We start from the raw sequence: 70,513 nt of genomic DNA, 5'->3' as shown, positions 1-70,513 counted from the left end.
GGATGACGAGATGTCAGTGTTGGGTTCACAGCTTGTTTCCATTGTTCCTAGTGGTGTGTGAACATGCAGAGTTTTTAGATGGATTAGCTTAAGTATTACAGCCTCTTTCTCAAAGCAAGGCAGAAAAGCAGAAAGCAAACTTCTCATGAGACAAACTTCATTCCAAGCATTAAACAGCACTGGTTAGTAACTACAAGAATGAGGGTGCAGATATAAGGAGCCTAAATGAGGTCTCTGCTGGCCTCTCTCTTCCTGAATTATGAGGGGACATCTGTGTCCAGCCATTGCTTCTCCAAGAGAAAGTGAAGTTGATTTGAGACTCTTGCAGCTCACGCAGGACCAACAGGAAGTCTCCCGGAAAGGAATGGAGGAAGACACTTGGGAAAAGGACATCTGGGCTGCTCTCCTTCTGCTGACCCCGATAAGTTGCTAAAGAACGGATGAATAATCAGACTGCCAATGAGGAAATCATTTGATCAGGCTGATGATAACAGGATGATTTTACATTTTCAAAATGTCAATGTATTTTAAGTGATAAATATTTATATACTGAATAAAGGTACCATACAAGATGTCTCTGAAATAGCAGGATCTCAGCAGGAGTGGAAAAATGAGTCAATCATACGGAGGATGATGCTGGCAAATCTTATTGTTGCATACATTTAGCTTAACCCTGGTACACTTCATTCACAATATTTGATTCAAATTGAGTTTAGTCTGTAGTGTGCAGAGTTAAACACATCTTCAACAGCTTAAAATTGCTTTGGAATATTTCATTTTGACAATTTTATAAAATTCAGTGAAAATGTGGGTCAAGGATTAAACAAACTGTGACACAACAAGCAGCATCAGCATTGTCTGCTATGCGCACACACGCAGACACACACAGAAGAATAGAATTCTGTAAATATCAGCCACTGAGCATTTTAAGATTTTTTTTTCATAGAGTACTAGAAAAAAACATATTCAAAGCTGCAAATAACAGACTATGCATTTCATGCATCATATAAAATATTAGTTCTTTCTTTTGCCATTGTATTTACATAATATATTACACAAGATGTTATGTACAATAAAAGTTCAATCTACACCAGTTTCTTAAAAATATTTTCTGACCCATAATTATTTTTACATGAAAAACAAGAATAGGAGAAAACATCCACAATAAACAAGCCACGCTGTTCTGCAGGACGTCCTTGGAGCTTGATAGAACCTTCACTGCATTAACTATAGAGCTCTGCATAAAATAATCCTGTGAGGGTGGCTAGAGCACGCACGCACACACGGACACACACAGACACACTCTCTCTCTCTCACACACACACACACACACACACACAGGGAGAGGACCGGGGAGGGGTGTAGGCGGGAGTCCATTAAGGGGGATGTGGCTCCCTGTTTCTCAGAGAAAAGGCTTTTGACCCAGAGCCAAAGCCTGATGCCAGAGCCACAGTGGGCCCAGTCCTGGCTTCTCTGCAGCATCTGTGCTCAGGAGTTACATGCAAACAGCAAAAGATCCTTGTGAGGGGAGGGAAGCCACAGCCTGCCCATCCAATCACTTCTCAGCCTCTGAAGCACGGTCTCAGGGCTGCACTTTCAAGAGAACTCCTTACCCACGCCTGGGTTTCACTCCACTTCTGACTGCCTTTAGTTGGCTACTGCGGCTGCGCAGCAGAGTGATCAGACAAACTATCTGCCCTGTGCAGTGCCAGTTGCTGTTTCTGCTGTTGTAACTGCTTCTTCTGCTGCTGTTGTTGTTGTTGTTGATGTTGATGTTGTTGTAACTGGTGCTGTTGCAACTGCTGTTGCTGTTGTAACTGTTGCTGCTGCTGTTGGGTTGCAGCAGTGAAGGTACCCTGCTGTTGCAAAGGGAACGCCGCCTGCAGGATCAACTGGGTGGACTGGTTTCCATGAAGAAGCCGTGGAGCCTTAAGTGAAAAATTTCCATTAGCTGCATTGTAGGAAGGAAATGAATGTGTGGAGCCATATATAGATAGGTTTTACTTAAAACTGTATTAGGCAACATTTAGTTTTGACAGCTGCAAAAATGAAGGTTTGCAATGACTCCTAACCCCCACTCCCAAACTCACTGTGGTTGCTATGGAGAGAACTTTGATACGAACAGGCAAACAAATATCTTGATAAAGTATCCCAATCCCAAAGTTGCCAAGTACAGTCTAAATGCCATCTCTAGCTGAGCATTACCTGTAGGAACTGAGTTTGCTGCTGGGTCAGTGGAGCCTGCCCTGGCTGCATGGCTGTGACCTGTGACTGCTGCTGTACCTGCTGATCCTGCTGCTGATGTTGCTGTTGCTGTGGTGGTTGTTGGGAAATGCTGATGGTCTGGGTCTGGCCCTGCTGAGGAGCAAAGGCCGTCACCACTTGGCCCATAAACATGGTTGTGGGGACCATGACTGCCCCACATGCCATCTGCCCAGTCACTAACTTGGTGAGCAGCTGAGGACCAGCAGGAAACCTGTCAGACAGAACATGGAACAAAAGTCAGGAAATTTCTTCATTTTTACTGTTTCTGAAAACATTATAAAAACACTTACATTTCAAATGAAAGTGGTAGGCATCATGGTGGTGCAATCAATAGCTAATAACAAATTCACTTTCAATGAAGGAATAAAATTAGTATATAAAGATGCAAACCTAATCTGAGCTGCACGGTCCTGTGCAAATGTAGCCACAGCAGGAGTGTTGGGTCCAGTATTCTGAGCCAGGCTGGTGGCAATCTGGACCACGTTAGTGGGGCTTTGCTGAGGGATCATCATTGTATTGTACAGAGATGCAGGCAGTGGATTTTGCTGAGGCTGCAGAGTCAGAGACGACCGCTGAGACTGAAAGACACAAAACCAGAGTAAGTGACAACATCTAGAATATACTGGAATCTATGGGGAAAAAAGTAAGCTAAAAATAACATGTCAGTGAGTGGCTGCACTGAATGTGTTTAATGAATGGTGATTCATTAAACTATTTAGTTTTTCTGACCTGAGAGTGTGCTGTGTTCTGTTCCCGTAGGAGTGCTTGTTGCTGGGACTGGGGTTGGACAGCATGTTGTTGCTGTATGCTGTTCTGTAGAGGCCCTACAGACACCACCTGGCCCTGCATGCTGAGTGTCCCCCCCTGCTGCAGAGTGCTCCCCTGGGCCATCTGAACAGAGCTCAGATTTAGTCCTCCGGGTCCTTTCTGCAAGAACATCTGAAACATGCAGCACAGACTGTGACTTCCTCTGAAACAATAACATTAAAACATCTATCCAAACAGCATATAAAGAAAACAAAGCAGTGACACACAGTATATATGTATGTTCACAGAGTTTTGCGGCATGCTCCTCAACAGTCAGTCTCACCTGCAGGCTCTGTCCCTGCACCCTCTGCAGCTCCTCCTGGATCTGGCGCAGCTCATCCTGCTGCCGCTGAATGTTGGCCTCAATAATCCTGGTCCTCTGCTCCAGCTGCTCTTTCAGGTTCTGCATGGCTTCGAGCTGGCTGCAGAACTGCACCATTGACTGTCGATGAACAATGGTATGGAGTCACAGCAGGAAGTTAAATGCCAGAGTTTTCTATGTATGTGTGTGCGTGTAAATCAAAGTCTACATTGGGTGCTGAGAAACTAGTCATAACCAGCACACAACAGTGACCGGAATACATCTGGTTCTTTCAAGGAGAGAAAAAAGTACAATTTAATAAAAAATGTAATTCTATATTTTGTTTTAGATACTAATTCTAATTCTAATACTAATTATGAATGTGCTTAGTTTTATATTTTTGGCATGGGTTTTTATGTTGTTAATTATGTTTCTTTCAAAGGTGTGATGTATGAATTTTTAAATAATAGTTTTCTTTGTGCTCAGCAAAGATTAGGCAAAATAACTATGAATTCTGCATTTTATCTTGTACATCCAGAAAAAGCAAAGTACGCCAATCCCTATTTATCAGAACATATTTTGCATTTTTTTTCATTAATCAAAAAATGACATAACAATGAAAAGTATATAAAAATTAGGTTAAATCCTTTCATGAGGCCTACAACAAGACAGGAATTAGGCTTTTAAACAGATGAGATAAATATCTTACTTGGCCACTGGTCTGAACTTGTTGCTGTTGAGGCTGTTGCTGTTGTTGAGGCTGTTGCTGCTGTTGTTGCTGTTGTTGTTGTGAAACCATGGATGGTGCCATGTTCTGTCCTGTATTTTGGGAGCTCATCGAATGCTGATAGAATCAACAAGGACACCAAACAAAAATGGATGAGAAGTCTTCAAAATATTTTTTGAATTTAAATTTTGAATTCTGACTCTCTCCATCTCTAACTAAGGCCCTTTTTCACCAGACTCTGATCTTGTTCCTTCACTGACCTGGCTGCTGATAGATGACCTTCGTTGCGATGTCATCTCAACAGCAGAGACAGACTGGCGACCTGGTGTACTCCTGTCACCCTGAAGCTTCATTTGTGATGCTGAGAGGGAAATACAAACATGATTTAAAAAAAAAAAAAAAAGATTAATATGAAATTGCATCTGTCATAGAAACACCCTGTTAGGGTGTCTCATAAGTTGATATTGAACAGCTGTTTGTTGAGGGTGCTTACAGACTGGGTCAGACACAGCAGTGTGTGAAGACTTGCGTGAACTGCGAGATGAGGCAGAGGGTGTCCGGCTATGGTTGAAGCGCTCTAGAGCCTCCTTTAGGCTGGAGGTGTTAAGCTGGGATTCAGAGCCTGAATCCTGGGACTGCTGTGAAGTGAGGGGGAAAGTCACTACAGTCAGTGTTAGCTCTGGGTCTCCGTACAAAGCAGAATCACAGATTTGTGATCAGTCTTCCCACAATTCATGTTGGACAGACATCTCACCTTATCTGCTGTGATCTCCGGCTGTGATTCTTCAATACCAAGCTCTCTGCGCTGCTCTGCTCTTACTTCAGCATAACTGTAGAGCAAAAGAAGCAGAAAATACACTTAGATACATAAGTAAAATGGAGATTAAAGTGAAAAATGTTGGCCAGATGTGTGTGTTTTTTTAATTTACTTTTGTATTTAGGTATGTAAATGTCATTGGTTAATCTTCCATGTACCTGACAACAGTATGTGTGCAGACGATAAACTCTGGTCTGGAGTTCCACTGGTGGTAGGTGATGTAGTAGTGGGTCTGAAGCCAAATCCACTGCTGCCCTTTGGTGAGGAATCTGTAGTAGCAGGACTTTCCTTTGCCATATTGCATTACTATGGACACACAAGGAGACAAAGTTGACTGCACAGTCACTATGTGAAAGTTCAAAAAGAAGCTGAAAAACATAGATGAGCTAACTGTAATGAAGTCTGGGAGAGATGTACTCACAGTGTTCATGGCATTTGGCCAATGTCTCCAGGTCATCTACATGGTAGTAGTCATATCCTGATGTACCCAGTACCTCAAACGGAAGGTAACCTATAATGGGCGGAGCTCTGAACAAAGAAAGAAAGAAAATGTTATTGAGATGAGTCACTGATAAACCTCTGCACACCTTCTGTTAAAAGTACTGATACTGTGCTGTAAATAAGCCATTATGCACCATCATTTAGGGGCTAACGTTCATAAAGTTGACAGATGAACCTTTAACTAATCTTGATAGCATTTTCATTTACTGCTGCAATGCCAAAACTCCTTCCGAATCAAATTACTACAGTCAGACTCTGACCACTGATATGTAAAGACAGATGACGCGTTTCCAATTTCTCCCACTGTGGAGAAATGAAGCTAAAATATGGTGATGAATGGAAAGAAAAAAAGATGCACTTTATTTGGATAGTTACTGAATGGCTGCTACATTTGTTACATTTGTTTACACTTGTTTTGATCCAGTAATTTAGTCTCAGCAAGATTTTGGTTAAATCTGAATTTACGCAAAAAGATTTATAAATGATCCATAAATAATACAAAAGCATAATAACACAAACACAGCAGAGCAACAAATACAGTTTCACACAATTAAAAACACACATTCAAATGAAGCCTGTACCTGTGGTCCAAGAAGAGAAACTTCCACTCTAAACTATGTCTGGAGGTGAATTCCTCATTAGGCTCCTCTACAGTGCACATCTCCTGTGAGTGACAGAAGTGAAAGTGTATAATGCATATGTACATGGAGTATTCCTTTGCTGCCATTGACAACTACTGAACAGACTGCCATAACATTTGGTAAAGACACTGATGTCTCCTCAGGTTGTAATCAGTTTGGTGCTCTCCTAACCTTTCCCCTAGCACCATCATCAGGTCAAACTCAGGTCCAAAACATTCTGACTAAATGCCTGTAAAACTAATGAAATTCCTACCATCCTTGATTGTACTTTGTGACTAGTGCTGTTTAGCTAGTGTTAGTATGTCTGCACACTACACTAAGATGGTGAACATTGAACACATTATATATAATTAGCATCAGCATGTTAGCATACTGAGATTAGCATTTAGCTCAAAGCACTGCTATACTAAATACAGCATTACAGTACACTCTAACGCTCTGTACGCTCCATTCATAAATACTGTAACTCATCTTATTTCAGACAACAGTGGTCTCATCGAGACATAACTGACATTTATTTTAAAAAAAAACCACTAAAGCCAGTGATGAGCTGAGCGCGCAGGGATCAAGGTAAGTCTGAAGGGCTAGACTTTAGTTGTCAGGTTCGGCTGTCTCAGTACAAACATCTTGTGTATTACTGATGGGTCAGCATTCGATTTTCAGTCACAGTCAACCAGTTTCCAACGGTCTAAATCAAATCAACAGTAGCTCTTAACTGAGCAGAAAGAAAGATTTCATACAGTGGCAAAGAGACAAAGCAATAAAGTGCTTTTAAACAAATGAAAAGTGGTTGCCAACAGAAGCAACAGGGGACTTTCACATAATGGTTGACAGAAGCCCCAGTGTGTTTTCCTGGTGGGACTGGGCAGCCATTATTGTTGAGCTATGTCCTAATTAAAGCCACCTTTTTCAAACACCCAGGCATGAAAGCAAATGTGCGTCAACCACATAAATGGAGAAGTGAGAAATGGAAGAATGGCTAATGATTCCTACCTTGATAAACTGTGGTTTGGCAAGTCTCACAGTTGCTATGAGACACACTCTGTCTTCAAAGGCAGAGTGAAGCGATCGCTGGATCACCCCTTCAAAACCGTTGTGTGTACAGTTAGGCACTGGTGACAAACAAAACAATAGAAACGATGACAGGCAAGAAAACTCAGCCTGGGGTTCAGACAGTTTGGGAACAGTCGCGTATCTCACCATTATTCAGGGACTTGAAGTTTCCAATAAACTTGACATATTCGTATACGGGGGGCTCTTTGGGGTCGATCGTCCCTCGGAGCATGTGGCAACAGAACTCTAGCTGATTTTTTGCTAGAAAAAAAATGAAAGGAAGAATCGAAGATGAGAATTGGCACTTGGGATGAGAAAATACACTCAAAAATAATTAAACTGCATAATAAGGTAAATAAAAATGCAAAGATTCCCCTTACCTTTCAGATATTCGGGCGTCAGTGTCTCTCCTTCCATGAGATGAGAAGACAGAGCCTTGTACACATCTGAATGCTCCCCCGTGGGCAGGAAATTCAAAAGGTTCTGATCCACAAGATCAGACTGAAACAAATAAATTAACACCAAGACAAATGCATGGTTGAACTTGTGTAAACAGATGGCAAAGACATTGTTACAGACTAAAATTATAATTTTGACTTGATATTATCATCAATTGACTTCGTACTCACGGGTAAGTGTTCTAGTAGGGATGTTACACTCTCAGAGGCATAGATTATATTCCCATCAGTCATAATTGCAAGGAAAAATCCATCTAATGCCTGACAGAAACAAAATATACGCACATTCTTGCATGTAGCCAAAAAGAAGAAGAAGAAAGTAAAGACTTCTTCACACCATGTTTAGTAGTGCTCTTAACTCACCTCCAACATCAGCTGAGTGAACTCTTCATTACTAAGAAAAGGAGGCTTCCAGTCTTGTCTGATCTCAGTCGACTCTGACTGGGCAGCGATTTCTGATAAAGGAGACATGAAACATGTCAAAGAGACTGGTCCAGATTTACAACAAAAAGGTGATCTGGCTACCATGATAATTCCTCACCTTTGTGTTTGTGCAGAAAATCAATGCTCTTCTGCAAAATAGTGGACTTGTCCATCTTGCGGGTGTTGCCGGGCAACATGGTGCCCAATTCCTTGATAAGGACATTGAACTGGTCTCTGCGTTTCTTCTCTGATTTGTTACGGGACACACTGTGGATTTAGACATAAGATTAACAACACTTTTTCACTTAATAACAAGGAGTAGTTTGGGCTACCTCAACCATGCTGCACTGCAGTGAATACAATGGCATCAACATGGGAAAATCTGATGGAGCCCTATTTCATAATTTACAGCAGCTATAAGGGAGATCAATCTTTATATGAATTATGACATATAATAAAAAAAACTTGGATGGAATGTCTTAGATGCAAACGCAAGCCACAGAGATCTCACCGTTTTGCTTTGTCCTTTTCATCCTCTTCCATTAATCCATCTATGATACTGCCGTCATCCCTGCAAACCAAACGAACCAACAAGTGAATGAGATCCTCCAACATTCATTCTCTAATAATCTTTTCCAAACACTTTGATAAGCATCTAACTCTCTGGCACTTTTTTTTTATGTCGAGTTAAACACAGGAAAAATAAAACACATAGTGCTTTTATACACTGTATCCCAAAATGACTTTTATAAGATAAGATAAGATAGGCTTTTATTAGTCTCATAGTGGGGAAATTCTCAATCTAGAGATGAAACAGTAAGTGGACTAACTGCAAATCAATCTATGGCAATTGTGATAAACAACTGTGATAAATGAATGTTATGTAAAATAATTGTTTTAAATAATTCATTTAATAAAAAAAATCAAAGCACATTGAATACATGGGGTTATTATGCTGCTGGTCAGATTGAAAAATGTGTTTTCCGCATTTTAACTACATGATTAGTAAAAAAAATAATTAACACTGAAGGCAACTCAAAAGTTTGACTCACTGGTCAATGCTTGAGGTCATTTTGTATCCTGTTCAGGGTCGCAGTGTTGGAAAGGGGTCTTTTAATCGTGAGGTAGACATTTGTGAATGAACCTTGGATGGAAAAAAGATCACATGAAATAAAAACTTGCACCAACTTCAGTACCTCCCAGTGAGACAAAACAGTATCAAATCAGATGGTTAAACTAAATCTTACCTTACTGACAGTACAGCCAGTCCTGTGAGAGGTTGAAGAAGGTGCTGCTGGATGAAGGCCAGGTCTAGTTGGACACACTGTGGTGAGGGTAGAGGTGTTGCTTTGCCAGTCTTGGAGGAGAGTCACGGAAAGTTTTCTCAGTTAGAGTTGGGCAGAAAGTTGACAAGTGGTCTTCCAGAGATTTTCGTCTGCTTTGGGTTTGAGCGTGGCACATGGCAGCAACATCTAATTCTATAAGAGTTTCGAAAAACATACATGTTGTCATTAGTAAATATCTAAATTTATAACGCTATCAATTTGCCCATAAAGAAAGGTCAGAGCAAAAGTCTGTCTCCACTACTTTGATCCAGACTGAAAAATCTCGACAATTATAAAATGGATTGCCATAAAATTTTGTGCAGACTCTACCGCCACAACTACTGAACACATTGCTTCTTGCTTCATCACTTTGGTGATCTCTTAAAATCACCATCAGGTCAAAATTTCAATCTGTCCAATAATATATGACCAAATACCTGCAAAACTAATGACATTCCTATCCCAGATGATGAACACGTTACACATTATACTGTATGTGCTAAACATCAGCTTGCTCTAAGCACTGCTGTGCTAAGTACAGCTTCACAGAGTTAGCTTCACTAATGAAGCAACAAAAAGGAAAATGGTATGGGCCTGGGCTGCAGAGAGCGGGTCAGAATAGGGGACTCTAATACGATGTGATCACAGTGGAGCATTGAGTTTTAATTTTCTATTAACTATTAAGGAATGGTAATAAAATCTGCCACGGGAATAGGTTTGATCTTAACAGCTGGCAGCACTTGAAAGCGACAGCTTAGTACAAGAGTGAGTCAGTCCTTGATGGCCTTCCTTTGAGGCCTTCCTTCCTTCTCTAACAAAAGTATCTAAGATTTTGGAACAGAATGTGTAGCAACATAAGAATGTTTGTAAGAATTTTGTCTAATTTATAGGGGTCATAACCTGGAATAGTATAAAAAGGTATCATCTGCACTACTCTTTACATTTGGAAGATGGAGCAGAATTTTTCTATTGGACATCGCTATCACCCACCTCAACAGGCATTAGTCAGTAAAGGGCACTGTATAGACACAAGCAATGAATTCAGTGATTCCATTGCAACTACTGAAGGTCCATATACGTAAGGCTTTCAAAGTTAAAATATTGCCTCATGTTCGATATCCCACACCTACCCCACTCTACATAAAAGCATCTATCTGGATTTAAGCTAAGTTATCAAAAAGAAAAAAAAAAGCAACTTGAATTATTACCTTGTGACAAGCCAAGCTGCAATTTATATACATGTCCTGTCAGACTCATAATATATGTAGTGAAGACTTTGAAGGAGTTTAATAAACGGTATTAAGTGCTTGTTTTTTGGGGTTTTTTTTTAAAGTGCATTTATTATTATATACTGTACAATGACAGTATGATTCCAGTAAGAAACATGTTGTCTTTACTTAGAGACAAATTTTACAAAGGAGTGCAGAGGACTGATAGAGAGTTTCCTCACATATTGCAACAAAAATCACTCAGTATCAGCAAGTCTATTATTGTGTAAGTTTATTATGAGAAATAAAAACGAGTCAAATTCCTTGCACGTGTTCATATGCTTGGCCAGTCAAGCTGATTCTGACAGAACATAAAAAAGCTTTACATTCTGAAATATGGATGCTTCACACACATCTTCAACCTTGTGGCACAAAAGATCTGTATCATCAGCACAATGTGAATGGGGGCATCCAAGATAAGTGTCACCAGTTCAGTATCTGATCAAATATGAGTTATGGTCATAATTTCCCTTTCTGTTTCTGAGTAAGGTGTTGAATATTCATCCATCTATTTTCTATATCACTTATCCATCAGGGTCGCGGGGGGCTGGAGCCTATCCCAGCTGACTACAGGTGAGAGGCGGGTACACCCTGGACTGGTCAACAGTCAACAGCAGAGCCAACTCACAAATGTGCATGTTTTTGGAACTGTGGGAGGAAGCCGGAGTACGTCTTATATAATGGACAGAAAACATTATGATGCCACCATGCAGCTGGTTACAAACAACACAGTACACTATCAGTACCACTGACCACCAAAATCTTCAATTTCAGTTTCAGGTGGTGCCAAAACTGAATAAATTTCCTTCAGCTGTTCCCAACTCACAAAACTCAACGCCTCAAGCCACTGCTGCTGCCAGCACAGAGGCATAGAAACATCTAGGGTGCTACCTTATCCCTAGCAGAAAGCAGCACACAGCGCATAGCAAGTGCCCTTATTAGTTTCTGGCCAACACAGTTGTTATTTTCATGCCTAGTAGGCAAGTTGTGTACGTTGCAGATGTACTTGTGTCTATCTGTGTGCCAGTGGGCATGCTGGTCTTAAAATGAGTTGTGATCAGGTGCAATGTCTGCCCATTGTTATCTTGAGGCAGCAGAAGAAAGAAAAAAAATGGTCTCAACTCAATGGCATAGTTTTTTCCTTTTATTTAAAGGGTGTATTATTCAGACATAGACAGCTTAACAATGTGCGTGCACTCTGCTTGTTACACAGCAGTGATAAAAATTCACCAAATAATCACCTCTGTGTTTCTCAGGATTTATCAGGGGGATGGCTGTTTTTCTTAGACAATTTCACTGTATGAATCTGGAAAGTGCATGTCATGTTTTTGACGTGAAGAAGAACACAGAACATTAATTAACATTGGATCCTGCCCAATCTCGTCAATATGTTGGGTGATTTAAACAATGAAGTTAAGTTAATCAGAATGATGATTTCAATGACCAAGTCAGCCGAGCCACATACTGCCATCCATGCATCACTATGACACACAACAGCTTCTCCTCCTCATGTAAATATCAGTGCATGTGCTTATATGCGGTCAGAACGTGTTGTTAATGGGACAGAGATTTGGGAGACAGGTGGAAACAGAGGGTCCATTGGCCAAGGAACAAAATAACTGTCCCTCAGCAAGATGAGTCCCACTGTTCAAATAACAATGCATTAGGTGCAGACACAACTGCCTCTTAATGAGAATGTGAGATGACACTGATTGGTTTCACTGATGTTTACACTCAAACCACACGAGACTAAATACAACCCCGCTGCACCCAGATTATGTGCCATTTAACTTGAAAAATGCACTATATGCAAGATGTGAGATTCACTATGAAGCTTTTAAATAGGGCCTGCACAGTTACATAGTTATCACTGACCGTTGACTTCCTATTCTTCCCAAATCTACTATTTTCCTTATGCAGGTAGGCCTACAATAGATTGTCGAATTAAAATAAGAAGGCCCAATGGGTCTCTAGCCTGAATATCTGACCCATTTATTTCATGAACCAGTTACCGTCAGAACCTGTGTGGGAGGTTTTCTCACCATAATGGCCTATTTGTGTTGGTGAGAAAATCCCTTTCGCATTACTCTCCACATATCACGGTACACATCCATTCATACATACACAGATTTCAGTTTTTAATTTTTGAGGTGTTTATATTAAATTCAAATTAGCTAATATAACCACAAACAAAAAAGGTTTAACTGAGGTTTGTTATTTATGAGCAGCATTTGGTTAAAAGCCAAAACCACTGCAACTGATGTAAATGACATAATCACAAATTCATGTTCAGGGCAGCTCCCGACAACACCAACCCAATCCAGTTTCATTCTGATTTCATTATTTCTGCTTTGTTTTGTTTGTATTTTTTCATATTTAATAGCAACTAAGACCACTATTCCAATTTTAGTTGTAATTCTTTTAAAAGACAGTATCTATATAAAGACAGTGAAATACATAAAACAGACTATAAGGATTCAATGTGAATAATGTTTCAATTAAATTATGAGCAACTGACCAAGGATCACAACACACAGCATATATGTGAAGGAAACCCCAGCGAGTAGTGTTGAAGCTTAAATCAATTTACTGTTGTGTTCAAGGGAACAAGGAAAGGAAGTCACGTTCATGCTCAGACAAGCAAGGGTAAATAAAATGACAGTAAAGGGAGGAGTAGGTTTATAATGGTCTGTTGATTTTTAGCTATGCATTGTTACTTCACTGCTCACTGCATGTGACTCTTATGACACAAATAACCTACAGAGAACGCGTACCTTATCTTAGAGTGCTGTTCTATCATCATAAATAGCCAAATAAATTTCAAAGGGAAGAGAGAGATGTAGTAAAGGGTTTTTATCAACATGCTAAGTACCTACTGAGAAAGGGAAGTATTTGCATTTCTGTTCTAGAGCCATCTTAAACAGTAAAGCTAACCACAACAAAACTGAAAAAATAATGTGAGTGATACACAAGAAAAATAAGAGGAGGAAGCAAAATGCTAACCATTGACACTAATGTATCAGCAGCAACTGCAGCAGTAGTTGCAGCGTGAACCTAGAGTTGTGTAAGCAGGAGAGCAGAGGTTGTATAACCGTGATGTCATCTGTGCTTCACTGACCCGCTGGCCCAATGACCTACTTTCCTCCTCCTCCGATCTAACTTAATCACAGCTCCACAGGCAACACCTTCCTATTCCTACCAATAGCACCGCACTCCTTGTCAACATGGATACTTTAAAAGCTAACCATTTTACACGGCAAGTACGTGCACAAAGGGTGTGAGAGGGGAATCACATTTCCACATTTGATCACATGAAAGCATTCTGGTGTTCCCTAAGCCTCAGTGGGCACAGACATCAAGGGGGGAAAAAAGCATTACAGTGTGGAAAGTGTAAAGGTACTGAACAGACAGTTTCATTTTTCATTTACTATGTAGACATCCGACGTATTCAAATTTCCACACACAAATTTCCACACAGAAGTAATTTCCATCCTGAAACCCACCAAAGACCGAAGACAGTCTTTCATCATAATTTTTATCTTACTTACACAGCATTGTTGAATGTCTGCTGAGAGTGTGTGTATGTGTGGGTGTGTGCACACATACTCAGATGTAGGGCAGCGGAGCTCTGAGGATATGAGTCACTCTGAAGTGGATCTATGGCGCCGCTCGTCACGCACCCTGCCACACCCCGTGATGAGATGCCAGCACAGAAACGGTGCCAATGGGCAACACCATAGCAACCAGCCTTACCGTGCAGAGTGAAAATAGCCTGGCTGAATTCCTCCACAGCTCATACACACTCCATCATACACTGACAATTATTAGAGTATAGAGTGTTGAGTCTATGCATGTAAACACACTGACAGAACGAACTGTGTAGCACTGCAGTAACACGTGTCATGTAAAAATTACTGTGACGCGATCACGATCATTCTGCATCATTTAGAGGAAGTCAGTCATAAGCAGTCCCTTCCATCCTTACAGTATTACACAGCAGATTCTCCATCATTAAAAGTGCCTTTACTATTAAGGGTAACCCAGCCAACTGAAGAAAAAAAATAAAAAGGAATGAGAGAGCGAATAACTTACTCTTATGAGGTGATGAAAACCCAGATCCAAACCAAACTTCAGTACTCCAGTAGACAGGATAATATGACTGAGAATACCACCCTCATGAGGAACTAACATGAGTCAGAATTAGGTTTCTTCTTTCAATCAGCTTGTGCTGTTATGCGGTAGTGTGATTAGGACTGCTGTAGGACTACAGCCACTCTAGTGGCTCTGCAAGATTGTACTTAGTGAAGTTTTAAGTTGAGAAGGGCAACATGCTCACAGTGATGATGCAAACACAGATATTTCACAAGTTTTATGTTTACAGTGTTCACATCTTAGTTTCAGTATGTTAAATTTTGACTTGATGATGGCACAAGATGAAGGGTCAGGGATCAACAAAATTCATGGCCATGTCCATCCAGTAGTTTTAGTATTTAAATTTTGGTCAAAGTGGTGGCCTTCCGATACACTGTCTGTCATTGCCATCCTCAGAGCCATAGCTAATAAGAATAATATATGTATACACATATAAATCATATCACAGTAAACCACATCAACTGTACTGATTATTGGTAATTGATACTAGTATATTCAACCAGTTATTTCTTAAAAAAGGGCATCAGATCAGGTGTACTGGTCTTGATGAAGATTTTATTGATATTATCGTACTATGCAAGTTGAGCTCACAAATCAAGCAGCTATTTAGTGAACTTGAATGTTCTTTCAAATCATCACAAACTGAATCAGAGGACTGCAGCCTTTATTCATTTTAGGGGGAAGAAATAATGAAACACAACAGTACAACATTTGCAGTGAATCAAAAATATTTCTTTAAGCTGAGCTTATCAAAACAACCGACTAACTGATCATTTTTGTACTATTGTTTCGATTTCTTAAAATATCTCATATTGTTACACATTATTGCTGAATTTTTCAAAAAGGGGCATCTTCCTGAAACTGTCTGCAGACAGTACTGTCTGGTAGGTCTTGTACCACATGACTAGGTAAACTCTGGTGTCATGGCAACCCTCGTGTTTTCTTCATCATCTATGTCACACTCTGCCGACACCTGAGAGCAGGGGATTTGTGAACTCTTAAAGACCACAGGTGTCGCACTACCACAGCTTTTCGGAAGACTGTTAAATTCAATTAACCATTTAAAACTTAAAACTCTGGCACACATCACTCCGTGTACTGTGCAGTGTTCAAGAAATCAGACTTGGTACTTGTTCTCTCTCATTCTGCTCCAAGTGTTGGGAAATGTCTAGGATAATGTTATGCAGTTTTTAACAGCCAGCCAGCAAGAGACTCACTGCCAAGGAGATCACACAAATCAGCACCTCAACAAATAATTTACTCAGTCACGCATCCCTTCTCAGGCAGCTTCAAGGCCTGCACATTCGGGTGGCATCCACATAGAAATCAAAGATGTGATTTATTACATGAATACATGTTTCCTCATTGACTGGGATGTGAGATGTGACTGAGGGTGGCTTTTATAAAGTCACTTGGCCTATGCAATGTAAAATCAACAACACAAGCTGCCCACCACACTCTTGCACAGTTGTACCAACCAAAGCCTCAACGCTGGGCAGCCAGCTGTGTTTCCACTCAATGCACACACATCCACAGGTCCAGCAGCACAAAAGGAGTCTTTGTTTTGCATTTTCTCTCCACAACCCACAGACAGGAATGTTTGAGAGGCGAGCAACAGCGGTTGGCAGGGGCCCCTTGACTGCTGCTGGTCTCTAGTCCCAGTGGACCAGGAACTCAGCCAGGGGCCTCATACTGATGCCAAGTGGGTCACTGGAGTTCAAAAGGAAGACTGGCAGCACAAGAGAAGCAATCAAGAATGACTATAGACCGACAGCCTTGTAAGATCACAATCTATGAAAAAAATACATAACTGACATATGACCACCAACCCTTAATCTGCTATGGACATTAATTATGCTCACAAGCCAGCCAGTCAATTAAGAAGCAACATTTAGTTCCAACAGTATAGAACAGTGGTGGTCGAATCAAACTGAACTAGAAACCTTTACTTGACTGTGCTCTATGTGAGCATATGGCCTTATCTTTTCCCAGAAGACTTTGCACCACATTAAATTATACTCTGCAGATTAATGTTTGAAGGCTCACGCACGCACTTTGTCCAGGCCAAAAATCACTTTTATTAAAATCACACTTTATTGATTGCAATTATATCTCAGATAAGAAGCTCTTCATAAGTCCCATTCAGACATGCTCTATAGTAAATGCTTTTGCTTGCTCAATTAATCAATTAATCTAGTGGTCAACTGAAAGAAAATAAATAATTTAAGCAATTGACTGCAAATGATTTTTTTCTCTTTTTACTTGCACACTGAACATGTTTTTTGTTGTAAATCAATACTCAAAATAAGAGAGCTACATACTGCTTCTAAGGCAGGCAAAATATTACAACATTCTTGCATACAACATTTAAGCATTTAAACACGTCATGAGAGGCTCAAGAGTGAAGCTCTAAATGTTGTACTTATTATTAATATCTCAGCTGAAAATATAACTCATAAAACACAGTTTTAAATCTATACTACATTTGTAATAATGGCAATTGGTTCCATGACAAAATTACGGACTGCTTTCCTTTTACGCCAAAAGCAAGATAACAAAATAGGTTAGCCGCATGCTGTAGTAATCAATCTCTGTATCTCATGCCAAGCCTAGCCTTTTGTACCTGGTGCTGAGTATCTTGTGAGGATCGGGCATAAAGCCATTATATTAAAGGAGAATTCCACCCATGAACATAAATAACTCTCTGAAAGCAAACAAAATAAAAAAAACTCCAAATACTAAATGTTACAGATATAATTATATGGTTGCAAACTTTTTAGTTTGGACTACTTGTCTCTTACTACAATACACTTGTATTAAGCATCACTCTGTGGGTGCATATATTAACATAAGGTATATATTATTATTAACATCCTGTTTAAGACAGAGTTCAGTCCAAAGTTTAAACCTAATTTGGGTAATATGACATTACTAACAGGTTAATACAAGGCATATGTAACACCCAGATCAAGATTCAGAAAAAGAGATGCTTGTGTGTAAATATTTGGTAGAAAAAAAGTCAATTTAAACATTATATATATTTTAATAAACTGCTTGCAAAGACACAGCAATATTAGCGCAAAGAGTTAATTAAAAGTATCCGCAGATTCAGTCAAAGAACACTAAACCGTTTTTATAGTAGCATCTTATCTTTAGAAAATGATCTGATGAATGTTCTGGTGACTCAGACAACACCATTTCAATTCCATATGCATTATATTAAGGAGAAACAACGACAGATTGCAGATCAAAAATAGGGCATTACTGAAACAAGGATGAATAATGTCTCTGTAATGGCTCCAGTCTCAGCTAGACTTAATTTTAATTAGCCAAGCCTGTCCATCCCGTAATCTGACTGAGCCTAACATGGTCCACTGAAGCCAGCACTCAGTAGACGAAAACCAAGATGCCTTACCTTTTGTTTTTGAGTGATGGTTAATTAAGTAACCCCTTCACCTCATGACAGATGAGTCTGTAGTCAGCTCTTGTTTGAATTCTTGACCTGTTGAACAGGGAGAGGGAGAGGGAGAGGGAGAGAGAGAGAGAGAGAAGCTACATTTACAAATGAGTGGCTTAGAGCTAAGAAACTCACATTACTGAATCAGAACTAAAACATCTGGGTCATCGTGAGCCTCCCACAGCACTGCAGAAATAAGAGAACAGCTCTGAACACACACACACACACACACACACACACAAAGAAGCCCTGGCCATCAGCTGAGCAGGGGGTCTACATCTAGGCAATGTAAACACAAACATCTGTTCCTAGAAGTGAATTCATTCAAACTTTCTACTTTGTAAGTTAACACTATTTTGTGCTGTTATTGTAAAAAGGGGAGCTAAAGGTGTGTGAATGTGCTTCTGACTTACAATGCTATAAAATGCTGTTAATAAACTACTCATGATAACATACCGGCCTTGTACTACAATAACATTTGTCTATAAGGAGTCATCCTGTATATCTATACAGTATACTCTATGTAGTTTCTTAACTGGAATTGGAAGAAAAATTCTCACAGTGATTTCTCTGAATCAATAGGTTGATGAAGGGGACTGACTGAATATTAACTGAATACCAATCACAGTATTCACTAGTCAATCATGCATTTACAATAATGGCATGAAATTAGACATTTAAATTAAGTGGAGCTGCAGCTTTCTACCTAATAATGTTCACTGTCAATTAATCTGTCCATTATTTTTTGGTATTATTTTCTTTACTTGTTTGGCCCATAAAAGACATGTAAAAGGTTTAAAATGGTATTTTACCAGAATTCAACCTAATGAAGCACTTATTTTTTACAAACAAATTTCCAAATCTGTAAAATATTTGTAATGATACAAAATGTGAGCAGCAAATCCTTAGATATGAAAAGAAAGAAATGACGAATGTTTAATTTTTTTCTTGGTAAACAACAATTATTGATTATCTTAAGTGTTCTCAATTTAATTAATCAATAGCTTGTTTAAGGGCTAAAGAGATTGTTATAAGAGCTGAATGAGTGTGTGTTCCAGCTGATTTTTTTTTTAATTCTGTAGACCAAGTTACTTTTACATCATTGTAGTAAAGTCAAAATGCCCTACGAATAACAATCCCCACATTACAACACATGAGTTGTAGGTTTCTCAACAGTCTATTTCATACGCACTAAGGAGCACTAAGTCAGCAATGAAGCCGATGCTACACAGATACTGCACCACTACCTCCATTATTTCCTCGGAAAAACCCAATGGCCTTGAACGATTTCTTCGCAATCATAATGAAATCAGATAGCTTCGCTCTAAAAACAATTTCTGATTGCCCCTGATCTCCATGTAGGTCAACTTTTTAAAAATTTTACAAGATACAAGAGCATGTGTTACCTTTGTTGTCTCATTCACATTTAAAGATGACACACATCCTGTGCATTTATATTTCTTTCCCTTAAATGACGATAATACTATAATAAAAATAAGACACCACACATATGAGTTAGACTAGAGTCTCACCCACACACCGGTTCTTGTATTCTTGTGTTTGTGTACTGATGAACTAGTTTAGAAGTTCAACATCAAACTACATCTCTCACTTTGCCTTATCAGCTAACATTACTGCACTGCACATACTGAGATCAACTCCAAAGGCATGAATCACATGTAAAGTAATGGATCATTATTTAATTATTTTTATTTTGGTGATGTGGGCAGTATACATAGTGAATGAAGCTTTCAGATGAGAAAAGTAAAGTGATTAAAAATAAGTACGGGCAAAATGTGTGAATCCAATTCATGTATTGGAGAGGAGGAATCCCCTCAGCTATCAGAAGAAGGTCAAACTGACAGAAACAACCATGTGTGGCAAAAGGATTTCTAATGTTGTTGTCATTGAATGTCCTCTTTTTCAAGCTCAAAGAAGGCAAACGGTAAATTGAAACCATGAAGATCTGTCATTGAGCTCATTGTCAGTGTATTTATTGACAAATGAGCTCTACAGACATATTACTTCCTTACAATGAACATGGTCAGTGTAGTTCCTGGCTTCAGTCATTCTGGAGGTTTGCCATATGCTAAGTCTTTAAACCGATCAGTTTTGTGATGGTTGGCTATCCAAGGCCTATAGATTAAAGACATCATCATCATATAGTGCATTTCATTAGATCATTTTAAATTCTTCAGCTTAAAAGGCAAGCCATCTAATAAAGTCTGCTTCAGTGGACTAACAATCCAAAATTATTTGTTTCAAGAGGCAGTGCATCTGAACAGACAGCATTAATTACTGTGTGTGACTATACTGGTGGCACCAAATTAAATGCTGCAGGGTTGTCAGTGGGAAATATCAGTCTGCAGCTACAATGAGGCTCTACTCATCTAAGCATGAAGTCCATATATTGAACGGCTGTCATGCCAAAGTCACATGCCTTCTTCAAAATCTACAGGCAAGAACATTAAGAAGAAGAAAACAGGAAATGCAGTTAATCTGATATATGACACAAAGTCATATCAAACACTGAAATACTCTCACCTTCATGTGATGCATTAAAGCTTTTATTTCATACTACAAAATGAAGGAAAAAGGCAAGACTGTCACTGCAGGCAGTGCCAACATCACAAACCTTTTTTCAGTAAAAACCTGACTTGTGACCCATCACAAGTCAGGTCTCATGTACAAGTAAAAAAAAAAAAAGAAAACATCTACTGTACCTTTAGCTTTTCAAGTGATAAGTATCGGGGATTCAACCACAGAAGTGCAACGACCGTGTCAAAACAAAGTCAAGTCTTTAACTTCATCAGGTCCAACAGAGTGTAGCAAACACATGATCAGCCTTGATTAATAAAATTAGTTATATATGCCAAAAAAAAGAATATTTCAAGGCTTGTGAGGTGTGAAAGTCTTCTACTTAAAGTCTGGGGCTTGATTTGTGTACCAGTTGAGTTGATGTGGCATGTGAAGTTTCCCCACTGATGTCAGTTGGAAGATAACCCTGAGGTAATGACGCCACAGAAGTCATCCTTGAGATACTGAACGTACAGTTGACATGTAAAGCCACTGCACTGAGGCCAAGGTCGTGATGATAACACTTTTTATTTCTTCTTTATTCTACTCAAGCTGCAGAAGCAAAAGACTCAATCTGAAATGTATACCACTGTAATTTCCAAACCTCTGCATTCATTAACAGGTTTTTACTTGGTAAGGGGTGTTCCAGTCGACTGACTCCCAGCATCAACTGGGGATGTACAGTACTGGTATCACCATCACTTCCACTATTAGTCCACTGAATTATTCAAACAGCTTGCTTTACTCCAAAGCTGGAAAACACTGCACCTGAATTAACACAGACTCCTCTTTATCAGCAAGCCCTGATATGACAGGCTTATAGTTATTGTTTTATTAAATGTTGTTAGTCCCTCCCACCAAAATACAAACTTGCCGGTGCTCTACTGCCAAGTTTGCCCAATGCATTTTTTTTAAGAACTACGGTATAAGATACACAAAACACATATAAAGCATAAATCTATGTAGTTGAAGTGTGAAAACAAACTTGATGGAAATTGATAGAGCTGTTGGTGTGTGAAAGATAAGAAGTGAAAATGAAACACAGAGAAAGTGTAGATTTACGCTTCCTAACCTGCAGAAAGCAACAAAAAGGTGTCATAATAGTTTCATAATAAGTTCCACTAACAGCTCAAACTCTACATATTGGTAAATTTGATTACTAAAACTCTATTGTGCATTAACACTATGTATGAGGTACAGACAGAGAGCATGTAAAAAATCACGCATTAACGTAAAATAATTTCATAGACATTGTAGCTTATGGTAATATGACAAATCAATAGTTAATAACTGCTAGTGTATTGCTCAGATCTACTACCAGTGATATTCAGAGAGGATGTTGCCATAATCTCTAAAATAAAGGAAACCATCCAAGCATTGAATCATACTACAAACATCAAACTACAGAAGATGTACAATATCTGTTGGCTTATTTTTCAGTGTTTATTGACATTATTATTTACTACTGTTATTTATTGTTTTTTTATGTATGGTGACCTTTATTGAATACTTCCATTTAACTTCATTATATAATTTAACTATGTACTTTGCCACACCACATCATGTTGTATTAAGTCTGAATAATGCTCTACAGAATTATAGTCTGCTGGTTTAAGTTCAAGTTATATTCAAATGTCTATCAAAATAGCCAGGAGAGAAGTTCTTCCATATTACTTTCTTTAATTTAATGAATGAAGAAATCAACATGACAGAGAACTTGTCCTCCACTGTGCTAAAGAAATTTTAGAAATGACTGTACTGCTTGAAAAGGTCCGGTGTGTAGGATTGAAGATCAGAAATGGTGTTATAACATTCATAACTATGTTACATTACAATCACCTGAAACAAAGAATTGCTGTGGATTCATTACCTTAGAATGAGCCTGAGCATGAAGTTAAAAATGTAGTGCAAATAGACTATGAAAACCAATGAAATTACAATACATTTAAGAAAGTTTAAAACAACATAATGCAAATAAACAACACAAAACCAATAATACCAAAATTATTATTATTATTATTTAAAAAAAAAGAAGACAATTAAAATAATCTCTAAACTAAGGACAGGACAGCTCTGCAGCAGGTGATTAAAACACCAGTGGCATCCATCTACCAAGCAGATGGTAGAGATCTGGCCAGAGATACACAAGAACCTACTGACTTTCCTTGGGTTGGAAATAAATAAATTGTTTTAATTTTCAAATGTTACTATTTATTCATCCATTTATGTCATTTTGTTCCTGTGAACAACAAAAGGACTACAACTGTTTCTTATTTTTGCAGCACAATTCTTATTCTAGTCGTTGCCCAAGTGTTGAAACAACATGAAAATGATTCACAGATCCAATATGACCATTTCAGACTTAGTTGTCTCAATTAATTACAGTGAAAAAAACACCATCGTTGAAAATACAAAAGATCTCGTCTTGGCACCATATTCTGATGACATTTTTTTGGAACCAAAGTGAAACTGTTTCCATAACATGAAGCAAACGACCATTGATGTAACCCATCTGCATGCTCCAGGCTCACCGAAGAAACATCCCTGAACAACGTCTGACTGCATAACTAACCATCACACTCCCTGTCATCTTAAATGATATGATCCCGGTCCGAGTCCCCTCTCATACACGACTGTTCTTTACGAATCTGACAGGTAGAACAGCAGATGAGTAGATAAAGTCATTATGTTATCAATTTCATATCTGTTGAATGGACGGCAGCAGAGTAGGTACACGTGAAAACAAGACTGAGAGAAACGCAGCTGCCAGTAATCCATTAATTAATGCCGGGTTTTAAAAAAAAGAAAACAACAACAGACATAAACGTAAAACAGAGACATTAAATATGGAAAAGAATACACCGATAAGATTTGTACGTTTGTCAAGCATGTTTAGTCGACCTAAAATACGTCATCCTTGAAGTGACAATCGCAGGTACGGCACATCTAACCATCTATCTCCCAGCTGCCGGTGAAGCCGGCCGGCAAACCGGGCAGTGATTGCTAGAAAGCTAACGCCACCTAGCTTGCTTGCTAACGTCAATTACAGCAACAAAAAAAAACAAATTTATAGTTTGCCAGACTTACTGCGACATATGACACACACCCCGGATGCACCTTAATTCGTGACAAATTAGAAAGCCGTTTTTCCACCGCTGGCTAGGGACTTTATAATGTAATGTAGCAAGCATTCAACTCCGTCCGCAACTGTATGTATGTCAACCCACTTTTAGCTGGAGCTAGCTAGCTAACGTGCAGCATTAGATAACAATGTGGGTCACCGGGCCTTGGGCCAGTCTCTGTCACCAAACAAGTCAAAGCAGAACTGTTCCGTTTGCAGCTTTACGTTTGCCGACAGTACACACAGAGGCTGCAGGAGTACGCGACATACACAAAGAGCGGAGTTTACCGGTAGCGATGCCTCACTTACCCCGATCGGTCTCCTTTTTCATCGGGATATCCCTGCACCCAGTGGCGCCGCTGACGGTTGACTGCGCAGGGCTGAGGAAGGATGACTGGAGTTGGAATTGGAGCCAAAAGGGCCCTGCCGCTATACTCTAGACAGCACGTGTGCTTACAGGGGGGTGATTGATGTGCAGGTTTAGTTAGATCACCTGGATCGGACATTCACACGTAGATACGCTACTTAAGGTGCTGTTAGATTCTTGTTGTTGCAATTCAACAGAACCATTTGTATAAAGGGACAAGTCAGTTATATTCTTTTTTCCTTCTTTAGGCAAATGATGAACATATATAGAAACACTATATACTCTAGTTTGAATGACAGACGGGTCCCGTTACTGTGAAATTGATGCTTATCTTTATTAGGACCAATTTGACAGTAAAATAGGCTCATTTCCACCTGATTTTATATTTTTCTAATATATGTGGAAATACAAAATCACATGTATAGAAGAGAGCATGGCCAAAGATCCAAATACCCCATCTTATTTCTAAATCACATTTTTGAGATATTTTCTGACTATACTTTTTTACAGTTTCTTCTTATTATGATCATCATATATTAAACCGGACTAACAGGTATTGTGAGCTTATGAGTTTTGCATAAACTTTATTTGTTTTTTTTTTTATTTTATTGGTTTAATTCGTTTTCAGTGGGAACACAGTTGAATTCCGAATATTGAATACTGTGTTTAACAGTGTAGCTCTGCCGTCTGCTGTTTGGACGGGTGTTTCTGGATTAATTAGCTATCACGTTGTTTTAGCAGTTCCCCCTCTCCGGCGTGGTACTTATCACCATGGCAACAGTCAAAGTGGCAAAAGCTGCAATATCTTCTTTGATCGTAGTGGTGGCGCTGTTTCGACATTTAGGGGAGGGAGCTATTACAAGGATAAATACGATTGTCTTACCGTGTGTGGAAAATGTGTCACAGGCCTGTACCATGCTCATTATTGCATGTGCTCTTTCCATACTGAAGAAGGAGCCACACCGAGTGCTCACAGAAAACAATCTGCAAGTTAGCCTTACTTTATTGATTCAAGTCCAACATGACTTGAATGCAATAGTGTTTTGTTTTATTGGATTGGCCAGAGGTCCTGCAGTATTTTACACAGTAGCTCATTCTGTTTTAAAATATAAAGACTCTCGAACTATTTAAAACTTTATTGTGAAAACACTTAGATATATTGTTGTTGGCAGTGAATGGCAAATGCAAGCACTCAATCTTGGACTCGTTCTAAAGACACTGAGACACAGCCAAACAGCTTGTTTTGTAAAATGTTCAAACTGTGTGGGGTGTGATTAACTGTGGGGCAGCTGAACCACTAAAGAACTTCTGCTGTGTTGCACTGATACTGACCTTTCTGTGCATATTATATATATATATATATATTATATATTATTATATTTATTTTCTTTATATCTGTCAAATTCCATATGAGCTTTAAAATGGTGCCAGGTTGATGTCAAAATTATCATACAATCAGCAGAGGAATCTCACTACCTAAAACTGACACCTTTCAGGATTCGCTTTCTTATCACGCCTGTAAAGGTGAACCATACTCTAAAAGGCTAATGAAAACACACACACACACCAACTGTAAGTCGCTGATAAAAACATTACAGTGCATACATGTGCTGTCAGTATAACTCAAACCACCCAGGATTTTTAGTGGTAGCTACAAAGAAATCTCAGCTTTATATGGCTGATAATGATGACATCTGCTGTTGATAACAGTAGCTGCATATCCATCCATTTTCTATACCGCTTATCCGTCAGGGTTGCAGGGGAGCTGGAGCCTATCCCAGCTGACTACAGGCGAGAGGTGGGGTACACCCTGGACTGGTCGCCAGTCAATCGCAGGGCCAACACACACTCTCACACTCACACCTAGGGGTAATTTAGAGTAGCCAATTAACCTAATGTGCATGTTTTTGGTATCGCGGGAGGAAGCCGGAGTACCTGGAGAAAACCCACGCAGGTACAGGGAGAACATGCAAACTCCACATAGAAGGGCCCAGACCGGGATTCGAACCTGGAACCCTCTTGCTATGAGGCGACAGTGCTATAGCTGCATATCCAGGGTTGAAAATAACACAAAATGTAAGGAGAGCAAAGAGAAAATGAATTTTTACATTTAAAAGTTTAGAAAAACTAAATGTAAAGAAAGAATTAAAACAAAGAATCCTCAGTGTTGTGAGGATAGTGATTTTATTGTGAACCTATGAGAGGTTGTACTTTTATGAACAGATATAGACAGCGACAGTGACTTTATTAATCCCCAGAGGGAATTGGGTGATTGAGCAATAGGGTTTCAAAATACTTTCATTCCTTTTTAAAATAAAAGCTGTAAATAATTAGTTGGGCTTGTCATTCCCACATCATCATTATCTCTTATGCACACCTCCAGAGCCCCTTAGATGGGAAATGAAGAGGAGATACTTTTGCATTCTCTGACAAACATTTTAATGTGATGAGTGTAAGTATTCCTAATATTCTTGCATGAGTAAATTGAGTCTTTTAGCAGCAGACTTTATTTTACTATACTATTTTACCTTACTTTTTGGGCTTTATCTTGGTTGACAGAACTCAGTAACTAAAAAGTTACAGTATTTTGTCTTAGTTATGATCATTTCAAAATGAACTTATTAAAATATTCATAATATTTTTCTGTAAATGTAACGTAAGCTTTGTCTCAAAACATTTTATGTCAAATAAATGCTTCTATTACAGTTCAGATATTCCTTAAGTGGTTTTAATTTCAGTGTACAACAGGCAAAAGTTTTTAAGATATGTATGTATCTGCATTTGTTCATGCATACAGTAACTAGTATTCATAATGTGTAGGCAAATCAAACTTACACAACTAGACCTGGCCACATTATAGCAGTTTTAATGCAAATGACACACATAAAACATATAATAAAATCTGGACAAATGGATAGTACTTTAATCATATTCTTTCACTAAACAGCAGTGGCAGAGGGCTGTGGTTGAAGTCTAGATCACTCAGTCGTGGTGCAGCAGCTCTGGTCTCAGGGTCTGTGTTGTCTGTACACTAATCTTCTGAGGTTGAGTCTCTATCACACAACAACACACATGACCAGGTGATGATTACAAAACAAAAACACTTTCCCGACATTTTAAACATCAGTATTGCTATTAGGCTAGAGACAGGATTTCAATCACAGTTAGGGATTGTACAAAAATTATTGGGCTGGTAGGGGGAGGTAAATCTTACGCCTTCTATGCAAGTTCTCACAGAATTATTAATATTATTTAGCTGTTTTGAAATGTCCATCTAACATGTCTATTTAAGACCGCATCCATGCATGCTGAGATGCTAAAAAGTAGGATTAAAGTATTACCTTTAATTTACTCATATTCTAAGGATCGTCTCCCATTTCTTGGCTGTAAGTGCAAACAAAAAATGTATTGAATGCTCATTGAATCTAGGGGAATACATTTTCTTTTATTTCCTGACATAAGCATGTTCAAATACCCGATAGAGGAAGTAACCTCTACTCTGGATTCCCCCAGGTCCCTGGAGTTCGGCCTGTATACACACAAAAACCACAGAATTTAACTTGAATAGAAGAATGTCCACGTTATTTGCCATTTGCTCAGTGTTGCCACATCTCTCCTCCTCCTCCACCAAACGCTGACAGCACTCACTCAAACATTCACATCTGGATCTTCCAAAACAAACACAATTTTTCTGTGCCCACTTTGTGAATGTCAGCGCTTGGTAGCAATGATGGAGAAGTTGACCCATCAGGCGCACTAATTTTAGACCATAATTACACTTGCAGCTTGGGAAAGAACAACTAATGTAGACTGAGTTCCTACGGTGAGTGAGGGGAGCTGCCGGATGTGAAACAGCATCATCGACATGTAAGCTCGGTAAGAGGAGAACATATGTTGAGATCAACTACACAAGGCAGCACACATATTTCCATATCAACATTTGCTACAAACATAAATAACTACAACACACTACATCTGTTGTGCTGTACACTATATTATTTTCTGTATATCAGCTCTTTCTTTTACAACCAAGTATCCTATTGCAGTTGAGAAGTCTGAATAAATTTGTCGAAAGATGTCACAAAACAGGATTTCATGACAGTTTTGCACCACTGATTGCATACAGTTTTTTTGTAAAACAAAATATTAGTTTTCAATATCTTTGCTTTATCAATCAGTGGCTGTCAGATTGTTTTTTTAAGCGGAAAACAAAAACATGGAGAGTGAAAGGAGAATTGATGTGGCTGGTACATACGTGCATTGAGAGTCCTTTCTCTCCTCTGGTATGGAGTTGAGAAACTAGATGCAGGAGAGGGTGTGACACAGGGGTCTGACACAACACACAAATAGAGCCACACACACAAACATGAACAACAGCTCCAGCTTAGGAAAAGTACAGAACATGAACTCTTCAGAGGCAAAGATATGATCTTTGTTTCTCTTCAATAAAAAGAACATGCAACACACAAATGCAAACATAATACAAATGCGTCGTCAGTGCAGCAGCAATGTCTTATTGTAGCTTCAGTGACAGTGTTTTGATGAACACATCACATTCTGCTTTACTCACATACCAGTGATGGAGGAGCTGAAGACAACATAGCTTCATATTTCTTAAGGGAAATATGTTAGGTTGTGGCAAGTGAATACACATCCAGAGATGCTTTAGGCTACAGTGAGCATAAATGCATATAAAGGAAATAAATAAATACAGTGCATGTCTGGTGCTAGACAATGTAAACATTTCACTCTACTTCTATCATAGCTGCAAAGAAACAGCTCTCTGCATCATCTGTGTTGAATTTGTATCCACTATAAGAGCAGATTTATTTCTGCACTCTCATCTCATGCATAAAAATATGCATGAGGATCTTATTTATTATCAGTATGTACCTAAATATTTCATTTACCTCACAGTCAAGAAACAACCTTAAGAACGGCAGACAAGTTTTGAAGTATTAATTATTATGTTTCTGCAACCTTTGGGCTTTGTTTTTGTTTGTTTGTTTTGTTTTGTTTTGTTTTGGGGGAGGGGTTGTATTGATTTGTGATATCCAGTGTGAGCGTCAAAACACACAACCCAAGTTCTCATGCATCCCTTCGCCTCCCTGTGCAAAACGTCACTGGTGTAGGAGAGTAAGAATCCTACATGCACAGCACAGAAAAAAGAGAAGTAGTGCTGGGAGAACACTTTTCTATTTGTGCATTGACGACTGTGGCAAATGTGCACCTGCATGCATTTTAGATTGGGGAATGTAGTGTGATAATTTGCACAGTCGGTTCGCCCAATTCGGTGGTTAGAAAAATACACACTTACACAAGAAGTCAACAGTGTTCTGTAACAGTGCAAATTTATCTCTTAACTCACCACCCCCTGTGAAAAGGCAGAACCTTGTGGTCCAGTGTAATGAAACAAAGACTGCACATGTAGTGCGTGACATAAACAAATAAACAACCACACACACACATCCACAAGCAGGTACATACACACACACAAACAATCCAACACAATCTGTCATTCAGTTCAGTCTTATTACATGTCTCTGTGGGTTTAGTTTAACCATTTTAGGGAAAATAATATGAAAAAATTTGTTGTACTTACCCTTTTACTATTTTCTCGCACTTTCAACTCCTGAGAGGACAACAAAACAAGTCTTTTAGTTGATGTCCCCCTGTGAATCGTTGTAGGACTACTAAAACATAACAGACTATAAACATTTCTCTGGGTTGTTTCATATCAAATCTAGTGGAAAAAACACACTCGTAAACATAACATAACATATAACAATATAACATTTCTTCTGAGATATTCAATTAGACCTTCAGAAATATGAGGTACCTTTGACTTCTGAACCAGCATCAAGACACAGAGTTCTCCTAAGACATCAGATGCCTGGAAAATATGAGTGTGAGTGGCTGGCCGTTAGCAAAAATAACAAATGTGTGTAAAATAAATTAAGGAGAAGCCAGACAGAATCACAGCTCACTCACCCAAAACTTCGGGTCTGCAGAGAGGTAGGATGAGCACACAGCATCTATCTGTGGGGCACCACAGAGAACGATGAAGAAGTGCACAGACAGAAAGAGTGACGTAGAAAAAAGAAAGAATAAATCTGTCCCGCGTACCTGGCTAAATAGCTGCATCTGATCTGTTGTGGCTTGCTGAAGTTCTGCCGGAGCACCTGTTGTTCCATACAACAACACAGAAACACACAGTTAATGTAACACAGTTAATGCTCACAAAATCTGCATGTGACTGCAATATATTCCTTTACTGACAGAAGAGCAGGTCAACTATATGACTGTTTGTTTAGGCTCTGATTCGACATGAATACAGTGGAGCTCTATCTGCAGGGGCAAAAGCTTTACTGAGAGGCAGTTGCTGTCCAGCATGTTAATAGAAGATTGCTGCCTTGTGGATACCTGCTTCTGAAAATATTTAGGACTTTTAAAAAAATAGATTTCACCAGCTACATTTTAGAATCTGTTAAATTATGTTTCTTACAAAGGAAATATGTCAAGTACATCATCGCTGTTGTTGTTTGTTGTTTATTGTAGTACAGTACAGTACAAGTACAGTATGGACAGACAAACATATAGATAGATAGATAGACAGATAAAGATTTTCTTTTGCTTCCAGTCTGTAAGAAATGAAGGTGAAATGAAAGACAAAACGCTTGGTATTACACATGACAAAAGACAAAAAACACGAAACTATATGAAAGTTTTAGTTTCTGATAAGCTGAAGATCAAATATATATGAGATAACGTGGCTGACTTACTGTTGCAGGTTGGGATGGTGAGGATGAGCAGGGCAGCTAGGGTGATGCTGGCCGTGCTGAGTGGACTCACGGCGCTGCTGCTGCTGCTGAGGCTGTGCGGGCTGCCAGCGGCTCCGCGCTGCGCGGGCTGACTTTGGCTCATGAAGGTCTTCATCTCCCTCTCTCGCTGGCTTTTCTTGTCTGTTTTTGGTTTTGTCCGCTTGACGTCTTGCTGTTCTAAGAGTTTTCAGCTTCACGACAGGGGAATATGAAGGCTCGTGTCACACACACACCCCTCGGGCGCACGACACTTGACTGCGTCATTATGCGCGCGTGAAAAGTTTTGCTATTTGATCAACAGGTTGGCTGAACCCGACGCCTCAGGGAGATGTGAGCCTTCACGAAGTGAAACACATTCAAAGTGAAAGTGAGTATTGTTTTAACTTGAGCAGGCGACTATAAGAAAATTATGAAGCGATATTGTAAACCTCGTTATCTTCAAACACCTGTTATTCATCTAAGATCCCAGCCCAGGTAAAGGGGTTCGAGACGAAGGTACCACCAGTACTGAGACTCAGGAAGAGATTCTACACTCAGGCCACTTTAGGATCCTAAATGAGGTCAGTGCCTCATCAGGGACAGCATTTCACTGATTGTACCTTTTCTGTTTATGACCAATAAACATGACTGACTAAGTAACTTTTTAGTTGAATGCAAAGTAGGCTACAATGCAAATCCACTTCACGCTTTTTTTTATAAGGATTGTTTGTGAAGTCTGTGTCTGGGAGAGTTATAACTGCTTTTGTTGACTTACATTATGTGGTAATGCATGGATGTAATTTGAGGTTATTTTCTTTGGGAAAATTCAACCATACTCTGTTAGACCATTTGGGGCAATGTTTTCAGGAAAGCAGCTTTACTTGTCTTGAAAAGCCATCTTGGCACAGACGTGCATGCGTAAAATGGTTCTTAATATTTGGTGTTGTTGCCCTATAGCAACCTTACAGAAAATAAACCTTTAAAGGTATACAATGTAATATATTTGTGTGTGTGTGGACATGTATTCCTGATATGCTGTGGGGACAAAAATCTGTTTACACAGTCACATTGTGAGTACCTACCTTACTTATGGGGATAAAATCCATCCATCCATTTTCTATACCGCTTATCCGTCAGGGTCGTGGGGAAGCTGGAGCCTATCCCAGCTGACTACGGGCGAGAGGCGGGGTACACCCTGGACTGGTCGCAAGTCAATCGCAGGGCCAACACACAAAGACAGACAACCACACACTCTCACACTCACACCTAGGGTGAAGACTTGCTTTGAGGTTAGGCTGAGGTTAGGGTTATGTTGAGGTAAGGGTTAGGATTAGGCAAGTAATGTTTATTCTTATGCTTAGGTGGTGGTTAAGCCTCCAGGAAATGAATACATTACTATGTAATGTACCCAAAAGTGATGGAAATACGACTGTGTGTGTGTGTGTGTGTGTATGTGTGTTGCTCAGCAGCCAAACAGACACACACACACTGATATTCAGAGTAAAGGATGCTTCCTTGGTAGGATGAGTCTTTCCAAGTCATGTAAGTTATTCATTCACGTTACGCCATATGCGCTTCCTTCACTCTGCAAAGCGTTGTGCTCGTAAGGTTTTGTCCTCTTTTGGTGCACCTGGGAAACACACCACATGAGCGAAAGGCTCAGTCCACTGTAGTATGGGAAGAATTCTGGACATGAAAACAGTCCCTTGACGGCATTCGTTGCCGATGCAATGATGTTGATGATTGATGTTTGAGGATCCTTCCTTGACTTTGAGATGCACCAACAGACCTGCAGCTCTTCACTGAGCATCGACAGAAAGCAGAGGAAAGAGCTGTGAGCTGGTAACTACTTTAAAGAACCCTGACCTCACACCCTGCATGCTGTTATTGACTGGGGGCTAAACAACAGACACCACCACACAGCAGCGGGTCATAAGTAGATATTTAGAGATTTCTTTTGTATGGATATACATTGTTTTGTAAGAAAACCTTGTATGGTATACTTTTATGGCAATAACCCCAAATGAATAAGCAAAAAAAATTAATTAGAGCACAGTGTAATATGTGAATAAATAGCCCCAAATTTAATTTAATAAAGGGAATTTAGAGCACTGGTTTGCTATAGTGCATAAAGACGGATTCTCCATGTTTAGTTTTGACTTTCAGACAGTAAGCATGTCATAATATAACAACAAAACAGAAACCAATCAGTGCTTTATAAACCAACAAATCCATTATTTGACACACATGAAACCAGTGCAATAATCTGAGTCGGACTGATGTGATCCACTTTCTTGGTCTGTGAGAAGACTACAGTTTTTTTAAATTTTGTTTTCCCGTGGTCATTACAAAAACATTTCCGAATAATATCTTGTTCTCACCTGCGTGATGGAAAATGTTATTTCATGCTTGAGCCACATTGTAATGATCAGTTGTAAGCTGTAATGCAATGTGACATTTTTAAGGTACATGCCATTTGGAGTTTATGACAAATTATTAGTCAAAATCACATACTACAGGCTTTCCAGCAAAAGGAGAATCCTATTATGGCTTTAATGGTGTTACTGATTTGACACACTCAACACCAGATGGAACAACTCAACTTACTACATCAACCACCATGATGTTTATAACATGACTAAATCACTGAAGCCTTACATTTGTTTGAAAGCAGAAATCGTGCTCTCACTTCAGAAAAAAATTAGCATTATTTTTGCATTAACATGTTCAACTCAAGGCTTTGCACAGTAGCAACTATTATAATGCTTCTTAATACAAGTCAGCTCAAGCTAATAAGTATAATTTTGTGAAATATGTCTTAATTTTCAACTTTTGTTCAACTTATCATGCATTCACACTGTTGCATGAATTTAAATTGTCTTCCTTATTTGAGAGACTCATTATGGATCATTACCTTTTCTCACAAAACTCAAATAATGTGTTGGTCTTTGTGTGAAGCTGGGCGTGTGACAGCACAGATCCTCTATATTCATTATATATCTATATTCACTCATTTTTATCTGTTACACGAAACCAGACGACATAATAAAAAAATAACAGCCACTGTCCTGTTTTCTTTGACACAGCCCACAATGAATTTAAGATTAATTAATACTACAAAGGACGGGGGGTTTGCTTTGTTTGTAATTGGCTTTATTGTTACAAGAGTGGAGTTTAGTTTTAGTGCAGTGCAATGAAGAGATGTGGGACAACTAAGGCAGGCTGGATGAGAGATGAGGGTGATTTGGCAGACTTTTTACTGGATTTATGTAGATATTTCATGTGTACAGGATTTTGTACACAGAAGAATATGTGATGCATATGCATTGCAGTCCTGGGCAGGCACTTTTGTCACTTACACAACAAATCCTTTTGAAAAGAAAATATAATATTGTGAGTCATTTCCTTCATTGCTTGTGTTGGAAGAAAAGCATTTTTATTTTATCACACAAATGGAATAAATCCATAAGGCTGTTTGCTGGGAAAACAAGGGACAAACTTGACGTATAACTGAAACAAGAGTCATACCCTTATTACAGTATTTTTCTTTTGAAATCTGATGAGACTTTGTTTGAATGAGCAGCAACAAATGGAGTGCATTGGAAATTGAGCAATTCCACAGAGTCATCACACTCATCCCCACCCATGTCATCCTCCTACACTAATCTCCCCAGTCTCTTTAATCACTGGAGGTCAATGGGCAAGCATAGCAACAGGATGGGAAAATATTATTTTTGCAGCTTTGTCATTAAATCTTAAAGCCCTTTGAGGTGAAATGAGACCATTTGTTAACATCGGTGTTGCACCAGTAACTACACCTGATGCGTTTCTTGTCTCCTGAAAGCTCTGGAGAAGTCCTCAAATGTCACAACATTTGAGGACTTCTCCAGAGCTTTCAGACCTTTAAAGAGTTTTCTTTTGTTATGAAGCTGACTGGCATTTGCATGTCTTATTGGTTTGTTTGCAGGTAAACCCAAAGGTATTGATGGAAGGTTACTGTGTTCGATTTACACATCGTCACACAGTGGCGTCTCTGGCACAGAACGCCTGGTGGGGCACAATAAACACAAAAATGTGATTGGAAGGGTAGCATGCACCAAAATGTTTAATCTCTATATAGAGAGGAGGCAACACGCAGAACCACACGACAGTAAGCAGTTCAGAGGTGTGCCCCACTGACTGAAGACTTCATCCCATTTTTATACTCTCTGATATGTCTCTGGTGCTTTGTTTGGAGCTTCACAAACATTCCTCTACAGATTGACAAAAAACAGTCGGGTACGATCATAAAGGCAGTGACCCATTTCAGGCACTTAGGACTGGGTGTAATCTCCTGTGGGATCAAGATGCCATCCTGCCCTCTGCTTTACCCGGGAAGTTATTTATGAAGGGGCTATAGCAACCAGGTCATTGTTTGGTAAAGTAATAAAAGTATAACATTATCTCAATGTTACTGCAAAGCGTACAAAATTTCCATCATAGCATGTTATTTTAAGCTTCTTGTTTTCTGTTTGCTGCTTGTGAAGGTCAATGATACGTTTGTGAGCTGAATCGATGTGAGCCCCTACATTAGTCCTTCCAAACAGACCTAATTAAATGTCATTTTTCCCCATGCACAATGCTGCTTTGGCCAATCACTCCGAAAGATGCTTCAGATCATTGAATCCTGTGGTGGTCCATGTGGTGTCCCTGCCAAAGAACTGGCAAGGATAACAGAAGAGTGACTTTTTTTGGCAACACTTGTAGTCAGCCATGTTTTTCTTTTGAACCACTCTGGACTGAAGGAGTGGTTTTTGTCTTTTTCCAGCTGAATGATATTAAAGTCCTCTGGCTGGTGTGGTCAAACAGTTCATCTCTAATTTTTGCTCTACTGGCAAAAATAACAGCTAGCTGTTGGTTGAAAAGACCAATGACAACATCTTGACGTATGTCAAATTGATTAGCATTACACTTTATTGTCTGCTATCAGCATAGGACCATCCAGATCAGTCCCACAGCTCATTATTGAAAGCATGCTGAATGTGCACATACAGTTTTCAGCCACTAACGTGCTTAAACAAACAGGGAAGGACCGGCCTCATGCGCACCAAAGGAAGACTGTTAGGAGTCGCCCTGACTTTGATGCAACAGATATGGCAAGATATTTAGAATCCATTACAGTGCTACCTTTGTTGTATGTAATAAATGCACTTTTTACATATTGGTTAGTTGTGAAAAAAATATGCACTTAGATTGAATTACTGATTATGTTCAACAGCAACAAAAGCATCCCACAATCAAGAACAGAGTTGGAAGTTGAAGCTGCTCTGGTGTTTACATAATTTGTGCACACACAATCTACTGCAAACTATTCGAATTTGAAATAATTCATTAGTTACTTTACACAATTTTGTCATTCTACATTTTAGTAGTTTAGTTAGAAAGTTATTTGCTTTCTAGGGGAGAATTGGAATAGAAATCGATACAATACATAAACATAAGAATTGCAAATGGGGAAAACAGCTAGTTAGGCATTTTCTAAAGGTAACATAATCTACCACCTCTAAAGATGACTAATTAACATGTTGTAACCAGTTTGTTTAACACATACAAAAATTTTAAAAGACAGCTCACACCAATATCAAAAACACATATTTTTTCCTCCTACCTATATTATTCATCTGGATTGCTTTGGTGTGAGTTGCCAAGTTCTGGAGATAATGGCTGCAGAGATGTCTTTTCTCAAATATAATAATATCATAAATATTATTTCTGTTGTGGCTGAGGTGTAATGGTAGCTAGTTTAGTTAGCTAGCTTCTCATCAGTGCACGTTTCCTTCTGCATGGTGATATGGAAAGCTTACTGGCTGCTGGCAGTTGCCTTATATCTAATTAACAGAGGTGTATCAAAAAGCAAATTAAGTGTATTTTCCAAAATGTCAAGCCACAGAGTAATTAAATAAAATACAGAATCAGACCCACCAAACCCAAAACAGGTCCATCTTTTGCACAGCAGATGTTTATCTGCATGCTTTGACTGATGTTCATGAGAATGAGGAAAATGAGCAGGGAGAGTAACCTATTAACAAGTCATATCCTCCTACAAAGACCATTAGTTAACCCTATAAAATATGACAAGCCTCTGAGTTTATTGAATTTCCAGATTGTAAGAATTATAAACAATAGCTGCTGTAAACAGCTGCCTTTTGTTTAACATTTCATTTTTAAAATGTTGTTACCATCTTGTGCACAAAATGAAAGTTGCTTCTATGGTAAAATATTTATGAGAAGGGATTCTGTGTTCATAAAAATTTGGTTACAACTCAAATAAAAGGTTCAAAAGTGGCTTTATGAATCCAAAAATTCTAAACATGCAGACTAAATATGAAACATTATCTCTAGATTAATTAGAGTATTCTGGGTGAATACCACCTCTCTTAGATTTGGTTTCAAATTAACCAGAAATTGGTGGTTTAATATTACACTTTGATAACAAGGGATTATTAACTTTAGTCATTGAACTATTGAGGAACCTGAATCCAAAGGAGTTTTTGTCATGAATCTCATCATTTTCCCTTCACAATCCACTTGAATTCTTTAATAGATAATAGGCTACTTATGCAGATTGCATCAAGTGGCAGAAACCCACTTTGACTTATATTTCATAAATGTTGTGCAGTTTTGACATATAATGTTTCACTGTATCATTATATTGTATCATTACATTGAGTATCACATTCTGTCCCAGCACATGCACAATTTCCTTTTCAGACCGAAACATGTTAAATGAATGTAAGCATGCAATAAGCAATCCTATTACCTTCACTATGGTGAATGTGAAATTCACAAGATCCTTTCCTCCATGTCTTCCATGTTTGCAGTTCAATCAAGCATCCACAAATGAAGTAGTTTTCAGAGTAATATCAACAGCATGAAAATGCAATAGGCAGCACTGTGGTGCAGTGGTTAGCACTGTCAAGTCATTGCAAGAGGGTTCCAGGTTCCTATCCCGGTTTGGGCCCTTCCCTGCGGAGGTTGCCTGGTCTCCCTGTGCTTGTGTAGGTTTTCTCTGGGTACTCCAGCTTCCTCCCACAGTCCCAAAAACACCCATGTTAGGTTAATTGGCTACTCTGCATCGCCCCTTGGTGTGATCAGTTGCGATCATTTTGATTCAGCATAAAAACAGCTATTCCTGGAGTATTATGGGTGGCAGGACACTGTCAAAAGATCTCTGGGATAAAGTTGTGAAAGTCAAGAGAAACAGGAAAATCAGAAAGTGTTAATCAATTCAGTACATCCACACAGTCCAGAGAAGTAAAAACATCTGTGTGGGTGAACCAAGGCTTCAATAAATAAACCAAAGAGCAATACATTTTCATGCCTTAGACAACAACTATTCATTAACATCACCAAATTCATACGCATAAAAGCTACTGTTAAACTTTGCTCTAATAATGAAAACCTTACAGTCCAGTAATCCATCAATTAAACTTCACAACAAATATGTGGCTGATAAAGGGACCCCCTTCCTTCTTTATTTATATAATTAACTCATTTGCAGTTGTCATCCTTTGTTTTTTTATTTATTTATTTATTTATTATGCATTTTGAATTCATTTGTATATTCACATTCATTTATAATGATCCTCTCCCTTTATTTCATCACTCTCACACATGCTCTCACACTCAAACCCCCATCTAACCCTGACGCCACATTGGCAGGAGAGCACTCTTGCAAAAGCACACATACACATATGCACACGCTTTAAATTACATGATTACTTTAAAACAAAATTGCACACATGGCCGGCCCTCCTAACAAGCAAAGAGCTTTACATGGAGAATTGCTCATGTAATAGCAGCTCTCATGCTTACTTCAGTTTGGAAGACCAGCGTGTTCTTCTCTGTGTAATTTGGCAGTGTGAATGAGTGAAGAGCTCACCTTGAGATGAGGTTACCAAAGTGAGGCCACAGTTACATACAGCTGCCCACTGTTGCTCCTGCAGGGTGTTTGTGTGTTGCTGCAGTCGTTTCCACTATTATGTACTTCAGGAACTGAACTGGGAAAGCCACATAATGGGAGTCATGAGATAATACCATAACAGTGACAGTAAGACACTCGAGTCAATATGTGGTTGTTTCAGTATGAAGTCACAAAGGCTCCAAACTGTAAAAGATATAACCTTAACAAAAAGTAATTCAAAGAAGTTACTCGAGTGGCTCATAAAGTCAGCCTGTACATGCAGGTTTATACTCCATTTATTTTTGCCATGCTGACAATACAACAAATATGGATCTAAAACAAAACTGACAGCGCCTTCCTCAAGCGCATCAAAAGACTTCATTAAATGCCATCTAGATAGCAACTCAAACGTTTGTGATTTCAAACAGAAATAGAAAATGCTATTAGCCTTTCGTCAACAGTGTGAATGTCAAATGTAGATTACACAGATGTAATCACCGTCCCCTGATGCTGCATGAAAAGCCCTTTTGTTTGTGAGTCACATCTGCATGTTATCCACCATGCATGTCACTGGGGCTCCCTTGCTGGCGTGGTGCCCTCCTGACATGACAAATTCATTTAGTGGGAAGACCTCTCACTTCTCAGTTCCTCTAAATTAACTGTGAATGACTGAATAAATACTGTATCTTAATGTTTGCTGAAATTATTCCCATCTAATGCTTGAAGTTATTGTTTTTCATCCAACACCAGGCTGTTGTATGAACGTCAGCACAAGATAATGTCAAAGTGCAGAGGCCTTTGACATTTACAAGATATATAGACAGTAAGAGCCAGAATAGCAGGACCAGTAGGTGAATCATGACTACAGGAAAGCACAACATGTGGCAAAACAGAAATGTTAATGGTTGTGTGTGTGTGTACATTTTACAATGTGTGTGCATGAGTATGTATATTACACGTCGGGCTAAAAAACTGCATCATTTTTACAAACAAAATCATTTTTGAATGAAATAACATGAAATTGTTATTGTAATTGTTGTAAACAGCATGTGAGGGCAGTTCTTAAACCGATTTTCATGTATTGCTGAAATTTGAATGAATTTATTGTTGAATTTAACTGTTGATGACAGCACGTGCCACATTCACCAGCTGGGAAATCCAGCATTGTTTCTTTGCAGTCACTTCAGTGCAGACAGTGCACCTCAAGGCATTGTCTGCAGATCACTTCTTAATCTTTCTCTTCTATCAAATGTCTGACTCACTGTGTTGACTCTGATGACATTCAGTTTCAGTCACCTCTATAGACTTTTGCTGTAGATGGTAGGTCGCTTTTATTGGTTCAAAAAAAACCAAAACAAAACAGGAATAAGCCACGACGCTGACAGAATGCAGACAAACATAGATAAGCATAAGAACATGACACATAAATAAAGAAATGGGGTATTTACAGAAATGGTAACTAATAAGTGGATTAACAATGCCACCTGGTGTTTGAAGAAGAATATGTATACACAAACATAATCAAGCATAATCTCAAGTGACATCGAGATTGAACTTACCAAACCTATCATATATTTACTGTATATATCCTCAAGGCAAAGAACTCTGCTTACAATAATTATAAATTACACATTTGTATCCATAGTCAATCCCCCAAAAGTCCAGTTCAAATGATCAGGTGAATAAATGGTTGTAAATGCAAAATAAATAACTGTTCCTTATCTACTGTCTGCACATATATTACATAAAGCTCCGAGTTTGAACTATATAGTCTGTACTTAAGACTCTATGCTGCCAATGCATTGCATGGATGGAGATCAGCTAAGTCTGAAAAAAATTGAGGCCTTACAGCTAATCTTTCTGTTCTTCCTCTGTGCTTTTGATTGACTGTCTGAACTTAACCTCAATGGAACATATTAATAGGACAATTAACAGCAGTCCATATCCAATATATAAATATATTTGGCAATGTAGCTATTTGACTAAAGACAAATTAGTGTAGGAATGAGTACAAAGTAAATAGAACATTTCATGTAATAATGAAGCTCCTGAAACACTTAACACATAACTCCTTAAAGACAGGACCTCAAGATAAAGTCTGAAAAACGTAACCTTTTATTTTACACGATACCAATAGATCTTGATAATCTAGGATCAAGAGAACCGAGGAAACCGGCTGTAGCAGCACTGCGCTTCCTCTGTGGGTGGGTCAGGGTGGATGTGGATGTTGACACTGTCGCTGTCACATGACTGCTTCGTCTGTGAACCAGGAAGTAAGAGGGTGGTGCTTTGCAAAGGGCTGGTGGGCTGATAAAACAAGGTAGTAGCTGCTTAAAATACATATAGAGTGCATTTTGATGGAAAATTATAATGGTTTAGTTCATTAATTCTTTAGCGTATCCGCGGTCTGCTTGTTTAATGTAACTAGCTTATTTGATGCTAACAGTAGGCAGCTAGCAGAAACGTCATTAGCCAACAAGCTAACACACAGAGAGGACAGCAGTACATTTATTTTTAGAAGTGCCACCGGATGTTTCATTATTGGTACTGTAGTGTAGCATTACCCAATACCAGTAGCTGACTTTAAAAACTCTCTTTTAAACCCTTCTTGTAGCGTTTCTGGGTCTCTGTTGTGGATTTAATGGAAACTGCTTCGTGTATCCTGTTAGCTTTTTACCGTTAGGGGACCGTCTGAAGTGCCGAAAGTATTCCAATGCGTAAAATGAACCTATAAAACTGTGAACCGACATTCCACGAACAGTCATAAACCAAGAAGCAACGTTTGTAATTTATGTGCATACCATACTAACAGTGAAATGGTGTATAGTTCGTCTTTAAATGTCTTTGCTTACCTGAAGAAAATGCTGTTTAGGTTAAATGGCGTGTAAATCACACTTGGTGACTTGTGTTTGTACATGTACAATGGATGTTTGGCCCTTATGGTCATTAAAATGAGTAGCTGATGTGTTCTGCACAACAGCATCCACCATGACAGCCATCAAGCACGCTCTCCAGAGGGACATCTTCACACCCAACGATGAGCGTCTCCTTGGCATTGTTAATGTCTGCAAGGCAGGAAAGAAAAAGAAGAACTGCTTCTTGTGTGCAACAGGTAAACGCATTATTAACACAGAAGCAACTGCATAACTATTAATGACAAAATAAATTTCGGTATGTGCTTTTCTCTTCCAGTTACTACGGAGAGGCCTGTCCAGGTTAAAGTGGTTAAGGTGAAGAAATCTGACAAAGGGGACTTTTACAAACGACAGCAGACATGGGAGCTTCGAGATCTGACCGAAGTAGATGCCAAAGATGCCAGCAAGGTAAGGGGAAACAATGTGTCCTGTGTTGTTTTTCAGCCATAACCTCAGTCAGTTGTTATAAATCTCCTCTGTCTCCCTCATTCAGTGCCCACATACTGTTTTTTACTCTTATCATTTAGGAAAATCCTGAGTTTGACCTTCATTTTGAGAAAGTGTACCGCTGGGTAGCCAGTAGCACGGCTGAAAAAAACTCTTTCATCTCGTGCATTTGGAAGCTGAACCAGCGATACCTGAGGAAGAAGATGGAGTTTGCGAATGTCAGTTCGCAGCTGCTGGAAGGTGTGGAACTGTTCTGTTCTTACTGTAGCTGTCACTGTGAGCGCATGCCTCTTTTCATGATTTGATTATGTTTGTTTATTGGCTTTTCTCTTAAACCAATAAGTGTTGACCCCAGTGTGTTTTGGTCATGTTTGAGGTATTCTTATTTAGCCCAGAACTCTACTGGATTTTTGATTTATTTTAATTATTAATAGCTTGTTAAACGAAACGTATTCAACCTCCTCTTTGTGTCTTGGTTTGTGGTATGGCTTTCTGTGTTAAATTCTTCTTTATTCTCACTTTTCTCTCTTAAACTTTCTCTGGCCAGAACTTCCTAAAGCGGAAGGTTGGTAGGACTTAACTTCCCCCTCCTTACTCCTCTCCATCGTTATCTCATGACCTCAAACTACCATGCTCATTAGAAACTCTCACCTCCTTTAAATTTCTTCTGTTTGAATTAAATACGGATGGGCATCATTCATTTTTTTCACCATAACACACATTTAGCAAGTTTTCGGCTCCACTTTTTACTCGTCCATTCCACCTTAATTCATACGATTACTTACTGACGTGTTAATTAATTTACTCAGAATCTAAGTTGTCAAAAAGGTTATAGCTTTTGTTTCTTATTTGTGCAGAGCAGAGTGAAGTGCAGTTGTTGTACTGTAATTTGTTTTACAGAGGACTATCAGTGTTTCTATCAGCCAGGACAAATATAGAGAAGTACATTTAGCTGATAAAAGCTATTTTGGATTGTAAGTGTACTTCTTACATCACTGCTAGAGAAAGAGTAAGTGGTGGTAAATATGTTTTAAATGTGCTCCCTATTTTTATAGACAATTTTTTTGTTGGTAGTTGTGTAACTTTACGTGTTGGAAGATGTCGAAATGTGTCTTGAACTCTGTATATGTACTCACGTCTTCAACATACATTTCCATCTCTTGTTCGTGGGACTAGAGTCAGTGCCGAGTGGTGAGAGTCAGAGTGTTGCCGGCGGCGATGAGGATGCTCTGGATGACTACCAGGAGCTGAGCACCCGTGAAGAGCAGGACATCGAGAGCATGATGGAGATGTGTGAGTACGCAATCTCCAATGCTGAAGCTTTTGCAGAGCAGCTCTCCAGGGAGCTGCAGGTTCTAGATGGGGTGAGTAGAGAAACTGGAAAAAAATAGTATTGTTCCTAATTATGTTATTATTCCTGTGAGTTTGACTCCTGCTTTTTTCTCTACCTTAAGGCCAATATCCAGTCCATCATGGCATCGGAGAAGCAGGTCAACACCCTGATGCAGCTACTAGACGAAGCCCTGGGTGAGGTGGACACCATTGAGGGAAAGTTGAGCAGCTATGAGGAGATGCTCCAGAGCGTCAAGGAGCAGATGGATCAGATCTCACAGAGTAACCGCCTCATCCAGATCAGCAACACCAACAATGGCAAACTGCTGGATGAGATCCAGTTCTTAGTGGTGAGTAACACATTTGATTTATTCTTTGAATACTGAATGAAGTAGAACACTTAAGGTTTCAGCTGATTTTTAGCAGAGATCAGTTTGTTCAAAAGTATTTGCTGTCTTGATTTTTTTTTCTTTTTTGATAGTGTGTTGTGCATAAACCTAAACCTAAAATTTTATTTAAGAAAAGCTTTTGCAACAATTTTTGCTAACAAATTATAATTACACACAATATAATATTTCAATTTGCAAGATGTGAAGTCTCAAAAGATACAAATTTAACTGCTAAATTATTAGATTTCTTTAGACAACTGGTCTCTTTATCTTCATGTAGAACTACATGGACCTGTCAAAGGGACACATCAGAGCTTTGCAGGAGGGAGACCTGACCTCCCCTAAAGGTATCGAGGCCTGCATAAATGCCTCTGAGGCTCTACTGCAGTGCATGAACGTGGCCCTCCGACCAGGTTAGTTCGTACTATACCACCTATTTACATGTATCACTTCTTTCTAGGTGTGCAAGTGAGTGTCTCTGACAAGTTCCCGAACTTGGTGAACTCATTAAACACATTTTGGAAAGAAGAAAAGAAGTTGCAAATTATCTTTGGTGTGGTTACAAGCGGATTTCCTGGTACATGTGTTATGCATTGTTATATTTTCCTCCCATAGGCCACGAGAAGCTGATGGCTGTGACGCAACAACAGCTCCTGTTTGCTGAGCTCAGAGACACCTTTGCTCGCCGCCTCACCAATCACCTCAATAATGTGTTTGTTCACCAGGTAACAGCACAACATGCTGCAAGTCTATATTTTACTGATTTGCTTTCAAATGGTTGCAGTGGTCCAGAGTGTATTAAATATCCACAAAAGCATAAATAAAGAGTGGATGGATAGTAAGTAAGAAAGTAGCATCTGCTGACCTTTTTTGGGAGTCCAGTCCTAGATTGGAAACCATGGTACCAAACTACAAACTGCACGTAAAGTAATTAAAACTAGCTCCACATTGATCAGCTACAGTGATAAAATGTCATAATGATAATGGTTTCACATTTTACAATAGAATATGTGCTTAAACCCTTGATAGTACTTTTGATAGTAAATATTACTAATAATACTTATGTGGGGTGTTGTCCTCGCACCTTACCATTGTGAGTCTGCTGTACCAGGGAGGGCTGCACTCTCTTCTTTTCCGGGCTCTCTCCCTCGCTCCCTCTCTTTATGGACTTCCTGTTAAGCTGTGACTCTCTCTCCCTGGGCTTCCTTGGGTTGTTTCCCTCTAGTTGTTTCCCCTGCTATTCTTGACTCTCTGTGTTGCTCACTTTGAATCATCCCACTCTGCTCTCTGTCTCTGTGTCAGTTCAACCACTTCAGTCACTTCAAAATGACCATCCCTCAGTTCTATAGGTCCTCCTGTCTGTCACTTCCAGTGAGTACCCTCACAGCAACCCCCACTTGCCCCTTCTTTGCTAATGTTTGACCTCTCACACCTCGCTCCAACTTAACATGTCACTGCATCAGCGAGCTCAGGCCTGTCATAGCCTGTTATTAATTGCATGGGATGTGTTTCTAACTATTTAACATCTCTTTTGATCTCAAAAGCTTAATAGGCACCACTCATCTTTCTCTTCCTTCACCAAGGGGCTTGGGTTTTTTGAGTTTGGGTGTTAACTTGGCTTTATTGCAAAAGGTCTCATATCATCCTGTGCCTGTGTGCTCTGCGTGCATGTCTTCTATCTACAAGCAGTGGATACTGAACAAGATAACAGTGAAGGGGAGGTGAAGCAAACACTGCTATGGCAGTAAGATGCGCTTTCAGTAAGTTGTCAATAAGTTGAACTCAAGGGGTGGTAGAATTTTGCATTGAGCAATGTGTTGACTACCTTGAACACAGCTTGTTTCCTGGTGATTTGAGGCAACATGTCGCATTCACAGCTCTTTGTGACAGGAGGTGAGATAGATATTCCTCATGTGTTTGTGTGTAAACAGAAAGATGAAATGGGACTTTCTGTTAGCTTTGTTTGCACTAATGTTGAATCTATTGCTAAATGTCTCCCCTCACTCTGTCATTTAGGGCCATGACCAGAGCTCCACCCTGTCACAGCACACCGCTGAGCTGACCCTGCCCAAACACAGCCCCCTCCACAGGGACCTGCTGCGCTATGCCAAGCTCATGGAGTGGCTGAAGAACACCCATAGGGAGAAGTATGAGGGCCTGTCCAGGGTTAGTGATATTCCAAAATGTTTAACGGAACAGTGCCAGTGACAGAGCTGAGCTAGCAGTTTCCTATTTCCAGACTATATGCTAAGCTAAGCTAACTGTGTAGTGGCTGCAGATTCATATTTAGTATACAGACATGCAAGCAGCATGGATCTTCTCATATAACTCTTAGAAAGCAATTAAGTGTAGTTTCAAAATGTTGAATTATTTCTTTGATAGTGGGTACTCAAGATATGTCGTGTTTTGAATCCAAACATCTGAACAAATGTCATTTCCTTTTTTAGACCTATGTTGACTATATGAGTAGATTATATGAACGGGAAATCAAAGACTTCTTTGAGGTGGCCAAGATAAAGATGGCGGGTACAACCAAGGAGGCCAAGGGCAAGTTTGGTAAGAGCTGTGATTTCCAGGCCAGCGAAAACATGAAGCATGATTGTCTTCTGCAGTTGTGTATTTTTTCGTTAACATTTGTTTGGGGTTTTTTTCTCCCTTTTTTTCCTAACATGTAGTAAATTTATGTATTTGTATTGTACCATCACTCAGAAATTAATGGAATATTCATGTATATATGAGGATAGAGCCTTGCATTTTTACAGTCTATTTTGTCACATCTGTTATCAAAACCATATGTTTCTAACTAATCAGTGCTGAAGTACTCAAATCCTCCCTATTGTTTTACCATTTGATGATGTCTCTTTTTCCCTTTGTTCAATGACCTTACATGTTCAACTTTCTACTCTTTTGAATCTTTGAAATCTGAGTAGGGCTCTTGGTTGAGCTTCGGTTTTGGCAGAATTATAGAACTGTGCTTTTTGCATTCTGTATTAGCTTTTCCTGTTGAAAACAAAAGAAGAATTTGTTTTCCAGGGGTTTGTCTGAGCTACAAGCATACCTAAGCCACCGCAGTGCACGTCAGCATATATGTAACTTTATACATCTAACATCTAGCCTCCCATGCTGCATGTTTTAAGCCTAACCTGTCTCTGTCTCTGATGCCTGCCCTTTTAACTGGCTGCAGCCACGCTTCCGCGGAAAGAGAGTGCACTCAAACAGGAAACAGAAAGTAAGTATGACATTTGGACAGAGCTATTCCACCATCAGTTACCCACTCTCCTTCTTACCACTGTGCCTTACATACCTGCACTAAAAGGAATCTTTTGCTCAAAGCCTGTCGCTACTCTGATATGTGTCACATTAAGCTCTGCAAACCATTACCTCGTCATGTACCTGGTTGGTTTGGGGTAAATCTTCACTGTACAGCTGAATGCATCATGACATGTTCAGACTCTGTGATAAATACCTAGAAAAAAGCCAACCATCACTATCCATGTTATTTATTCATTTATTTATTTGTCTGTTTTTATTTGACACATTCCCATTAAACACTGAATCCAGCTGTATTTGTCGTCCTGTGTCAGGCCTTCATGGCAGCTCTGGGAAGCTGACAGGCTCTACCTCAAGCCTGAACAAACTAACAGTGCAGGGGTCCAATAGCCGGCGATCCCAGTCTTCCTCACTGCTGGATATGGGTAACATGTCTGCCTCCGACCTGGACGTGGCTGACCGCACCAAGTTTGACAAGGTGATACTAATTTAATCAGACAAGTGGAAATAAAGACATAATAACAATCGTGTGTTCATATCCTGCTATGTATGGAGAGATTGTATGGAGGGTATCTCTTTTGCAGATATTTGAGCAGGTCCTCAGTGAGCTGGAGCCTCTTTGCCTTGCTGAACAAGACTTTATCAGCAAGTTCTTTAAGCTGCAGCAGCACCCGACAGTTTCACCCCCCCTTGCTCAGGTAAACTGTATTCATGTGTGGTGGCATATGAGATTGGAATATTTGCCTTGCCTGAAAGCATAATATAATACAGTAATAACTAACGCTGTCATGTTCTCAGTTACAGCATAATTTATGTACAGGTCAGCAGATGTTTGTTTGGATTTGTCATGCTTTACGTTTTTTTTCTTGCCAGCCCGAAACAGAGGAGTCAGATGGAGGCACGCCGTCAAGAATGCCTCCTCATGCTGAACATAGGCACTCCTTGTCATCAGAGTGAGTAGTTGCACACCATTCCTCCAAATACAACCCATATTCACTGCCAGAAAGATTGTTCATATTTTCTATGAATCGATTCCTTCTCCTTGTTACACCTTACATGTTCTGTCTCGGTCGCTTCTTTTTATGACTCAAGGAAAGACATGGTGCGGCTGATGATGAATAAAATCTTCCAGAGCATCGAGACGGAGCTGAACAGTCTCATCGCTTTGGGTGACAAGATCGACAGCTTCAACTCTCTGTACATGCTGGTGAAGATGAGTCACCATGTGTGGACAGCTGAGAACGTTGACCCGGCCTCTTACCTCAGCACTACTTTGGGAAATGTTTTGGTCACTGTCAAGAGGAACTTTGACAAATGCATTGTGAGTCGAGTCCAAATGATAAGAAGAATTCTCCTCTTTTTGAGAGTGGAAATTTCATGCTTCCTCCTCACTTCTTGCTTTGTGATGACATTACTACGTTCTTATATATCATGCTATGAATTTAATACAGTCTTTTTCTTACAGTCTGGTCAGATCAGGCAGATGGAGGAAGTGAAGATTTCCAAGAAAAGCAAAGTTGGTATCCTGTCTTTTGTTACTGGGTTTGAGGAGTTTGCTGAGCTGGCTGAAACAATCTTCCGAAATGCAGAGCGCCGAGGGGACCTAGATAAAGCTTATGTCAAACTTATCAGGGCTGTTTTCATGAACGGTGAGGACCCACAATCACCAAAAAGCACCCGCATTTTAGCTTTAGATGATGTTGTATGTGTGTGCTGCCAAGAAACAAAGTTATGAATATTTTTTGTCTTTTCAGTGGAGAAGGTAGCCAATGAAAGCCAGAAGACGCCACGGGATGTTGTTATGATGGAGAATTTCCACCATATCTTTTCCACATTGTCACGTCTAAAGATCTCCTGCCTGGACGCAGAGAGGCGAGAGGCCAAGCACAAATACACGGACCATCTGCAGTCCTATGTAATCAATTCTCTGGGCCAACCTCTAGAGAAACTCAATGTAAGATGGAGTATCCCTAAGAGTTATCACAAAGTTTCATCATCTGCCTGGACATGAGCAGCGATATACAAGATGTGATCATTTTACTGAATGGTTTGATTCATTGCATTTTCAGTAAACTGTTATCTGTCCCCTGCAGCATTTCTTCGAAGGAGTTGAGGCACGTGTAGCCCAGGGTGTTCGTGAAGAGGAGGTGAGCTACCAGTTGGCCTTCAACAAACAAGAGCTACGCAAAGTTATCAAAGAATATCCTGGGAAAGAGGTGAAAAAGGGACTGGACAACCTATACAAGAAGGTGGACAAACATCTGTGTGAAGAAGAAAGTCTGCTACAGGTGAGAGATTGAAAGTTTTGCTTGGTGAAACTGCTCTGCTCATCGGCATGGTCACATTCCTCATCTCCTCTCTGAACGTTGCATTTCTTCTGTCACTCCACCAGGTGGTGTGGCACTCCATGCAGGACGAGTTCATTCGTCAGTACAAGCACTTTGAAGATTTGATCGGAAGATGCTACCCTGGATCTGGAATCACCATGGAGTTTACCATCCAGGACATGTTGGAGTACTTCTCCAGCATTGCTCAGTCTCATTAGTCTAGCTGCTATGCACGGTTTCAATAGTAATTCACTACTGCCTCACGTTGACTGATAATACACTAGCTACTCACAAGATTAAAGATTAAAAGATTAAAGATTAAAGTGACATATTTTGTCATTGGAGGGAACTCACTCCAACGAAATTTGTTCTCTGCATTTAACCCACCCAAGTGACGTGCACACACACAGCAAACCCGGGGCAGTGGGCGACCGCGTGCAGCGCCCGGGGAGCAGTGGGGGTTAGGTACCTTGCTCAAGGGTACCTCAGCCATGGACACCGGGACGGGGAATCGAACCAGCGATCCACCGGTTACGGGTCCGACACCCTAACCGCTGATCCACGACTGCCCCAAACTCTTGTTTTGTTTCATGGACAGTGAACATTGCCTCTGTGTGTGTCTCTCTCAAGAGATTTGTACATTGAGCAGTGGTTCAAATATGTGCATTGTGTATGTATGTCTGCTCCATTGCGGTTCAACAACTGCTCTCTAAGTCTTTATTTGTTTTTGTTATATTTTTGTTATTTCTTTATGCCATATGTAAATAATAAATACGGAATTGCCGACCGATTTAATGCGTTGGCAAATATTTGTGTTTTTCTATTGTCAAACACATGATATTGGAGATTTCTTTACGTGTTTGGGTTAAATGTTAAATGTAAAAACGTCAACACCGCCCCCAGCCTTCAGTTCGGACAACGCCGGCTCTCAAAGCACGCCGCCCCGATGTTTCTCTGTGTCTCACTTCCATGGTGACGAATCCAAACCGGAGATCATCGGCGCTCTTTTCAAACCTCTTTAGCGCGGAAAGATAATAGCCGTGGAGTTATCGATTATTTAAACTTAACGGAGAGCAAGATGTAATGCCAGTGAGAAACACGTAAAATGCGAATTATTGATCCCAACGAGACACTTATGTCGGGTATGTAGAACCAAGTTAGTCAGGCTGGCTGTCAGCAAAGCACTGCCTGCCAATGCAAGGTACGCTGATGTATATTTGAGATTTAACACTAGGTAGATAAATGGTTAATGGTAGCCAAGCCATGCTAACTAGTCGACTAATGCTACTTGTTGTTTCACAAAAGCCGGTAGTGCTTGCTCAGTTGTTAACCACACATACGAGAATGCTAATACTGGTTTATTAGCCATTAGGCTAACAACGTAACGTTAGCCATTTAGTAGGCTGGGTTAGCAAGTTTTACAGTTAGCCACGGTAGCGTCGCTGCAATACAGGTCTAAACAATTGGCGTTGTTTATTTTACATTAATTTACGTGTTTAACGTCAATATAACCGTTGCTGTGTTGTGTCGTAATCTCAGTACCACATCACAGCCATGAACAATAACGCCGAGAGGAAATTCGTCAATTTGAGGAAACGTCTGGATCAGCTGGGCTACCGACAGCCGCTGGGGATAGAATCTCTGCCATTAGTGGAGAAACTATTCAGGTGAAACCTTTAGCCCTAAATGTCAGCCTCTCAGTTACAGTTGATGAGATGTAATTCAAACATATGTTTCTTTTTATTACAGCGATCTGGTCCACACTACTGAAAGCCTACGCAATGCCAAACTGTCAGCAGGAAAAACCGAGAAGGAGAGTCGAAACTTTGATGCTCTCCTGGAGCCATACAGGGCAGAGAATGCTCGGGCTGTTAGGGAGAACAATGAGTTGCACCAAGAACTTCTCAAGCTAAAGGAGGAAAATGACCGTGTCACCAGAGGTAACCTGCCACCCTCAGTACAAACTAAAACATTTTCCCCACATCCTTAACCCTCCTGCACCAAAAAAGCGTTTGATAACATCACACAACCTTGTCTTGTTTCAGAGCTCAAGACTGAGATCAGAAAACTGGACCATGAGACATCTGATTTGAAATTTTTAAATAATCAGTATGTGCACAAAGTTCGCTGCTTGGAGAAGGATAGCAAGGCTAAAGCTGAGCGCATCCAACAGCTGCAGGAGAAGAACATGCAAGCTGTGGTGCAAACACCAGGTAATTCCATAAGTCTGACTTTATCTTTATTAAAACACATTGAAATATCCCTTTTGACTGACTTTGGTAAATTTTGGTGCATTTTTTCCCAACAGAACCGCAGTGAAAATAAAATGCTAATTTTAGCTGAATCAATAGATCCTCCTTTAATCTCAAACACTTTGACAGGTGGAAAGAAGCGCAGCATCCCTTTCAGACGTCAGAGAATGCAGATTGATGAGCTCATACCTCCCTCTTCCACATCAGCTTATCCAGTGTCGCAGCCTGATGATCCGTATGTAGCTGACCTACTGCAGCTGGCAGATGGAAGGTTTGTTTTCTTTTGTGACAGCTGGACTATCACTAAATGAGCTGGTAACTCCTTGATGGATGTGCTGATTCTGCATGCCACTGTTAAACTCATTGTGATTTTTATTTGTAGAATTCAGGAGCTACAGGAAGACATAATAAAGGTCAAACTAGACCTGGAAAATGCTCAGGAATTTATAAAACACTTAAACACACAGGTAAGAAATGAATGAACTAGAAGCATTTAATACTGTGGCATGTTAAATGTTATTTTAGAGGTGACAAGATGTTTTATTCTTTTTCTCTCCAAGGTGGAGCTGAGAGACAAAGAGATTGAGCGTCTGACTCGTGCTCTTCAGGGAGGACGACCTCATGATGTAATTTCCCTCGAGGCTCAGAATATCAGCAATGAGAAACTGATCTCCCATCTTAACCTACAGGCATGTACATTTACCCTGATGTGTGAATACATACAGACAGAGAGATTACCTTAGCCTTGAGCCAAGTTCCTCTAGAAGAACAATAGTTTGCATGGTTGTAGTACCCACTCTCCTGTGTGTTGACTGTGTTAGCTGCTGCTTTGTGTTATACAGATTGAGTACCTGCAGGAGACCAACAGGACACTGGAGCAGAAGGTGGAGGGACTGCAGCAGAAGAAGAAGGATGCCTCAACAGAAGTGGCCAATCTGTCTTTAAAGAACCTGGAACTGTGTGAAGAGCTGACACACATAGATGACCTCGCGAAGCGTCTGGAGATGGACAAGGATCGTGTGTTGGAAACTGCTGACCTGGAACTGCAAGAGACTAAAGTAAGAAAGACATAGAATGAAGATGTTGCACATTTACAGGCATTGTATTGGATATAACAGAGTGAATTGGAGAGTGAAAACAAAACTGAAATCTCTTTTCTCACTAGAAAGAAATTCTAAGGCAACAAAAAATCATTGAAGACTTGGAGCATATCATCGCCAAAGCAAGAAGGGTATGCACAGTAAATGTTTTTGCTGAATATCAATATATTATTGTCGTTCTTTAGTGATCGCTTTGCCTTGCTATTATATTAATACATACTCTGTTGGAAATGATTGATTTCAGGAGCAGTCTGAAGGTGACTTTGAAAAAGACCGTCTCAGAGACCAGCTGGTGGAGCTCAAGGAGCAAAATGAGAAATTGGAGGGACTGGTGAATTTCCTGGAGGAGGAGAAAATCAGGCTGCAGGACAAAATGGCAAAAATGATGGCAGCTGGTAAACAGCGCGTTGGTCGATAGCTGTTCTTACAGCAGCTTTGCATTAGTGAGATGAATGTATTCCTGACTTGGTTGCTGTTCCCTAGACAAAGACATGGTGTTGGAGTTGGAGTCCATGAGGGCTAAACATGGTGTCTGTGGAAGAGAACGCTCCCCATCACGACTGGATGCATTTGTCAAGAGTCTGGAGGAGGAGAGGGATTACTATCGCCATGAGGCAGAGCGTTACAAAAGAACCAGAGGGGCTGGTGGTCTGGATTTAAGCCCCAGTCGTAGTCCAGGCCGGGGCAGGAGTCCTTGGTCCAAAGTAACAATGGTAAGAGACAATTTGAAACAACAACAAAAAAAACAACAACATTGTTTCTTTCTTTTTCTTTTTTTAAAATAAATTTTCAGGTGACCCTCATAAAAGTGATGCAAAATTCTAAAATAGCCTCAAATTTTCAGGGAAGTGTTACAGAGACAGAACTGCTACGTATTGTAAAGGAAAGAGATGAGCTGAGAGCTGCTCTGTTGGACTTTGAGAAGCACATGGAGGACATCCAGGATAGTGTGAAGACTCTGAGCACTGAGAGAGACCATTTCAAAACACTGTTTAAACAAGTAAGTATCATAAACATTAGCCCACCTGGTGAGAACTACTTATAATGTATGTGACCAAATGTTTTTGTCCACTTAGACTGAAGAGGACCTAAAGCTGGCCCGTAGCAAAGATATGTCAGCTGACCTCTTGAAAATGAAGGAGGAGATCGAACAGGCAGAAACTGAAATCCAGCAGATGAGCGCTGAAAGGGACATACTGATGGAGAGATTAAAGGTTTGTCCCAAAGTAATGACTTTCATGGCGTACGGTCCTTGACAGAGATAAGGTAGCTTGTCAACAGTAAAATATCATATCTTCAGCACACATCCAAATCTGTAATATATCCACTACTAATCAGGCTGTAACTGACAGTGTTGACATTGATTTGGTCAGTCAGTTGTTAGTTTTTGTTAGCATGCTGGCTGTAATGATGCCTTGATGTGTTCCTTCCAGGATTTAGTTTAAATGTTTAATTTGAAGCTGAATTGATCATTTGTCATTTTTATGTTTCTGTTTCCTTGTTTCAGAGACAGTTCTTGAGTTTGGCTTTACACTGTTAGTTGGACAAAACAAAATGTTTGAGCACACCAACTAGGCTATTTTTCACAGTTTTCTGACATTATATATGACTAATCAGTTAATTGAAAACAATCTGCAGATTAATTGATAATGAAAATAATTTGTAATGTTCAAGTTGGCTTAAAATTCACTTTGTCACAGTAAACTAGTTTTAGTAACGTATTAGTCTCAAAGCACCCCAATATTCATACCTTTTTTGCAGGTTGCCCAGACTTCAGCTCTCACAGACAGACAAGTAGAGGAGAGGAGGATTCTTGACCTGGAGAATGCCGTGAAAAGTGTAAGCCTGTCAGACACAGTTATTATGTAATAATTACTACTGTTGTGGTGGTCTTAACTCAGTTTGTGTTGCTGTAACTTTACCTCTCACATTATGTGTTATGGTGTGTAGTTGGAGCGGGAGAGACTGGACCTGCGGTCACAGGTGTGTCTGCTGAAGGAGAACAGAGAAGCTGCAGAGGAGGAGCTGAAGGTTCGGTCTGCTGCTTTGGTCCAGAACACAGCGGAGGTCAACCAGCAGAGGGCTGAGTCTAATGCTCTGAGGTCTGTGTTAACAAAATGTCAAATAATTTGGAAAATAAATACACTATATAGACAAAAGCATTGGGCCACCTGACCATTACACCAACAGTGACTTCAATGACTTTGCATTCTAAATACACAGACAGCTTTACAGCAGTAACAGCTTCCACTCTTCTGGGAAGATTTTGGAGGGTTTCTGTGGTAATTTTTGCCCACTCATGCAGTAGAGCATTTGTGAGGTCAGGCACTGATGTTTTACCAGAAGGCCTGACTCACAGTCTCTGTTCTAGTTCATCCCAAAGGTGTTGGATGGGGTTGAGGTCAGGGCTCTGTGTGTCTTGGTATGCTGAAGCATTAAGATTTCCTTTCACTAGAATTAACCCTCCTAACATAACAGGAGGGTTAAGGGGCCCAACCAGTGAAAAACAGCCCCATCCTAATACTTTTGTCTGTAGTGTCATATGACGATATAAATAAACAGTGACCTGTAATGTAATGTAATGTGAAGAATAGCCTCATTATTCTGCTGTTGTTTAGCACATAATCTGAACAGAAAAGAATGAAAGGATGTTGAGTGTGTTGCCAGTGTGTTAGAGGGCTGATGGATTTTTCCCTGTCTGGCTGCAGGCTGCTACAGGAGCAGATGGAGCAGTCACTGTCTGATACCCAACACAGGCTGTCTGTGAAGATGAATGAGCTGCATGCTGCTCATGAGCAGATTGAGAAACTAGAGGAGAGAATGGGTGAATATTTGTGGATTTTGTGAACTGCTTACAGCTCGTGTTGTGTTTCTGTTTGCTTGATTTTTGCTTTGTCTGACAGGGGAGCTGAGTCAGCAGAGCTCCAAACACAAAGAGGAAGTGGCTCTTCTTCACAAGTCCATTTCTGCCCTGGATAGAGAAAAAGATGCTCTGCAGGATGAGGTGGATCAAAAGACTGAAAAATTGGTCATTCTCCAGGAGGAGAACTCTAAAAAGGTAGCCACAGTCGACAAGGACTGGTTCGCATTTTTGTCTGTCATAAAACAGTGCTCATATATGCTGAATGATATGTAGGAAAAAAATCATCATCGTGATTAACTTGAAAGACATTGTAACTGTGATATCAGTAACGAATTGAACCTGTCCCTTGAAAATTTACTGAAAGGATGTCTAAACAGTATTAATGAGGCACAATGCTTTTGCATTCACACAGGAACAGACCCTTAAAGAAGTGAGACTCACAGTCACAAACATGGACAATTCACTAGCGTGAGTACTGTGCTCTCAGTGTTCATATGTGACATTTAACTTCATCTTGGTAAGCTCATGTGACTGTTTTCTTGTGGTGACGTCAATGTGTGATCCTTGCAGTCAGCTGCAGGGGGCGTTAAACAGCCGCGAGAGGGAGCTAACCAGCCTGAGGAGACAGCTGGATGCCTGTCAGGATGAACTGGCTGCACTCAGAAGAGACAAAGAAATCACAACCAGAGAGAACAGGAGGCTGCAAGATGACCTGGCTACAATGACCAGAGAGAACCAAGTATGTAATAAATGTAACTGTAAGTGGTCATACTTGTTTCTCATGTACCATATAAATAAATGAAGCCTTGAAAAGATCACACCAGCTCCAGTTGTGTTTCAACTGTCTTGTTTGTACAGACCGTACATGTGGAGATGGAGGAGGCTCTGCATGAGAAGGATGAGCTGAAGTTGAGGGTCCACTCTTACATTTCTGAAGTGTCCAGAATAGAGAAGCTGATGGCCACCAAGGCAAGAGAAAACATTACCCTTATAGCTGCTTAAGGTTCTGTATAGCAGATACTGTCAGCTACATTTTACTGTTATACGTTTACCCACAGGAGCAGGAGAACAGGGACTTGTTGGATCGTTTCAGGATGGCCCACTCTGAGATGGAGGAGCGGGAGCAGAAGTTGCAGCAGGCTGAAGGCCTCAATAGCTCCATTCGTCTGGAGCTGCTCTCTTCAGACTCGGAGCGCAGACACCTCCGCGATACTGTCCACAACAAGGAGAAGGAAATCCAGCAGGTGAGACAAGGGATTGGAAAGGTAGCTGATACGTTAGTGGTACACTATAATAGTGGACACTGAAACATTCAGAGACATGATTAAGGATTTAGTATGTGATTGTGATGTACCTTTCACCCTGCTGCTTTACAAGCATACACAGGCCCTGCAGGCTTATGAGGCCCAAGTGTCCTCACTGGTTCGTGGGATGTCGCGACTAGAGGAGGAGCTACACAAAGCACAGGAGGAGAAGGCTGCTCTCCTGTCAGATCTGGCATCTGTCAGGGAGCTCTGTGTCAAACTGGACTCTGGCAAGGACCTCGCTGCACGTCAGCTCACCTCCAAGAACATGGACCTAGAGAGGGTGAGGCCGAAACATATTTTTACTGACCTTTGTTATATGTTAAACATGTAGATGAGCAACTGCAGTTATTTATGACAATAATAATAATAGCTTTATTTATATAGCGCACGAATAGAAGGCAATAAACAAAATATAAATAGACAATTGGTGAACAAGGTTGGAGATTTAAAACAAAAGGTAAAAGAAGAGCAAATGAAATAGAAAAATGATTGACAATAAATATAGGAATTATACAATCTAAAACAAACAAGCTACAGGGGACAGTAAAAAGACAACATCACATAAAAGCCAGTCTATAAAAGTGGGTTTTGAGAAGTGATTTAAAAGAAGTCACTGACTTTGCAAGCATTAGCACCTTGGGAAGGTCATTCCAAAGCCGAGGGGCTCTGGCAGCAAAAGAACCGCTCACCTTTAGTCTTTAGCCTCAACTTTGGAACGCCTTCTTTAAATAAATCTTTGTGTCCTCTAGGTCACAGGAGAACTGGAGGATGTTCGGTCAGAAGCAGAGCTACTTAAGAAACAACTGGCTAGTGAGAGGCTGACCGTCCGCAACCTTGAGACGCTGCTCTCCACCAATCGGCAAAAGGAGTTCCAAAGCCAACTGACAGCCAGTGAGAGAGAGTCTGAGCTGAAGGTCCTTCGTGATAGGCTGACCCTGGCTGACAGCAAAACGTAAACAAATTCAAAACAATATGTTGGTTTGAAGTGTCAGCCTTGAAGACACATTGTTTTCTGATTATTTTTGGATTATGATTTGTTGTTGTGTATTTAAATGCATTCAGTGCAGAGCATGCAAGGGAGGTGTCTCAGCTCCGTGGCAGAGTCTCTCAGCTACAGACGGAGATGGACGTCCTGAAAAGACAGTTGACCACTGAACGTTTTGAACGGTGAGTTAAAGCACTTTTGGCCTTACACTGATGCTGACTCTTAACTCAGGAGTGAAAGCATAATTGCAAGTTTGAAACAAATGACATCTGTCACTATTACAACAAACCTGATTTGTTTTATACTTTATTAGCTGTGTGATATGACTCAGCTAATACCAATATATAATGTTTTCTGTGGTCTCATACATACAGCAGTGTTCAGACTAGATTTTTTTCTCCTATTAAACTATTTTTCCCTTGAAGTGGGTTACAAAGACAGAAGCTGTTAAGCCATTTTAATCATATTATCAACATGTGGAGACATTACAGAAAACACCAGAGTTTATTGTGAACCAGCAAAAAGTGTCTTCTTTGAACTGGAAACTGAAGGAAGAAAGAGAAGGACTGCAACTAATGATTATTTTTCTTATTTTCTCACCTAATCAAATGCCAGGCTGATGTCTTTAAATTGGAAAAAATACATCTCCTTGAATCTGGTGAAGAGAAACAGCTGAGACAGAGAAAGTCTTTTAGTTGGTTTAATGTTAACCGCAGAGTAAGAGAGTCACGCTCCTGCTGGAAGGCCAACAGCTCCAAACAGCTTGACCAAGAGCAACTGAAAGCGAAATGTATTTATGTCTGTGTGTGAGCCTGAGGATGAGAGGTGTCTGTGGGAAAGAGAGGTGTTTGTGTCTTCTGAATGAGTGGTGTCTGGATGTCCTGGGTGAATTAACCTATGAAAAAGAGGTGTCTGTGAAATCTGAGGCTACACCCACACTAGTCCATGTTCGTTTTAATACGGTGTTTTAGAACGAATACGATCTGCGTCCACACCAGAGCGCCGATATGGAGGTCACAGGGTCATTCATACAAATCCTGTGACAATTCATGCAACTGTCGCATGGCTAAGCATGCATACTGGACATGATCATACGAGCACAATAAATCTGAATTTCCCTTCGGGGATAAATAAAGGAGTTCTGAGACGTCAGACTGACAAGTTCTGATCAGGAAGGGACCCTGGGTTTCTTTTGGGACTCTGTCTACACTAATCCGCAACACCTCCGTATTCAGATGAATACGGAGTTGACAGTGTATCAAAACTGTTCCATTTCAGGAGCTCAAAAAACAGCAGAATAGTGTGGACTTCTTGTCCACACCACACGCAACTAAAATGTTTTGGATTCAAACAAAAATGGACCAGTGTGGATGTAGCCTGAGAGATGTCTGGGTGTGCCCTGAGTGAGAGGTGTCATTGAAGTGTTAACTTCCATTACATCTGACAGTCCAGAACCCACAGATATTCAACTTATTGCCATACAAGACAGTAAAACCTGAAAATATTCACTTGTTTAGTGGCTGGAATCTGTGATTTCTAACATTTATGCTGGGGGGAAAAAAGGAACTTAGTTGATTTTCAAAACGGTTATAGTAAATATCTCATCACTTAAAGCTTTAAGGATGTAACAACACAGTATTTTATAATGACACAGCTGTCTTTGTTTCCTCAGTGAAAGAGCAGTTCAGGAGATGCGCAGACAGGGTGTGTCCTTCTCACCCCTGCAAAGTTCACTGCCCCTCAGTGTCTCCTCCAGTCCTCATCATATCTCCCCAGAACGCTCTATCCTCCGAACTCTTAACCGCTCCACTGACAAGTCAACAGACAGGTAAGGCTTCAGACATGAACAGGTTAAATTTAGGAATTTAACTGTTTAAGACGGTATCACAGCTTTGGTGCAAGAACCATTTCACTAAAAAACTCGAAATCTCTTTTCTTTTTAGAAATGTGAGCTTCAAGGATTAACTGAGCTGATTGACAGACAAATGAAGGAGTTGATGAGTGAGTCAGACACTGCAAGAAGCTTGTGCTTGACATGAATTGTAAAGGCCTTTGGTTAAATTAGCATTCAGCTTTGAGAATGAGTTTCTGAAGTTTGGCCCTCAGCAACTACAACCTCATACAGGTAGCAAGAGAAGTGTTTGTTCAGCTCTGTGGTTATGTGTGTCATGCTAACATCCATGTTTTTAATGTTGTTTAAATTAATAAATTATTCACAAAATAAAGCGATACACTAAAAAAGAAATTGCAGTGATGTAAATCACAAAAATTGAACTGGCGTTTTATTACAAGGTAGTTAGTCCAAGGAGAGGCTGTCATGTACAACAGAACAAATCAAGCTCGATCAACCCTACAACCCTGTAAGTACATGGAATGTTTAGCCCTTTAAACCACTTAATGATTACTGACGCCATGAACTGAAACTATTTACCCTTTACCTTCTTCAATGTGTAAATGAAGAAACAAGCAAAATACTGGAGTCTGGAGTTGAAAAATTATGTACTTGTTTTTTTCACTTACTGTACAGTGCATGGCAGTTTTTTTTCCCCATTTGTCTGCACCTGATTTCAAGCTTTAGTGGTTTTGGAGTCAAGTCTCAGCATTTTGCCATGATATTTGAACATCTCAAGTAAAAAGGTATAACAGCTATCAAAATACTCTTTGTTCCCTAGGATTAAAAAATACAATACAAATACAAGTACAAATGATTCTCTGTAAAAAATAATCTTAGAACTATAGAACATTTAATGCCGGCAGTGCTCAGTGGTTGTGTTGGGGAGAGGATAAATGAACAGGGAAAAGTCTAAAATGTACTTGGGCAGGAGTTCCCTCAGTAGCTTCTGTGGTAAGCTGCACAGATAATAGTGTAATGTCTCCATGGTGACTGGCTTGTACCAAGTTTGCCTCTCTGGGAAGTGAATATAAGGAGGCGCTCCAATGCGCTGCAGCACAAACTCTGCATCGCTTTCAAGGCGGTCATGGGAACCAATAAAGTCATAGTTCACAGCACAAGGTTGGCATAAGTTATACATTGGCATCCAATGCTCGTTCATGCGTTCCACATCTTCATCCAGCAAGTAATGGACAAACTCTGCAAAGGTCACATCATCCCCCGTTACAGAGGCATCTTTGGTGATGCCTTTTCTGTACCTCTTTATGATCTCCACACCATATTTTTTCTGGTAGGACTGAATCTCTCCGAACTTGTTCCTGTACGCTGACAGCAGGCGCTCCATGGGCTCCCGTACAAACATGAACTTGAAGTAGTGCTTGAGGCGGTAGCGGATCTCCTCGGGCTTAAAAGAGGACAAAAACAGCAGGTCGTTCTGGTGATTCATCTTGATGTTGACATCCACGCTCTCTAGAGTGCCACTCAGAACCTTCAGGACCCTCTTCCAGTTGGAGCAGGCCACTTTGGGGACGTAGCAGTAGAGGAAGCGATACTGCTCGTTCACCAGGATGTGCTGCAGCAGTGTCTTCCTCTGCAGGGTGCTCAGGGACCAGATGCTGTGGGGCATATTCTTCTGGCTGCACACAGTCCTAATGGTGCGGTTACGGATCTCCTGGAGGATCTAAACAGGAATGCAAGTCAGTGAGTTAGAGGTGCACCAATATTACACATATGTTTCCTAGTCATGGTTTAAATAGTGTTTATGGTTTAAGCAGCTGTGTATTGTCAAGTCTGAGAAAATGACCCTGATCATGTCACTGTGATGTTATGAGGGTTAGCTCAGCTGGTATGTGCAGACTGCAAATTTAAATATAGATATATAGGTGTAGATATTTACCAGAAAGAGACGGTCTAATGAAAAGACATGTTGCAACCCTCAAAGTATTTCAGCACCTGCTCCTCCAGTTTTCACCTTTTTTCCCCCCAGACTTCGTGGAGTGCAATACTGGCTGAAGCTCTTCAAATGAGCAGATTTTTGCGTCACTAACTAAAAGTTCAACTTTAGTTCGACAGTTTATGATACAGATCGCGTAATATTTTGAAAAATACATAGTCGACAGACACATTCATACTTCCACTACGCGACTTCGACTACACTGGGCCTACTCGCTCGGTGAAAGCAAAACACCCATGAGCTCCAGCAGACCTTCATGCAGCATGTCATTACTTTGACATTACCTGGGACTCCATGTCCACAGCAGACGGGCTTCGCCTCCCAGCCTGCGGGAAGAAGTTCAGTCGCTGGAGAGTCCTCCTGGGCGAAGGCGGCTCCATGCTATTCAGCATGCCTTTTTCTATCATTAGCAGTAGGCCTCCGGATGCTACGATTACCAAAAACGTCAAAACCGATGGTAGTAAGGCAGAGTTGCGACGAACAGAAACGGAGTTCATCACCGAGGTGCTGCGCACTCTCCCGTACTTTTTCATCCCGTAGTCCTGTCTGTGGGGAACCATACTCTATGCCTGACTTGTCTGCTCAATACACGTTAGCTTCTTCAAGTTCACAGCTAACTAACTTTACTACAAGTGACCTACACTTACGGCAGATTCGAACTTCCGGGATCTTCTGTAACTTAACATACAGAACGCTATCTCACCGCAGTAACGAAGACAAGCAGCTATAACGGTTTCTTTAAAAGGTGCTGTTGTCTGATAAGGAAAACCCGTCTAAATGGATTGTTAGCGGATGTGATGTCACTCTGGGAACAGAGCTACGACTTAGGAGCATGTGCTTACGAGTACAAATCGACTACTATGGTTTCGCTTCATAGCGCACAAAGTTTTTCGCTTTTTACCTAAGACTTCCGTGGAGAGGAGCACCAACGAGTTGAAGAATTTAAAAAAAAAAAAAAAAGAGTACAAATCGAATGCGAGGTGCGCAGCCTCGAGTGTGACCAGTGCGCAGGGACCGTCTACAAAGTGCGACGCCGGGAAGAGATGCAAAAATATTCTGCATCTCTGTAACATAATATATAATATAATAATATCCTTCACTACCACTTCAGTGTGGTGTTACAAAAATTACCATACAAATCACACAAGTTAGTGATTGTTTGAGTTATTGATCGCAGACGTTCGAATTTGTCGGTCTGTTGCTATTAATTCAAAAAAATTGTCTGGAGTACGAGAATATCTGTTGTTTCCAAAACATGTTTTGAAAACCATGTTTAAGTACATTTAGTATTCAGATGCTATGATCACCAGGAACATTAGCACCAACACAATCCAGCTGTGCACAGCTCTTGATAATATACTTCAGGAGCCACATCACCAGACTCCTTTCAGTTTGAAGTAGCTTGACTTATCCAGCCATCCATGTAGTCAGTGATGAGCTCAAATCAACTTTTATCAACTTTTTACAATAATCTAATTCCAAATCTAATAAGTGTAATCACTGCATGTGGATTAATCTTATCTCTTCGCAGTTTGTAAAGATGATAAGATACCTGAACCCATGCACATTTTATTGGTATGGCCTGCACTAAACAAACAGAAAACATATTGAAGTTGAGTGAAATTTTGAAAACCATTGTACAGCAGTGTGAGTTTAGGCTTTCCCTCATGATAATACAAAAGAAATACATTTTTTGTTTAATGACACCTGAATAGAAATGCTAGTCCTGTAACTTAAAAGCTGAGTCAATCCATAGATATAGGTTATGCCAGTTTTACAGGACAACTCGCACTTGCTGATTATATGGAATACTTTTGGGGTTGTGTTTAGCCTTGAGTCGGTAAAGCCTATTACCATAAACCTGGAAAAAAAAGGCAGATTCTGCTATTAATCCTTTGCACACTTCCCAGAACAGTTTGTTAGTCAACATTATAGAGTAATCTGTGAGAAAAATGTTCTAAATCTTGGCATGTGTTGGTCTCCACAGATTTGAAAAGCCTTCATGTTGTGTCTGTAATGCAGGGCTTATGGGTAAAAACATAATTCTTAGTTCATACTTTGAGACTAAAACAAGCTCTCTGACGATTATCCTCAATATGCTAATCAATAGTTGGATCTGTGGAACTCATCGTGTCTCTCCTTTCATGCAGAGATAAATAATGTTTTGTTTTTGACATTTTATTAGAAAATGATGGAAAAATAGAGACTGCATGTGACTAATACTCAAAAATCCACGTAGGCTTACATTATTTTGACATTTTAGATGAAAAAAATGGATTCAGATTGTCTGCTTTATATGCCTGCTTAATACTTAATTATGATGAAGACTCAAACGGAGATTCCTGTCCGCTTATGCCGCTACTTATAGCTACAGGCATACAGTTTTCACTGGGAACTGGGATTCCCAAGAAACTTTTTTTATTTGCTCTTTAAAAAAAAAACCCTTTAGTGCTCTGATTTGAGGTGCCCAGGTCTACTCCTGCGTGTGTATCAATTAGAGAATATTCTACAGTAGGTCTTTCACATCAGCTGAAACAATGTAGGTACTTCAGACCGTAAATACCAGACAGGATGACCACAGTGATGGTTATAATTAGACCTGCGCCTGGTTTACCCAAGTCACAACACCAGGGTAAACACAGACAGTACATCCCAACAGGATCAACACCTTCAGGACAGCGCTCTGTGTGTGTGTGTGTGTGTGTGTTTACTCAGGGCTGTTACAGCATTTCGAGTCAACTCCTCGTTTCTTCAATTACTTCCGAAAGGCACGCGCTGACGTTACAGTAACGTGCCCGCATCGTGCTCATAAGTTGGCGCTGCACCGTACGCCACAGCTCGCCTGTCTCTCTCAGCCACACCCTCCCCATCTCCATCTCGCACGCGTGCAGCTGTGCGGGGATTGACTGTGCGTGCGTACTCGTCGGGCACCCGCAGCATCAGCAACACAAAAGGAGTCGTAGCAGCCGGAGCTGGGCTTACCTCAGCGCTGATCGCAAGGAGGAATCGCGTTGGGGAAAAAAAGGTGGTGGATTTTTTTTTCCTCTTCTCTTCCATATTGACTGTGTTTCTGCTGATTGATTTCCATTTTCACGACGCTGATGACCTTGTCATCGTATCCCACCTCTCATTTCTCACTGACCTGCTCAGATCTACGGCTCCATCCTTCGCAGATGTGTGTGTGTGTGTGTGTGTGTGTGTGTGCGCTGTAAACGGGCTGGGACTTGCGATTTGATCCGGTTTGAAATGCGCAAACGCCGATGTCAACAGGCCATATCGCAATTAAACGTTATTACCCGAAATATAAAACGACAGGAATCGGTTGAACAAAATTTGGATTTCATCAGTGGCAATAAGTGAGCAAAACAAAGGCCAGATTCTTTGTTCTCCATGCGCCTTTTAGACTGCAATTAATAGACTGTAACCCCTGTGCGGCACCATTCGCTAATCTGCCATTAACGGTTGCGTATTGATCCGTGCCTCCGGGTCTGTCACTGGCGATCCTTGTCCCTCTGCAAACGATCCTCAATCCAGCCTTTGGGATGTCGGGATGCTTGTTTCAGTTGGAAAACCACGTACAGGCCAGCGGGCCTACATGTGCGAGAACAAAAATGTAAATTGTGGATTTATTTTTCCACGCGTCATTTAAATGCTTTTAAATCAGTGCTGCGTTACTGTCACCGCCAGTAGACTGTGTGTGCTGAGGCACAGAGGCAGGTAGAATAGATGGCAGCTTGCCACGAATGAATTCACAGGCTGCTGTTACAGCTACGATGCTGTTTTGAGGATACTGCTCTGTTTTTTTAGCACCTCATAGACAGGCCAGCTTGTCTCGGTTGTAGTATGTGAACAGGAACGTGGACTGATGGTTGTGTGATGACATGTTGTTGTGATGACGCCACCCAGGTGTGTTTTGCTCTCACAGTAAAGGCTATGTCGCTGTCACTCTTTCCAGAGTAGTGTTTTATTAAGAACAGCATGCTCAGTTTCACATCCTGAAGGTTTGGGTTGTCACATACCTCGAGCTGCACAGTAAATAACTATCTGACTAACCAGCCAAATGGTGACTTAGTGACTGTCTTTTCAAGAGACATCTGTGGAGTGTTTCTTAGCAGTGCCAGACAGCATCCATTTTATTTGAGTCATTTATCACCCGTTTGACCCCAGATAAAACTGCAGCTATGGATTTGATTTTAATCACTGTATGGCAGACAAAGACAGGCTGAGTCATTGTTTTTTCTGCACTTTTAAATTCCAATCGATTTGGAGTCACATAACCACACACTGAACAAACAGAATTGGAAACACCCAGCTTGTTAAAGATAAAATACCAGCATTCAAAATTAAAAGCACTGACCTATCAATAAAATGTAGTTCAGTACAGACAGTGTAAGGGCTCATTCAGTGATGTATTAACCTAATCTAAGCGTTTTCTTGTGGGTGCACAGGTGTAGTTTGTAGTGTGTCGCTGACATTTGTGTGACATGTGCTGTGTGCAAAACTGTTTTTTCTTTACAGCTGAGATAAATGATCTGTATTATGTATTCTTTTGAAATTACTACTCACATCAAGGTTTGTTTTAATGACATGTTTGAGGCATGCAGGTCCTCTCAGAGGTGTATTATCACACACAAAGACAAAGAATGCAGCAGGACAGAATTGTGTAGATGTTTCACAGATTGCCACTAAGTCTTGGTAGGTTTTTCTATTTTCAGTTTTTGACCTTGAAATTGGCTCATAATTAGGCTTTTTATTTTCTGATTCATCCTGTAATCAATCCTAGTCATCCGCTAGCCCTTGAAACATCAACATATCATCATCAGCATGGAATTTCGGGTTTATGGCGTGATAAAAGTGAATACATTCAGTCAGTTATTCTAGTTTGTGAATTTCATGAAAACTCTAAATGGTTGGGTTTATTGCATGTGAAGCGCAGTGGCTGCCACAGTATCAATGAGACTAGTAGGGGGTGGTTGATCCTGGCCTCTTTACACATGAAGTGGATTCCTGTGTGTGAATATCTGTGTGAGGGCATGTTGGTGCTGCTTTACTAGTGGGGGGGGTTTCTATTTCTGCACAGAGTCAGTCAGGGAGCAGTCTGCCTCTGAAGTGCTGTGCTCTCCTGCTGTAATATAGGCTGCATCCAGGCTGGTAAAGCCCTCATCATTACCATATCCCTGTGAGACTGCAGTGTGATGCTGCCAAAGCTGAAGAGAGAGAGGGGGGGTGGCCTTTTTACACACTAACACTATATGCTGAGACACACAGCTGTTATATTCCAGAGCAGACTAATGTGACCATAACATGAGGATTTCATTGAGTCATTTGCTATTGGGGCTAACAAATTGGAGAACTAAGCTGCTGTAACCACTTGGTAGTCACACCTGTGTGTGTTGAGATCACCTCTGAAGGTTACAACCTCCACAGAACAGACCATAATGCACATCTGTGACCATTATATTATTAAGCAGTTGTGGTGCACTGCATTACAAAGTATTCTAATCACACATGTGCATACACCATTACTGTTATCCCACAATGAAAGTCTTTGTGTGCATCACCCAGTTGAAATGATGAATGCCACCCTGTTCTCCTGCTCTGGCTATCTGGGGGGGAACAAAGTGTCACTTTGTGCCTCCTCAGCACAGCAGCGCTAACAGACACAGGAGAACGCCCATCTCTCCTCGCTCAGAGCTCACACTACCCTGATCCCCACTGACACACCTCCTCCTCTCAGACTGTACATGTGTTCCTCTCCAACACTCATCTGCACTCATAAACCCACACTGATGTGAGTTTTCATTCCTGAGCATGTGACTGCACTTCAGAACAGCAATCAAATTTTCAGCAACATGAGAATATCAGGGGATGTTGCTCGTGTATGTACGCACACACACACATACACGCACAACTAAGCCCTCACCGCATGTGACACCTGACTCCAGGTAATGCCCTAGATCCACAGTGACAGCAGGCAGGTGGAACGGCCACACATTCATAGATACCCTTGCACACAGAGCGACTGCAGGACGGTAAGAAGGCATTCTTATACAGAAAGTTGATGAAATGTTATCTATATAATAAGGTATAAGGTTTTATACATAATTTTTAGGTTGAATTTCTACTGTCTATTTATTCTTTATATGTGTTTGCTGGCTCTCTATGCTCAGCTAATGTTGTACAACGTGATTTAGTGAAGTATAAAAATAATTCTCCACCTCAGAATTGTTTGGTGTGTGTCAACAGTGAAAATCACAAGCCACTGTTCATGTGTTTGAGATGCTCAGGCGAGAGAAGAAGGCCTCTCTGTTGTTTGTTTGCACACTCATGCATTGTCCGTTAACTGTTGGCTAATGTGGAAAATATAACCACAGTCATGTGATACATGCGTGCCACTCTAAAATCCATTGTTTCTCCACATACACCTCGTGGACATCAAGAGATTAGACAAACGCCAAGTACACCTTACAGCATGATGTCTGAAGAAAAGCTGAACATTATGTAATTCATCGAGGCAATGTTTAGTGCAGGCCTGTTGGACTTTAAAGCTCTTATAGCTACGACTGGTGTTTGTTACATACCTCCAACCTGGTCTATAGCCATGCTGGCAGTGTGGCTCGAGGGATGGTAATGTGATTCAGGTGGTCCGCCAGTTTGGTCCAGAGTAAAATATCCCAACAACTACTGCAATGATTGCCATGAAATTTTGTGCTGACTTTGGTGATCCCCTGACTTTTCATGTAGCGCCAGCGGCAGGTCAACGTTTGACTTTGCCTGTGTTTTTTTATATTTAGTGTTAGTTAGAAAATGTATCCAACTAAGATGGTGAACAAAATAAATGTTATACCTGCTTAGTATCTGCATGTGACTGTTATCACACTGATAACTTTAACATGCTAATGTAAGCATTTAGCTTAAAGCATCACTGTGCCGAAGTACAGCCTCACAGATCCACGAGTATGGCCGTAGACTCAGCTTTAGAAGGCAGTGTGAAAAGCCAGCCATCCAAGGAGGGATATTGTTTAATGGTTGTGGTGCACTTGGTTGTTGACGTGAAAACAGAAATAGCTGTGCCAAGAATTTAAAAAGAGCACTAGAGAGAGATGTTCTAACTCAGGCTGAGTTCCTGTCAGATTGTCAGTCTGGAAAAATCAAAAAATGTTTTGACAAAGCCTGGACGATATTTAAAGCTATTCAAAGATTCAACAAGCATTACTGCTATATATGATATTGCTAATACACAAGTCTAGTACATAATGCCTCAGCCCCAACTAATGTTGCTGTAGGTTTAGGTGTGACATGCTGAACTCAACTTGCTATCTAACACACATGGAATTCTGCTTTCATGGTGGCGTGAGCAGTAACACAAACAGTGTCACCACGTCGATGCTTTGCCCATTTGTTTAGTGTGTTTGCACTGTCTACAATCTGTGTAGCATAAAGGTGGGAGAGCTGTGTGAAAATGAGGTAGAACATGAGGATATGTTGATATTTTAATGGTCTTTGATACTTTTGTTACGTTTGTTGTCATTTTAACATCACTTGGTTGATAATTCGGTGATTTTATCTGCAAGTGCAAGTGAAATGCATAGCATAACACAACAATGTTACCACCAGATGATACGTTTAGGTTCTCATCAAAACTACAAGTTTATTTTTCGATTGTAATGAACTCATCCATAACAGACTGTGGTACCAGAGTTCCAGAAACGTATGTGTTTTTGCACACATCAGACAGTTCTGTTATAAATCAGTTTGCTTTCAGTTTCCAAACCATTAAATGTAGAAGATCAATGGAAGATAAAAGTGCAAAAATTTAAAAAAAAAAGAAAGAAATGAGGAGAAATGCAACACACATTGCTTTTTCTGCATGTGTTTATTGTGTCATGATTCAATGAAAAACATGTTAAACCGATTGTTATTTAGGTCATTGGGGAGGCATGATGGTGAGGTGGTTAGTGCAGACAAGTTCCTGGCTTGAACCCCAGCCGGAGCTCCGCAGAGTGGATGTTGCATGTTCTCACTGTCTCTGTGTGGGTCCTCCCAGTCTTCCCCCACAGTCCAAAGACATTTAAGTTAGATTAGTGTTAATTGTTGTCTCTATAAGTCAGCCTTGTGATGAACTTGCTACCTGTCCAGGGTGTGCCCCGCCTCTCGCCCAATGTCAGCTGGGACAGGCTCCAGCCCCACCAAGAATAGTCGTGTTAGATAATTGATGGATAACCGAATGAATTACTGTTGGGGCATGAATTTTCCATGTTACATTGAAATGTAATACACCCCCACACTTTTTTCTTTGATTGATTTTGATTTGATTTTAGTGTTGCTCGGCAGAGGTCATACAGTACTTCTCTGTTTGAGTTGTTTTTATTGAGGCATGGGAAGCCTTAGATGCACATATTTCACGGTGAAAATTTTAAAAGATAGACATGATCGGGACCACTGTCTCCTGAAGATGCTCTTTTGTTTTTCTCATCCA

The 70,513-nt window shown here is 40.2% G+C and overlaps 5 protein-coding genes across 14 annotated transcripts; 2 read left to right on the top strand and 3 right to left on the bottom strand.

Moving 5' to 3' along the window:
• Positions 1-625: 625 nt before the first annotated feature.
• On the bottom strand, positions 626-24,375 carry clocka (clock circadian regulator a). 5 transcript variants are annotated; one of them, XM_046391227.1, is made up of 23 exons: positions 24,203-24,375; positions 18,154-18,240; positions 9,241-9,471; positions 9,046-9,137; positions 8,505-8,564; positions 8,112-8,260; positions 7,934-8,025; positions 7,742-7,831; positions 7,493-7,613; positions 7,260-7,373; positions 7,053-7,171; positions 6,000-6,082; positions 5,339-5,445; positions 5,076-5,223; positions 4,855-4,930; positions 4,594-4,738; positions 4,361-4,461; positions 4,083-4,217; positions 3,356-3,514; positions 2,995-3,204; positions 2,656-2,843; positions 2,284-2,476; positions 626-1,928 (listed from the first exon to the last, which is right to left on the bottom strand). In XM_046391227.1, exons 4-23 carry the CDS (start codon positions 9,063-9,065, stop codon positions 1,656-1,658), a joined length of 2,583 nt encoding a protein of 860 aa, XP_046247183.1. In that variant the 5' UTR covers positions 9,066-9,137; positions 9,241-9,471; positions 18,154-18,240; positions 24,203-24,375; the 3' UTR covers positions 626-1,655. The 5 variants fall into 5 exon arrangements, with proteins under 5 accessions (XP_046247183.1, XP_046247181.1, XP_046247182.1 ...); XM_046391225.1 differs by having other exon boundaries at positions 2,206-2,476; positions 4,594-4,735; XM_046391226.1 differs by having other exon boundaries at positions 2,206-2,476; positions 7,053-7,141.
• Positions 24,376-26,972: 2,597 nt separating this feature from the next.
• Positions 26,973-31,321, bottom strand: nmu (neuromedin U). The gene is made up of 9 exons (XM_046391944.1): positions 31,043-31,321; positions 30,387-30,442; positions 30,252-30,299; positions 30,100-30,153; positions 29,863-29,892; positions 28,516-28,590; positions 27,736-27,789; positions 27,602-27,644; positions 26,973-27,313 (listed from the first exon to the last, which is right to left on the bottom strand). The coding sequence occupies exons 1-8, from the start codon at positions 31,194-31,196 to the stop codon at positions 27,609-27,611; spliced, it is 507 nt and encodes a 168-aa protein (XP_046247900.1). The 5' UTR covers positions 31,197-31,321; the 3' UTR covers positions 26,973-27,313; positions 27,602-27,608.
• Positions 31,322-41,165: 9,844 nt separating this feature from the next.
• On the top strand, positions 41,166-50,472 carry exoc1 (exocyst complex component 1). Of its 3 annotated transcripts, none has more exons than XM_046391445.1 (20): positions 41,166-41,322; positions 41,983-42,114; positions 42,195-42,325; positions 42,445-42,604; positions 43,541-43,728; positions 43,819-44,046; positions 44,366-44,498; positions 44,701-44,810; positions 46,102-46,251; positions 46,533-46,641; positions 47,270-47,314; positions 47,670-47,833; positions 47,940-48,053; positions 48,229-48,308; positions 48,448-48,676; positions 48,821-49,004; positions 49,110-49,309; positions 49,449-49,643; positions 49,748-49,973; positions 50,254-50,472. In XM_046391445.1, the coding sequence occupies exons 2-19, from the start codon at positions 41,991-41,993 to the stop codon at positions 49,898-49,900; spliced, it is 2,697 nt and encodes an 898-aa protein (XP_046247401.1). In that variant the 5' UTR covers positions 41,166-41,322; positions 41,983-41,990; the 3' UTR covers positions 49,901-49,973; positions 50,254-50,472. The 3 variants fall into 3 exon arrangements, with proteins under 3 accessions (XP_046247401.1, XP_046247402.1, XP_046247400.1); XM_046391446.1 differs by lacking the exon at positions 41,166-41,322 and adding an exon at positions 41,579-41,715; XM_046391444.1 differs by lacking the exons at positions 41,166-41,322; positions 47,270-47,314.
• cep135 (centrosomal protein 135) lies at positions 45,607-60,458 on the top strand. Of its 4 annotated transcripts, none has more exons than XM_046391441.1 (26): positions 50,592-50,824; positions 51,222-51,349; positions 51,432-51,622; positions 51,728-51,895; positions 52,064-52,205; positions 52,317-52,401; positions 52,495-52,623; positions 52,777-52,992; positions 53,100-53,165; positions 53,279-53,429; positions 53,518-53,747; positions 53,879-54,034; positions 54,111-54,248; positions 54,796-54,873; positions 54,985-55,136; positions 55,743-55,858; positions 55,938-56,092; positions 56,310-56,365; positions 56,468-56,636; positions 56,756-56,866; positions 56,956-57,141; positions 57,275-57,484; positions 57,954-58,156; positions 58,267-58,371; positions 59,862-60,017; positions 60,133-60,458. In XM_046391441.1, the coding sequence occupies exons 2-26, from the start codon at positions 51,237-51,239 to the stop codon at positions 60,152-60,154; spliced, it is 3,504 nt and encodes a 1,167-aa protein (XP_046247397.1). In that variant the 5' UTR covers positions 50,592-50,824; positions 51,222-51,236; the 3' UTR covers positions 60,155-60,458. The 4 variants fall into 4 exon arrangements, with proteins under 4 accessions (XP_046247399.1, XP_046247397.1, XP_046247396.1 ...); XM_046391440.1 differs by having other exon boundaries at positions 50,592-50,883; XM_046391443.1 differs by lacking the exons at positions 50,592-50,824; positions 51,222-51,349 and adding an exon at positions 45,607-45,749.
• On the bottom strand, positions 60,441-62,972 carry chst14 (carbohydrate (N-acetylgalactosamine 4-0) sulfotransferase 14). The gene is made up of 2 exons (XM_046391447.1): positions 62,319-62,972; positions 60,441-61,761 (listed from the first exon to the last, which is right to left on the bottom strand). Exons 1-2 carry the CDS (start codon positions 62,592-62,594, stop codon positions 60,934-60,936), a joined length of 1,104 nt encoding a protein of 367 aa, XP_046247403.1. The 5' UTR covers positions 62,595-62,972; the 3' UTR covers positions 60,441-60,933.
• Between the last annotated feature and the right edge of the window lie 7,541 nt (positions 62,973-70,513).

Source organism: Scatophagus argus, chromosome 6 (genome assembly GCF_020382885.2).
Source record: "Scatophagus argus isolate fScaArg1 chromosome 6, fScaArg1.pri, whole genome shotgun sequence".
Lineage (NCBI taxonomy): Eukaryota > Metazoa > Chordata > Actinopteri > Scatophagidae > Scatophagus > Scatophagus argus.
This window is presented reverse-complemented; position numbering and strand designations above follow the sequence as displayed.

Coding starts and splice junctions, on each gene's coding strand:
- clocka (XM_046391222.1), bottom strand. CDS start 9,065: ATGACCTCAAGCATTGACCA. Junction 8,261..8,504: donor GAAAAGGACAAAGCAAAACG/GTGAGATCTCTG, acceptor CTAAATCCACAG/TGTGTCCCGTAACAAATCAG. Junction 2,477..2,655: donor GACCGTGCAGCTCAGATTAG/GTTTGCATCTTT, acceptor TCTGTCTGACAG/GTTTCCTGCTGGTCCTCAGC.
- nmu (XM_046391944.1), bottom strand. CDS start 31,196: ATGAAGACCTTCATGAGCCAAAGTCAGCCCGCGCAGCGCGGAGCCGCT. Junction 30,443..31,042: donor CACCATCCCAACCTGCAACA/GTAAGTCAGCCA, acceptor ATGGAACAACAG/GTGCTCCGGCAGAACTTCAG. Junction 27,790..28,515: donor AGAAAGGACTCTCAATGCAC/GTATGTACCAGC, acceptor GTGTGTATACAG/GCCGAACTCCAGGGACCTGG.
- exoc1 (XM_046391445.1), top strand. CDS start 41,991: ATGACAGCCATCAAGCACGCTCTCCAGAGGGACATCTTCACACCCAAC. Junction 42,326..42,444: donor ATGCCAAAGATGCCAGCAAG/GTAAGGGGAAAC, acceptor CTTATCATTTAG/GAAAATCCTGAGTTTGACCT. Junction 44,499..44,700: donor GAACGTGGCCCTCCGACCAG/GTTAGTTCGTAC, acceptor TTCCTCCCATAG/GCCACGAGAAGCTGATGGCT.
- cep135 (XM_046391441.1), top strand. CDS start 51,237: ATGAACAATAACGCCGAGAGGAAATTCGTCAATTTGAGGAAACGTCTG. Junction 56,093..56,309: donor AGGAGGAGAACTCTAAAAAG/GTAGCCACAGTC, acceptor GCATTCACACAG/GAACAGACCCTTAAAGAAGT. Junction 58,372..59,861: donor ACCACTGAACGTTTTGAACG/GTGAGTTAAAGC, acceptor TTGTTTCCTCAG/TGAAAGAGCAGTTCAGGAGA.
- chst14 (XM_046391447.1), bottom strand. CDS start 62,594: ATGGTTCCCCACAGACAGGACTACGGGATGAAAAAGTACGGGAGAGTG. Junction 61,762..62,318: donor CTGTGGACATGGAGTCCCAG/GTAATGTCAAAG, acceptor ATTCCTGTTTAG/ATCCTCCAGGAGATCCGTAA.